The sequence below is a fragment of the Electrophorus electricus genome, chromosome 21, assembly GCF_041902795.1.
Source record: "Electrophorus electricus isolate QZ-2024a chromosome 21, ASM4190279v1, whole genome shotgun sequence".
NCBI lineage: Eukaryota > Metazoa > Chordata > Actinopteri > Gymnotiformes > Gymnotidae > Electrophorus > Electrophorus electricus.
The window spans coordinates 11,683,468-11,750,000 of NC_137517.1; the positions used below are offsets into that span (position 1 = coordinate 11,683,468).

The following is a 66,533-nucleotide window of genomic DNA, read 5'->3' on the forward strand; positions in this document are numbered from 1 at the left end:
AAGGGAGACAGATTAGAGGGGGAAAACTGGAGATGGGAATGGATGTGTAAAAACACAGACACCGTTGCAGCACAGAAGTGACGTGTAGCACAAGGGCTCACAGACCTCAATACCTGAAGGTAGCAGCTAAGAGCTTTGCTCAGAACTTTGGCAAAGACCCAGCACTGAGTGACTGGGTCACTGGGCTTATATAGGCCTAGCCCAGCTGTTGGGCGTTAAGTCTGATTAGTGGTACGACTGAGTCGAGGCCTCCCTCTGGTGGCCGGAGGGGCATCGGCCTGCACCGAGCCTTACAGATATTTATTGTTTGGTTTATGTACAGGTACAGGTTCCATGACCATACTTGATATGCAGTTGCTTGGGTATGTTGTTTTATGTATGTTCTAAGAAAATGACACAAAGAAGTAAATTACAACACTATAAGCAGGACACATAGAATATTAACAAATATATTCAACCACAAAGGCTAATTATTTACATTTATGGCATTTAGCTGATGCCTTTTGATTCTCTGTTATTTGCATGTATTATTTATTGTCACTTTGTCCATTACAGCCTTGTCCATTAGGGATGTGCTTCAGAGATGACACTGCAATTTAGTTCCGCATTAGTCTAGGACTAGATTATTATCTAGGAAAACAACACTTGGTCAACCCGCAGAGAAGCCGTTCATGAATCGCAGCAAAAGACTATAGAAAGAGTCTGAGTCCCATGTTATTTAAATAACATTGAAGTATTTAGTAAGTAAATTTTAGTGTATGTCCTATTCATTAATGTAACATTCAGATGGAACTTCATGCCTATATTCCTTGAAAGCATATATGAATAAATGAGAACATTAGATCCTTTTAACTGACCCATTGACTGACTGATTAATTGACACGCAGAGATGTCAAGGCGCAGTGTACATTTACTAACAAGTGGGTACTAGCGCCACGATAACGATGCTGCAGGAACCTGTTCTAATGGATCTACTCGACCCATCTCTTACAAAGAGACGCCCTTCAGGTGTGTGTGCATACATGTGTGTACATATGTGTAAGAGTGCATGTGTATTTGGTGTACATCAGCCTCTCTTTCACTGTCTCTTCCTCTTTCTCTGTTTCTGTCTCTGTTTCTCTCCAGAGGAAGGCAGGCAACCGCGGGCTGGTCAGGTCCTCCAACACCTGAAGCCATGCTGGCAGCCTCACCCAATCACATGGCCCATACACCAGTGAGCTCATCACGGAGGATGAATTTACAGGTCAGTGCTGATGTCATATTCAACTGTTTATAACCAGTTCATGACAAGCTATAATCATTGTTTTTTCTTACACACACACACACACACACACACACACACACACACACACACACACACACACACACACACACACATTTATGGAAGTCTATATGTATTATAGGCATGTATGTACTAAATTAGAATTGCTGTAATAAACTTTTTAAGCATATTGTCAATACATCAATTCATTTACTTAATACTCATCATAGACCTCATATGCACTAAATACTTAAATTCCACCTCCAACTCCCCCGGTCCAATTGAATTTGCTTCATTGTACTTCACTGAACTGTTACTAAAGCAGTGTTAAAGTGGCATTAATGCTATACTAAAGCTATTCTAAAACTATACTATAGTTATACTAAAAAATACTAAAGCAGTAGTAAATTAGTACTGCAGTAGCATCAACATGTCCCATGTTTTCATAAAATGTTTACTTTCTGCTGCATTCTGTGTTTACTACGGACAAAGCATCATTATCACTTGTTTTAATGATATTTGTTTGTTTGTTTAGCTCATGCCTTTGCATTGCTCTACTGGTGGCTGGGAACAGCATGGCACAGCCTGACCTCTGGAATCTCTGTGCTTGATGTTTTTCTGCTCAGCAGGTAAGTTTGTGTTTGTGCATATGAATGTGTATATGTGTGTACATGGGTGTGTATGCGCATGTTTGTGTTTGTGAATACAACTCTGTACTCTGCATTGCTATGTTCTCCCTCTGTCTCTCCACAGACACACTGCATATGTGAGGAAGGCTATCTTCCTCTTCCTCCTCTTGCTGCTTTTCGGTGAGTCTGCATTTCTGAGTCACTACATATCAAATCATCTCATGTCCGAGCTCCTGTGTGGGGAAAAAAAACATTTGTACTCAACACACAAAAGACACAATGACAGAAACGCACATGTAACGATGCAGTGTAAGCTGACAGGTCTGCTGGTAGCAGTTAGGAAATGACAGCAGATATATTGGTAAGAAATGTTTTGATAACTGGCATGTTAGTGACATGTGTAGCTCACAGGGACTTTAGTGATGGGTGTGTTATTTTTTTTTTACAGGAGCACGGGACTGGTTCTCCTTAGTCACTGATTGATTCCACACACGTTCACACACCTGTCCGAGCCCCTCTGGATGTGAGTACTCTCACTGGCTGAAGAGTCAATGCAGGACTGAAACCACACACGTTTATTGGATGCCTCCTGTGTGCTAGAACATATACTGTTAATAGTGTTAATAAACCCACTGTTTCAAAATTCTTCTCTCTCTCTCTCTCTCTCTCTCTCTCTCTCTCTCTATCTCTCTCTCTCTCTCTCTCTCTCTCTCTCTCTCTCTCTCTTTCTCTCCAGCCTGGGGCCTACCCTGTTAAGTGTTGGGCATTCCGTGGTCCCCAAACATTACTCACATTACCTTGGAACACATCCCTCATAACTTGTCATCCACTGGACACATCAACATTGCTCCCAAGGACTTCACCGTTCATGTGAGTCGTGAAAAACACACACACACACACACACACACACACAACACCAAATTATTTAATTAATAAGTTGCCCTGTCATCTCGTGATAGAGCTGCTCCTTTTTAAGGGGATCCAGGGTGTAATGTTTTCACATTTCAAGTTCAAGTTCAAGTTCAAGTTCGGTTTATTCGTCACATACATAGTCATACACAGTATAACACGCAGTGAAATGGTGGAGAGTGCTCTGTCTAAACTGAGGAAGAGAAACAGGGGTGCATAGAGAAAAAATATATATATGCAGATAAATATATATATTCTATGTATGTACAAAAATATATTAACAATGTATGTACAATATATGTATATTATGATTATATACACAATGTACAATGTATATGGTTGGGTATATATGTACACAATCTACAGAATGTACAGATCCATTTTGTATAATACCATATCTACAGTTGTTGTGTAACAGGGTAATTGAGTATAAATCTAAATCTATATATACAGATGTATACAGTCATGTTACATGGTGGTGGTGGTGGTCCCCACAGTTTATCAGTTTCCCTGATTCAGGGCCCAAATGGCCTGTGGGAAGAAGCTCCTCTTCAGCCTCTCTGTCTTGCTCTTCAGGGAGCGGAAGCGCCTCCCTGACCTCAACAGAGAGAAGAGTGTATTGTTGGGATGGGTGGGGTCCTTCACAATTTTCCTAGCCTTGGTCTGGCACCGCTTGTAGTAGATGGTCTGCAGGTCAGGAAGTTCCGAGTGAGTGATGCGCTCTGCTGAACGCACTACCCTTTGGAGTGCTTGTCTGTCCTGCTTGGTGCTATTCCCAAACCAGACTGTGATGTTCCCCGTGAGGATGCTCTCGATAGTGCAGGTGTAGAAGTTCCGCAGTACCTTGGAGGGCAGTCTGAAGTCCCTTAGGCGTCTGAGGTGGTAAAGACGCTGACGAGCCTTCTTTGCCAGGGAGCTGGTATGGCGGGACCAGGACAGGTCCTGCGAGATGTGAACACCAAGGTACCTGAAACTATCTACTCTCTCCACCGTGGTCCCACCGATCCTCACAGGTTGGTAGTGCCGCTCCTGCTTCTTGCTGCAATCCACGATCAGCTCCTTTGTCTAACTGACGTTTAGGAGGAGATTATTTTCCTGGCACCAGTTTTCCAGGTGTTTAATCTCCTCCAGGTAGGCCCTCTCGTCGTTGTCCGAGATCTGACCCACGACAACGGTGTCGTCAGCAAACTTGACAATGATGTTAGAGCTGGAAGTGGCTGTGCAGTCGTAGGTGTACAGTGAGTAGAGCAGGGGGCTTAGGACACAACCCTGAGGAGCTCCAGTGCTGAGGGTGAGGGTGGTTGAGGAGCAGTTGCCCACCCGTACTGATTGTGGTCTGTCTGTTAGGAAGTTGGAGATCCAGTCGCACAGGGATGTATGCAGTCCTAGATCTCCCAACTTAGTAGTGAGTAGGGAGGGGATGATAGTGTTGAATGCTGAACTGTAGTCGACAAATAGCGTTTTAACATAATTTCCCCTCCCTTCGTCCAGGTGAGTCAGTGTAGTGTGGAGCAGATGTGCAATCGCATCGTCAGTGGAGCGCTTGTGGCGATATGCAAACTGCAGTGGGTCCATGGAGGCTGGCAATGAAGATGTGATGAAGTCTCTGACTAGCTTTTCAAAGCACTTCATCACGACTGATGTGAGGGCGACAGGGCGGTAGTCATTGAGGTCGGAGGAGGGTCAAGGTTTCTTCGGGACGGGGACGATGGTGGACCGCTTGAAGCTGGACGGGACAATACCGAGCGTCAGGGAGAGATTGAAGATGTCGGTGAATACCGGGGCTAGCTGATCTGCGCAGGCTTTGAGGACCCTCCCGCAGATACCGTCTGGTCCCATCGCCTTCCTGGTGTTCACCCTTTTAAACACTCTCCTCACGTCACTCTCCGTGATGATGAGAGGGCGCTGTTCTATGGTGGGCCCCGCGCATGTGCCATTGGCTGTGCCGATAGTGCCATTATCACTAGCGCCGTTGGCATTAGCGCTGTTAGCATTGGCGCTGTTAGCACTAGCGCTGTTAGCATTAGCGCTGTTAGCATTTGCGCTGTTAGCACTAGCGCCGTTAGCATTAGCGCTGTTAGCATTGGCGCTGTTAGCACTAGCGCCGTTAGCATTTGTGCTGCTAGCATTAACGCTGCTAGATGTAGCCTCGAAGCGAGCAAAGAATGTATTCAGCTCGTTCGCCAGAGACTCATCCGCACTCATCATTTTTATACACTCCTGCTCTTCCAGGCACTGACACATGAAAACGAGGAAGGAAAACCTCTTGGAACATTTACTTATGACCAAGATGGAGAACCCATCCAGACCTACCAACTTCCTGTAAGAAAGTTGTACAGTAACTCACCAAAATATAGAAAGATGGAAATATTTACACATCACTTTTTATTCCGATAATGTTAGCAGTGTTAATATTATTAATAATGTATTATTGGTGTTAGTGTATTGAATGTATTTATATATACTTTACTTTATATATACACTATAATCTTTTGTACTCAAGTTGATAACATTTATTGACACTTTGGCCCTTTAAAACATCTACAGTAATACATCTCCCTCTGGTGGACAAATTAATGTACCACATCTCAAATGCATCTCTAAAGAAAAAGTTCAACATTGTTTCACTGATCTTAGGCCAGTTTTGCTGTTGCTCCACTTAAGAATAATAATAAAAAAAAAAAAAATAGTGGCAAAAATTTGTACAACACTCGAAAAATAGAACATAAATGGTGCCACACTAAGCTTGTAGTCTTCCAGCTTGCATGGAAGGAGAGCCTTCCATAGAATAGCACTTATTAACACTCCAACATCTTATCTCTCAAACCTCATAGAAAATAACTAAAATAATGCTATATTTCTTTTTAGTACAATTGCACATCTACTAAGAAATATTCTGCTCTCACACGTTTCATAAGGAAATCCTACCCGAAGTAACTGAACCTTTACTAAAAATGTAGGCTTTCAGTCAGTGTTTAGGCCTAATCATAGTACAGAGACAGCACAAATTAAAGTAGTTAATAACCTGTTGTTGGCTTCTGACCAGGATTATGTCTCTTTGCTTGTATTACTTGATCTGAGTGCAGCATTTGACAATATAGATCACATCATTTTAGTACATAGACTCAAAAATGTTGGAAATCCTGGCAGTGGATCTAGAACACATACACATACACACACACACACACACACACACACACACACCTTTCCGTAACACCCTTCCCCATACACAAACAACAAAACATGCCCAAAACTTCAACATCTGGAAAGAGCATCTGCCACTACATTTTCTGAACCCTTTTTATGTTTGATGTCAATATTAAACACTTGTTTAATCAGAGACCAACGCATTAAGCGTTGATTGGCATTAGCCATATTCTGCAAGAACACGAGCGGATTGTGATCAGTGTATATGGTAATGGGGCCCGGAAGACCACCAAGGTACACCTCAAAATGTTGTAACACTAGGAGGAGCGCAAGGGCCTCCTTCTCAATAGTGCTATAGGCCAGTTCAGAGAGAGAGAACTGGTGTTTGCTGAATCAGAAGAGACCAAGAGTCAAATGTGTAACTTTGTGCTTTAAGTCAAAGTAAATGTAATGTGTGTTGTATTTGTCCAGTAGAAAGAAGAACACAAGTATATGTATGTTGGAGAGGAAGCAGTTGTGAAGAAAGATAACAAACTTACACCCATTTTTACACACACTCAAGATAACTGAAACAGAAATATCACAGAAAAACATCTCTGCATACATTTAAAATTGCATTTATTTAAAGATTTTTTTATTTATTTTTTTCTCTCTCAGGAAGTAATAAGTGTCAGGAATGCTGGATGTCAGACAATCTCAGGTTGGAGAGCAAATGTGCAAACATGGCCCTGAAGGTTTCTGTTGCTTACAAAGGCTGTAAGGCAACTGACCGTGGTCATCTACAGAGCAGGTGAAGTCCATTCATTTCACATGCACTGGTGCAGGTGCTGAGACACAATAGACAAATAAAACAAATCTGACTCAATACTCAATACTCTAGTATTCGATGGTGAAATAAATGTCAAAAGAAATCATTTTTTTTAACCCATTGATGCCCCTATGCTCACCTGTCTGTTGTCCCAACTGGTCAAGCCCACAGTTCCTTCTCCCTGTTAACAACAGAGAGAAATAAATCTTCACGACAGCTGTTTCTTTGGCTCCAGGGGAAGTAGAGGCAGCCTGGCACTTGTCCTGCCTCTTGTTTTTATCCTCAGTCTTGCATGGCCGGGGCACACGGTTGCGACGTGGCACCAGGGAGGGGGCAGGCGGAGCTGGGCGCGCAGCTCTGCTCTCTACCTTATGTAAGGTCGCCCTCCTGATGAGCAGCGGTTTGTGGCAGCTCAGGTCATACTGGTGCTGGGAAGCTTCGACCTTGGAGGCACACTGACGGGCTGACGTTAGCCTCTCCAGGTCCTGGTAGAGGACCTCACCCACTTCTGGCCTGGTGTAAAATGTGGAGTTCACCTCACTGTGCTTGTCCTGCACCTTTCCTGGGACTTCCCTGACATGTTTGTGGGGGACATGCAGGGTCACAGCAGGCTTTGGGCTTTTTTGTTTGAGAGCAGCCAGCTTTGGGTGGAGGGCGGGTAGCCTTGAGATGGATGGAGCTGGTGGAGTGTGATCAGCCTTCACACTCACAGCACTGCTCTTGGTGTGTGGCTCTACAACCAGAGAAGGGAACCGAGATTTGCTGCATCGCTGACCTTCATCCAGGAGTCTGCCTGTTGACTTTCCACCATTTTTTACATCCGTGGCCTTCAGCAGTGCCGCTAATGTTATGCCCGTGCCAGATTTTCTCAGGTTTTGAGAGACTTGAGGTTTATATTGCTTCCTCTGGGGCACTCCAGAAATTTCTGGGAAATAGATGCTGCTTCCTCCTCTGTGCGAATTAACGAAATGAAAAGGAGAAATATTTGGGTTGGCCATTGCCTCTGTAGGGCTTTTTTGTGGAGCTGGGATGGTCTTCACATCAGGGAAGAAGTTCTTCTTTGTACTTCCTGTTCCCCTCATGATGATCTCACTGTGGAAAACCAGAAAATATATAAAATCTTTAAATACTTTACAAATAAATATTAAATTATACCTCTAAACTGTGTGTGTTTCGTTCGATGTCGGTCATCGTACATGTGTACACGTTCGTGTTAGTATTATTGTTCATTGTTTACTGGTTGTACTCGTTATGTGTGTTTCTGCCTGTCCCTATGTTCACGCTGCAATGGTTTGTTACATATGAGTGCAGTTACCGTTGATTACTAATCTTTTGTGTCTAATAAATGTCACTACAGTTGAAAATCAGATTGTAACATTCTTAAATGGCTATTTTTATCCCCAACACTTTTTGAAAGTAAAAATGTTAATGTTTCATCTACAAGCAATCTTTCCTTCATTTATTAATTAATTTAAGTAACACACATGTTTTAGTCATCGTGTTTCTAAGGACAGAATCTGAAAACGTTCATGATTATAATCTGAAAACTCCTAAAATTTCACACGTCAAAACGCAGCGCAACTGATATTTCGTGAAACGAGAATGAATTTTAATCAAAATACAAAAGTTGTATTACAAATATATCTTAAACTACATTGCTGATACTTTTCGACGCCGACAAGTATACAAATACCATAAATGTGGACGTTCTTCCTTTTAGACCAAGCGCTGATTTAAGTGAACGCACGTGCCATCGATGATAAAAGGGATGCGAATTTAAGGGACATCAGAAACGAATCCAAAACCCAGCACTTTTCAAGAGAAATAATACGCTTTGTATATAAACACACGACGTCTCAATCTAAATAACACATGGAAATTATTTCCTTTATGCATTCTTTTCATATAGACGTTTCCCAGTTTGCCTTAAAGAGGATAGTTAGGCCTACCTTTGATATCGGAGAAATCTATAACTGACAATAATCCAATTTATCCACAGGAAAATGTGAAATAACAATTGTTGAATATCCTTGTAGTTCGTAGTTTGGTTTGTCCAGTTTGCACACTCTGTCAAAATGGTAACCATGACGCCAGTTAAGCCTTTTTATATATCTGCTTCTGTGACGTCACAAACAGCAGGTGTGACGACATAAACACGGCTGTCTCGTTTTAGCATTACTAAAATGTACTACTGGGCTGTGTATTACTGGACCTTTTGATTGATAGTTAGTGTAAGTTAAAATATCTTATTTCCTCTCAAGCGCAGACGTTGCTTCGGCAAAAAGCTCCGGTGTTCTGTCCATTAATATATTAGGCCTATCCAGCTATGCAACTGTTCATCTTATTTGTTTTTGATGCATTTTTTCAATGTATAAACCATTCACATATACACGGTAAATGTGTATAAAATTTCTTGTATTTCTAATATTAATTGAATGTTTTGCCCCCTCAGTCCCTTAACAATATCACATCATTCGAGCTCTGTTCACTTTTTTATGTGGCGCATTATAAGAACCCACATGTAAATCTCCCCATGCTGACAAACCTGTGAGTAACATATTTTCTTCCTCATCTCCCTGATGCTTTTTGTTTAATCTTGCTAGCTATTATTATTATTATTATTATTATTAAAATTTATATAGCACCTTTCTCAGACTCAAGGACACTTTACAAGCAGGTATCAGCTGTTATAGTCTCTCACATGCCAATGATTAGTTAACATGCTACCTTAAACTTCAACCTAGATTTTGGCGTTTTTTCTCCTCCTGTAATGGTACATTGGAAATGATTAGATTTCTTTGGCTAAAGCAATGTCTTCATTAAGGCCGATTTCATGTGAACTTGTTTCTTTCTTTTTTTAAATTAAATCTGGCAGACAACCTTAATAATCATAGCTTTTACACTTTGACCAGGTGGCTAAATTCACTAGGTTAGCTAGCTACCCTGAATCATCAAGAATTGATTCAGCAAACAATCAGGATAGATTTTCATTTCGTTTTTGATTCAAACATGTCAGGACAAAATAGCTAAGTAAAGGAAATAGCTAAGTTAGGTAGTTAACCACTCAAAGTAGCTTACTTTAGGTAGATATTGGTCAAAATGCACTCTTAACTAGTTACACCAGCTAGCAGCTGTGATTATGCTGTGATAAACAAATATTGACAATCATAGATTTTAGATTCCTCAAAACAACTATTCTATATTTTGATGACATCTTTGCATGTTCTGGGTCTTCATTTTTACATATGCAGAGCACTAGTGCAGTGAGGAACAAAGTGCATCAAAAATTCTGGTTGTGCACAAGTAACCTGCTAAGGTTTTAGGATTTGACTTTTAAGACAAACAGAAATTTTGATGCAGACAAGAGAGGCATGTCTTGTTTTTAAGAGGCAAATTCTTGCTCTTTTAGAAAGATTCTTATATATTATTGGTATTACAGCTTTTTTGATGTACAGCAATAAAAAAGACCTATTAATTAATAACCAGCTAGAATTTGCTTTAAAATGTAATTTGCTTTGAATAAGAGCACCTGCCAAATGCTGAAAAGCTTAAGATCTGTTCTTGGAATGTATCCTGGACACTGATGTAAACTATCAAAAAATGTATCGGGATATTCTGCTTTGTTCAGTATTGAAGCGTCTGCAAATTGTTTTTAACTTATTAGTTGCCAAAAAAATAAATGAACAAAAATAAAAAATGGAAAGACACACTGCATCATGTAGGAGCATCTTTAATGGGTATGTTAGTATTTATTCCAGCTCTGAACCCACATATTTAACCAAGCTTGGAAAACTGCATAAAGGAAAGCAAGGCAGAACAGACTGAAAACTGTCAAAATATGCCAACGTTCAGGCAAGCTTTCGGAAGAGAAACTGTCACATAAAGTGATATGGTGAGCCAGTGCATAATGCAAGAAAGAGTGAGGTAACTGGGATTAACAAATGTCTACAAAAATGATTGTAAAACTTCACATTTGAAGCTTTGAAAAGCTAATACGATTAAAGACAGCTCCATATAGTATGATTTTAAGAAAATGAAATATAAAGGATAGAAAAACAACAGGAAAACATTGCAATACATTGTTCTCTGGAATCCCAAATTTACAAATAAAAAAGAAGAAATCTATCAACAATAAAACCATTTGGGAAGCTGTTACATGACGTTATCAGGAGACCTATTCTCTTTTGAATAAATAAGATTAAATTAGATAGAAAAAGGATTCATTGTATACACCAAAGCTTGAATAAGTCTACACTTGTATGCAAAGAGAGAAGAAATTGAAGGTGTCCTAATAAATCCTCACTGGTTACACAGATCAGAATTGTCAGAACTGGGGCAAGAATGTTTTGGGTGCACCCCCCACACCTTTAAGTTTCCATACCACGGTCTGCTCCTTTTGTGAAGTAGAGCCTTGGAATAAGTTCACTGCGTGTGCTCCTGATATCTGCATGCACAACAGCCTCACGTGGTCTGGGCAAGGTGGGTCACACGTATGTAAGTGCGTCATACAAGGATGTCAGGACACAGCTAAGTGTGGATCCAAATGCAAGAGTTTATTTTCAGTACAGGCGGGAAGGAGTTGTGAGGTAAAATAGAAGGGTAGTCATAAACGGGAAGGGAATGGTGAAGAGGAGAGTCAAGGGCACAGTCCAAAGTCCAAACCAGAAGACAGAATCCGAGGTTGTCTAAGGTACTAAGAGTGAGGCATTGTCTAGGGGAAAAGCAACAGAATCAAGAAACGCTTGCTATACATGAAAATACAATACTTTGTGAGGATACTATCGGAAAAGGGAGGTTATAAAAGAAACCGAAATGAGAGACAGGTGTAATTAATCAGTATTCAGGTGAGGGTGATCTACGTCTGAGCGGAGAAAGGCTAGTGGGCAGGACTTACGCCGATACAGATATACAAAAAAATTAGCCCTTGTATGCCTCAGTTGTGGTTCTCTTCAAAATTGTTACTGTACTATTATTGAACCAATTATATCTTATATGACATTTTATAGCATTACTAACTTTGTTGTGAAGTGTCCTGCTGAATTCCTGGCTAAATCAGTGCTTACGCCCTACTCGTGATATGACTGTAATCGACTTTGACCTGATCTCCTTTTTTAATTTAGTGTAGTCCTTATATCTGCTTGCTTTTCCTTATACTAACCCTAAGATTAATCCTAACCCTGATGCTTCTAAGGTCCTAACATCTTAATTCACTTACAAACAAATACAAACAAGGGGTCTTAGAAACAAATCTGACTGGATTGTTTTGATCAACCACCCCTGTAACTTCTATGTTTCATAGACTTACTGTTATTTAAACCGTTGTTTTTAAACAGTTGTGAGAAACGTTAGCTAACCTACTAATAAGAAAGAAATAGGCTAGTATTCATCATGACTAGAGTATGCATATTTAACATTTTTTAATCTACATGTCTATCATGCTACATGTTTAACATGTTGCTTTTACTTTAGAGGCCAACAACTGATGTTAGTTGAAGCGCTGATGATGCATGGGGCTGCGCTAATACCTTTTCTCACACAATGGACACTTATTAAGTTTAATCTGAATTCAGAATGCACTCATCATGTAGGACAACTTGTCAACCACAAGATTTTTTTTTAATCTAGTTGTATTTAGCTTACATTTGTATTTTGAGCTCTAAAGAAATTAGCTGGATCCAGACCTCAGTGACCTGACAGCTGGCTAACAGCATGACTACACAGTCTGGTTTGGGTCATAAATGCCTGAAACATGACAATGTTCTTAATAATGAGCATCTAAATAACCATCTGCTTATTCAGCACTTTTTCCTTTTTTTTTTTTTTGTCTGCATAGCACAAAGTTAGTACTTAAAACCCAAACACAACACAAAAGTTAAAAGAGAACAGTGCAGTTCTATTGTGTACTGTGTGATGATTATTTTTTATGGTGTAACTGAAGTGATTAACAAAAAAACAAAATTTTATTATCTGAGAAAAGGTCAAAGTAAAAGACTTGTGGATTTAATATTGATTTTGGATTTCTATAAATTAATGTGAAAGGACTAAACTAACACGCACATACAAATCAACCATTTAACAACACTAAACATTAAATTTAAAGTAAATAAGTCTGATTGGTGGCGCTCAACATCATGGGAGTCACCTTGCTCCCCTCCACTCTCCTAACTGGATCCAACAGCAAAGATCAGAGCAGATGTCACATATATAAATATACACTGTCATGGCACGGACCCCTCCTCCTAGGCTCCTCGCTGTTTGTTTGACGTCACGTGTGTGTGTCTTCATTGCCACACCCCACCCATGTGTCACACCTGTCTCTGGTTATCTCCGTTGTTAATGTGTATATTTAAGGTCCTGGTTAGTTGTTGGTCTTTGTCGGTGTTTGACCCTATATGCACCGTGTCAATGTGCACAAACTGCTTATTGCTTGTTGTGTTTTTTGTCTCATCACTGAGTAGTACTTTGTGCTTTGGTTTCATTTTTGTCATGTTCATTAAACATCTGTGTTTATACAATGACTCGCCTTTTCATCCTGCCTCTGGAAAAAAAAGGTAAGGAAGTGACGTAACCGTCCCAATCCAACCCATGTGAAGGAATTCTTCATAGTAGTGGGCACGCTCCATGCCAGTGCAGAGGGTGAAAGCTCCACTGAGATATTTAGAGAGGGCCTGGAGATCCACGGTCAGACACTGTGGAATCCTGCCTGCCCTTCCTGGCAGTCAGAATGGTGAATCTGGAGTGTTTTACGTAACCGGAATATCGGGACAGTTATGAGGATTATGGCATGGATGAGGACTATGACAACAGTAGTCTCTGGTCAAACGTGGATTCTGACCGCTTTATGTACCCTTCAATGAAGGTGAAGGAGTCCCTCCACGAGGATCCCACTTTTGGGGTTGGAAATGGAATCAGGAAACTCCAATGACGATGAGCCCCTGGAGTCTAAGCCTTCACCCAGAGCACTCTCATCAGCAGTCTCATTCAGAAATACCTCACATTATTTTTAGACGTTTCCACTCGTACGACTGTCCTTCAGCATGACATTGATGTTGATTCTCATTCACCCATTAGACAACACCCATATCACACCAATCCCCAGAAATGTACATTGCTAAATCAAGAAACCAAGTATTTGTTAGAAAATCATCTTGCTATCCCTAGTGTTAGTCCCTGATGTTCCCCATGGTTTCTGGTGCTAAAACCAGATGGCACATACCGCTTCTACACTGACTACAGAAAAATAAATGCAGTTACTGTTTCTGATTCCTTCCCAATGCCTAGAATGGAGGATTGTGTGGATAAGATGGGGTTCAGCTAGATTTGTAAGTAAGCTTGATTTACTTTAGGGATATTAGCAAGCTCCATTAACCTCTCATGCATCTGACATTTTGGCATTTGCTACCCCTGACTGTTTTCTACAATATACGGTAATGCCTTTCGGTCTTAAAATGCTCTTCTACCTTTCAGTGTTTGATGACTATGATTTTAGGTGAGGTGCCTAACTGTGAAGTCTATTTGGATGATGTGGTTGTGTATACTAACACTTGGGAACAACATGTACAGTTGCTTGATCTTGTTTTTAAGAAGCTATTGGATGCCTCCCTTGTGCTTAATCTTGAAAAATGTGATTTTGGTAAGAGTGAGGTTGCCTACTTGGGGAAACTGGTGGGTTGTGGTAGTGTGCGTCCTCTTGATGCCAAAGTACAAGCAATCAAGTCTTTTCCTGCCCCAGAGACCAAAAGACAACTCCGACGCTTTTTGGGCATGGCAGGTTTTTATCGTTGCTTTTGTAGGAACTTCTCTGATGTTGTTTTACCCCTCACAAATTTGCTTTGTGACACCACCCCTTTTGAATGTTCACAACCCTGTCAAGATGCATTTGACTCAGTGAAAGCTGATTCAGCACTCCTGTTCTAGCAACCCCTGATTTTACTCGTCCTTTTACACTTGAGGTAGATGCCAGTGGTAGTGGAGCCGATGCTGTCCTCCTGCAAGAGGACTCACAAGGTCTAGATCACCCTATTTGTTATTTTTCTAGAAAGTTTGTGAAACATCAGCTGGCCTATAGCACTATTGAGAAGGAGGCCCTTGCGCTCCTCCTAGTGTTACAACATTTTGAGGTGTACCTTCGTGGTCATCCGTACCCCATCACCATATACACTGATGACAATCCGCTCGTGTTCTTGCAGAATATGGCTAATGCCAATCTACGCTTAATGCGTTGGTCTCTGATCATCCAAGTGTTTAATATTGACATCAAACATAAAAAGGGTTCAGAAAATGTAGCGGCAGATGCTCTTTCCAGATGTTGTCGGTTTGGGCATGTTTTGTTGTTTGTGTGCTGGAACATCCTCTGGAAGTCCACGCTTATGGGGAGGGGTGTTACGGAGAGATGTGTGTGTGTGTGTGTGTGTGTGTGTGTGTGTGTGTGTGTGTGTGTGTGTGTGTTTGTATGTGTATGTGTTCTAGATCCACTGCCAGGATTTCCAACCTGATTGAGACTCCGCCCCTTTCCTTAGCGGGTTTCTCAGCCAACTGTGTCGACCATTTAAAGTCCACTCCCAGGAGACAGGGAGTGACTGCCAATTTTGTTGGGTGTGCATTTTGTCTATGTTTTTATGTTAGGTAGGTTTCTTGTGTTGCTAGGATTAGTTAGTGTGTATTTTTATTTAATTAGTGTGGGTTTGGTTTGTTAATTTGGCTTGGGTCACTCCTGAAGACATTTGCACCAGCATGATTGATTGTTGGTTTGTTTGTTTGTTTGTTTATGAAGCATAACCTTTGTAAAATACACTGAAAAACACCCTCCATTTGTGCTTCTGTTTGTTTTGTTGCTGCTCACTTTGTCACAACTTCCATTATATTAGCCATTTGTATTTCTTTTTCCTTGTTATGGCCTCACAGCCTAGACAGGGTCGTAACAGCTCCAAGATCTTTAACAATTAGAGAAGATGTGATTTGCAGACCATTGATGTTCACTGAGTAGTTAGAGAGTAAGGACCTAGCTGTCTCTGGGCCTAATAAATGCACCTCTGTTTTGTCAGGATTAAGTAAGAGAAAGTACCTCAACATCCAATGTCTGATGTCCTTTATGCATTTGTCAATAATACTAAGCTGATATAGGTCCCGTAGTTTGGCTAAGAAATATAGCTAAGTATCATCTGCATAGCAATGAAAACTAGAACAGTGTTTATGTATAATGTCACCTAGAGGTAGCATATATATAAAGAAAAAAGCAAAGGCCCTAGATCATTGTGGGACACCATAACTAACATTGTTATATGCTGAGAAGTCTCCATTTATGTTAACAAACTGGTAGCGACCAGCTAGATAAGATTTAAATAAGGAAAGGGCTATTCCCCTAATCCCAACAACATTTTTGAGTCTATGTAGTAAAATGATGTGATCTATAGTGTCAAATGCTGCACTCAGATCAAGTAATACAAGCAAAGAGACATAATCCTGGTCAGAAGCCAACAACAGGTTATTAACTACTTTAATTAGTGCGGTCTCTGTACTATGATTAGGCCTAAACCCTGACTGAAAGCCTACATTTTTCTGATTCTGATTCAGATATGACCTTAGCTGCTGAGCTACAGCTTTTTTCTAGGATCTTGGAAGTAAATGAAAGATTTGAGATTGGCCTGTAGTTTGACAGCTCACATGGGTCAAGGTTAGATTTTTGGATAAGTGGTCTAATTACTGCTAATTTGAATGGTTTAGGAACATAGCCAATGTTCAAGGAGGAGGTTCTTAAATTTAGTAAATGTTCAGTTACTTCGGATAGGATTTCCTTAAGAAACGTGTGAGGGCAGAGTTTTTCTAAGTAGATGTGCAATTGTACTAAAAAGGAATACAGTATTATTTTGGTTATTTTCTATGAGGTTTGAGAGATAGGATGTTGGAGTGTTAATAAGTGCTTTTCTATGGAAGGCTCTCCTTCCATGCAAGCTGGAAGACTACAAGCTTAGTGTGGCACCATTTATGGGCTATTTCTCAAGTGTTGTTCAAATTTTTGCCCCTAATTTTTTTTTATTCTTAAGTGGAGCAGCAGCAAAACCGGCCTAAGATCAGAGAAACAATGTTGAACTTTTTCTTTGGAGATGCATTTGGGATGTGGTACATTAATTTGTCCACCAGAGGGAGCTGTATTACTGTAGATGTTTTAAAGGGCCAAAGTGTCAATAAATGTTATCAACTTGAGTACAAAAGATTATAGTGTATATATAAAGTAAAGTATATATAAATACATGAAATACACTAACACCAATAATACATTATTAATAATATTAACACTGCTAACATTATTGGAATAAAAAGTGATGTGTAAATATTTCCATCTTTCTATATTTTGGTGAGTTACTGTACAACTTTCTTACAGGAAGTTGCTAGGTCTGGATGGGTTCTCCATCTTGGTCATAAGTAAATGTTCCAAGAGGTTTTCCTTCCTCGTTTTCATGCGTCAGTGCCTGGAAGAGCAGGAGTGTATAAAAATGATGAGTGCGGATGACTGATGAGTGCGGATGAGTCTCTGGCGAACGAGCTGAATACATTCTTTGCTCGCTTCGAGGCTACATCTAGCAGCGCTAATGCTAGCAGCACAAATGCTAACGGCGCTAGTGCTAACAGCGCCAATGCTAACAGCGCTAATGCTAACAGCGCTAATGCTAACGGCGCTAGTGCTAACAGCGCCAATGCTAACAGCGCTAATGCTAACGGCGCTAGTGCTAATGGCACTATCGGCGCAGCCAATGGCACATGCGCGGGGCCCACCATAGAACAGCGCCCTCTCATCATCACGGAGAGTGACGTGAGGAGAGTGTTTAAAAGGGTGAATACCAGGAAGGCGATGGGACCAGACGGTATCTGCGGGAGGGTCCTCAAAGCCTGCGCAGATCAGCTAGCCCCGATTTACCGACATCTTCAATCTCTCCCTGACGCTCGGTATTGTCCGTCCAGCTTCAAGCGGTCCACCATCGTCCCCGTCCCGAAGAAACCTCGACCCTCCTCCGACCTCAATGACTACCGCCCTGTCGCCCTCACATCAGTCGTGATGAAGTGCTTTGAAAAGCTAGTCAGAGACTTCATCACATCTTCATTGCCAGCCTCCATGGACCCACTGCAGTTTGCATATCGCCACAACCGCTCCACTGACGATGCGATTGCACATCTGCTCCACACTACACTGACTCACCTGGACGAAGGGAGGGGAAATTATGTTAAAATGCTATTTGTCGACTACAGTTCAGCATTCAACACTATCATCCCCTCCCTACTCACTACTAAGTTGGGAGATCTAGGACTGCATACATCCCTGTGCGACTGGATCTCCAACTTCCTAACAGACAGACCACAATCAGTACGGGTGGGCAACTGCTCCTCAACCACCCTCACCCTCAGCACTGGAGCTCCTCAGGGTTGTGTCCTAAGCCCCCTGCTCTACTCACTGTACACCTACGACTGCACAGCCACTTCCAGCTCTAACATCATTGTCAAGTTTGCTGACGACACCGTTGTCGTGGGTCTGATCTCGGACAACGACGAGAGGGCCTACCTGGAGGAGATTAAACACCTGGAAAACTGGTGCCAGGAAAAGAATCTCCTCCTAAACGTCAGTAAGACAAAGGAGCTGATCGTGGATTGCAGCAAGAAGCAGGAGCGGCACTACCAACCTGTGAGGATCAGTGGGACCACGGTGGAGAGAGTAGATAGTTTCAGGTACCTTGGTGTTCACATCTCGCAGGACCTGTCCTGGTCCCGCCATACCAGCTCCCTGGCAAAGAAGGCTCGTCAGCGTCTTTACCACCTCAGACGCCTAAGGGACTTCAGATTGCCCTCCAAGGTACTGCGGAACTTCTACACCTGCACTATCGAGAGCATCCTCACGGGGAACATCACAGTCTGGTTTGGGAATAGCACCAAGCAGGACAGACAAGCACTCCAAAGGGTAGTGCGTTCAGCAGAGCGCATCACTCACTCGGAACTTCCTGACCTGCAGACCATCTACTACAAGCGGTGCCAGACCAAGGCCAGGAAAATTGTGAAGGACCCCATCCATCCCAACAATACACTCTTCTCTCTGTCGAGGTCAGGGAGGCGCTTCCGCTCCCTGAAGACCAAGACAGAGAGGCTGAAGAGGAGCTTCTTCCCACAGGCCATTCGGGCCCTGAATCAGGGAAACTGATAAACTGTGGGGACCACAGCGCCGTTAGCATTAGCGCTGTTAGCACTAGCGCTGTTAGCACTAGCGCCGTTAGCATTAGCGCTGTTAGCATTGGCGCTGTTAACACTAGCGCCATTAGCATTTGTGCTGCTAGCATTAGCGCTGCTAGATGTAGCCTCGAAGCGAGCAAAGAATGTATAAGGACTCTGATCCTTGTTTGGAGTCATTATTTCTAACTACTGGTTTCTCTATGTTTATGATTGCAAACACACACACACACACAAGGAAGAGGATCCAATTGCAAGAGGTTTTATTAGGGAAATCAAACAGATCAGAGGGGTCAGGCAGGTATTCGTAGTCCTGTTGATTCAAGGTCCATAACATGGGGCAGAGTCCAGGGGTGTCCAGGGCTCAGGCAGAAGTCGAAAACCGGAAAGACAAAACCATAACTGAACCATTTGGTATGCAAAATAAGGTTGGCAATACTTCATGACGTGAGTGTGAGGGAGGGGAGCTTAAGTAAGGGAGCAGTGATGAGAGAAACAATGATCAGGTGTGTGCTAGTATTCCAGTAAACCAGATTGGAGGCGTGTGTGGGAAGAGGTAGGCGTGGCAGTGCAGGGCTGAGCGTGATTCCTGGGGTTTGTAACACTCTGTCTCTCTGTGATGATCTTAGCTCATGTCTGGGCAGCTACAGGAGAGTGTGAGAGAAAGTCAGCTCCTGAAACAATGCCTGAGATACACAGAGGCCTTCACACATCCTACATACCAGATCCAAGGTACACTCTGCACTGTGGGACTGATGGGGCCTTTCATTTTTGTCAAACTACTCTTGCTAAATTATTTTCAATGTGAAAAACCAAATATAGATGTAACATATATCTATAACAACCTTGTAACCTGCTGCTAAAGATTTGTCTTCTTTTAATACCCTGTACATAATTGTTTGCATAATTGGTTGACAAAAATATAAGAAGCTCCTGATGTGGTTTTATCAGCACTGGAGCAGCATATGTTGGAGATTCTTCAACTGAAACCAACACTGCTGGAGACCATCAGGAGGACCCAGGACCTGTACAGACATCTGCAGGGCGCTGAGCGAGGTGCACACACCAGTCCTACAACACGGGGACACAATCCAGAATTAGCCAAGCTATCCTCATTTACTAAAAATGTTCACTTGCGGAACCTGAAAAATCATGTTTTCCATTTCCACTTGAGAGTAGATGAAGATGGTGGTGAGTGTAATGATTTAATTAAGGTGTAACAAATGACTTCAGTAGAAAGATAATGACTTAATAGAATTTGTACAGTTACACCTGCAAGCTGTTTTAAGTGGCACCATTTAATGAAAGGTTGTCAGAAAACAGATGCACATTACAGAAATGACTGGAGGTGTGGAAGGTATACTTTTAATAACCTCTTTACCGTTACACATCGTTGTTTTGTTGTTTTGTGTTGTGTATTCATGTCACATTAATGCACTCTTGTTCATCTTGCTCTCGTAGCTTCAGTAAAGAAGGACCATTCTGGAAGGAACAGTGGCAGTGTGTGCCAGAGCAGCTTCAGACCAGCGATCAAAGCGTCGGTCTGCTGCTCAGATCCTGCCCAGCCCTGCCTCTCCTCCAGGGCCCATGTTCATGGCCTCCACGTCCTGGTTCCACGTGAGATCTATGACACGCTGCTGGAACAGATGTGTGAGGGGAGGGGTCTGATCAGTCACGCAAGCGAACTGATCCAGCAACGCCTGCAGACCCACGGCTGACATCACATGCAGGTCCACGTGAGCCCAAGCACGCTACACACAGATTCAATTGGTTAATCGTCACATTTCATGGATAATTTTCACTGAGCTGATTTTCCTATTTCAAATGGACAATTTGTCACTGACTGTGAGGATTATTGAAGGATAAAGAGGCCCAGCGGAGGGCGAGTGGGGAATATTCATCCTTCATGTCTGTTTCAGCCAGTGGACCAGAACTTGCTCAGAAGCCTCTTAGACATCATCAGTGTCACTCAGACAACTCTAGAAGAAGCCAGCAGACTGTTGACATCTTCATCAGATGTCTCTAAAGAACAGAACCATGACGGAGAAAGAGATGATGTAGGAGTTATTTACCACTTTTTGCATCTTTCATAAATACCACACCAGTAAGAAGTGAAATTCATTTAGCTGTTAGCTAAGTCTATTTACTGGAAGAACTTCATATTGGACTAAATTATGTTTTATTGATTGACACATACGAATAATATGATTATTTTGGATTTTTGCACATTTGTAAATTATTTATTTATTTATTTTTCTTTAGTTCTGCCATCATGAAAACCTCAAAATGAAGAACAAGCTGAAGAAACCAAAAGTAGAGAAATCATATAAGATGAATAAGATGCTTTCAAAGGCTGTCAAAACATTACAGCGATTCAAACATTGAGCAACACTGTTCTATGGTGGGTCCCGCGCATGTGCCATTGTCACAAAGCAAATTTGTGAGGGGTAAAACAACATCAGAGAAGTTCCTACAAAAGCAACGATAAAAACCCGCCATGCCCAAAAAGCGTCGGAGTTGTCTTTTCGTCTCTGGGGCAGGAAAAGACTTGATTGCTTGTACTTTGGCATCAAGAGGACGCACACTACCACAACCCACCAGTTTCCCCAAGTAGGCAACCTCACTCTTACCAAAATCACATTTTTCAAGATTAAGCGCAATGGAGGCATCCAATAGCTTCTTAAAAACAAGATCAAGCAACTGTACATGTTGTTCCCAAGTTTTGGTATACACAACCACATCATCCAAATAGACTTCAGAGTTAGGCATGTCATCAAAATCTTAATCATCAAACGCTGAAAGGTAGAAGGGCATTTTAAGACTGAAAGGCATTATCGTATATTGTAGAAAACAGTCAGGGGTAGCAAATGCCAAAATGTCAGATGCAAGAGAGGTTAATGGAGCTTGCTAATAACCCTAAAGTAAATCAAGCTTACTTACAAATCTAGCTGAACCCCATCTTATCCACACAATCCTCCATTCTAGGCATTGGGAAGGAACCAGAAACAATAACTGCATTTATTTTTCTGTAGTCAGTGCAGAAGCCGTATGTGCCATCTGGTTTTAGCACCAGAAAGCATGGGGAACACCAGGCACTAACACTAGGGATAGCAAGATGATTTTCTAACAAATACTTGGTTTCTTGATTTAGCAATGTACATTTCTGGGGATTGGTATGATATGGGTGTTGTCTAATGGGTGAATGAGAATCAACATCAATGTCATGCTGAAGGACAGTCGTACGAGTGGGAACGTCTGAAAATAATGTGAGGTATTTCTGAATGAGACTGCTGATGAAGAGTGCTCTGGGTGAAGGCTTAGACTCCAGGGGCTCATCGTCATTGGAGTTTCCTGATTCCATTTCCAACCCCAAAAGTGGGATCCTCGTGGAGGGACTCCTTCACCTTCATTGAAGGGTACATAAAGCGATCGGAATCCACGTCTGACCGGAGACTACTGTTGTCATAGTCCTCATCCATGCCATAATCCTCATAACTGTCCCGATATTCCGGTTACGTAAAACCCTGCAGATTTACCATTCTGAATTCCAGGAAGGGCAAGCACGATTCCACAGAGTCTGACCATGGATCTCCAGGCCCTCCCTAAATATCCCAGTGGCGCTCTCACCCTCTGCACTGGCATGGAGCATGCCCACTACCATGAAGAGTTCCTTCACATGGGCTGGACTGGGACGGTTACATCACTTCTTTGCCTTTTTCCAGAGGCAGGATGCAAAGGTGAGTCATTGTATAAACACAGATGTTTAATGAACATGACAAAAATGAAACCAAAACACAAAGTACTACTCAGTGATGAGACAAAAACACAACAAACAATAAGCAATTTGTGCACGTTGACACAGTGCATATAGGGTCAAACACCGACAAAGACCAACAACTAACCAGGACCTTAAATATACACATTAACAAGGGAGATAACCAGAGACAGGTATGACACATGGGTGGGGTGTGGCAATGAAGACACACACACGTGACGTCAAACAAACAGCGAGGAGTCTAGGAGGAGGGGGCCGTGCCATGACAGTGTATATTTATATATGTGACATCTGCTATAATCTTTGACGTGGGATCCAGTCAGGAGAGTGGAGGGGAGCAAGGTGACTCCCATGATGCTGTGTGCCTGTCACGTCTACAGACCAGAGCATTCCCCATTTCCCAGGCAACCTAGTAACTTCCGGGGTTTTGTCATTCTCTATGGTTCCCTGTCTCCTCCCCTTTGTCTCCCAACTGTTTCTAATTTATCCCTGATTATAGTCTTATAAAAAATAAAACCGTTCCTATGTATCTTGTTTGACAGTTATTGTTTCTCCTCGCTTATGGTTAGCTTTTGTTTCTCCTTGTGCCTTCGTTGATATGTGTTTGATAATATGTCTCTCTTGGTTGTTGGTTAGTTCTCGTCGGTCTTTGTTTCGCTTTGTTTTGGTTAGAGTGTGTTTGTCTTTCATTGTGTTTGTGATAAGAACCTGTGTTACACCTAGCTCCTTGCTCCTGTTTTGTTTGTTTACATCTCATTTGTGCTCTCCCTCTGTGTTTGCCGTCTACGCTGCCTTTCCCGTAAATGCTTACCCGGTATTGCTGTCTGTCTTTGATTTTGTTTTGCTTGCCTGAACGTTGGCATATTTTGACAATTTTCAGTCTGTTCTGCCTTGCTTTCCTTTATGCAGTTTTCCATGCTTGGTTAAATATGTTGCTTCAGAGCTGGAATAAATAATAACACACCCATTAAAGATGCTCCTACATGCTGCAGTGTGTCTTTCCATTTTTTATTTTTGTTCATTTATTTTTTTTGGCAACTAATAAGTTAAAAACAATTTGCAGACACTTCAATACTGAACAAAGCAGAATATCCCGATACATGTTTTGATAGTTTACATCAGTGTCCAGGATACATTCCAAGAACAGATCTTAAGCTTTACAGCTTTTACAGGCACTCTTATTCAAAGCAAATTACATTTTAAAGCAAATTCTAGCTGGTTATTCATTAATAGGTCTTTGTTATTGCTGTACATCAAAAAAGCTGTAATACCTATAATATACAAGAATCTTTCTAAAAGAGCAAGAATTTGCCTCTCAAAAACAAGACATGCCTCTCTTGTCTCTTGTGCACAACCAGAATTTTTGATGCACTTTGTTCCTCACTGCACTAGTGCTCTGCCTATGTAAAAATGAAGACCCAGAACATGCAAAGATGTAATCAAAATAAAGAATAGTTGTTTTGAGGAATCTAAAATCTATGATTGTCAATATTTGTTTATCACAGCATAATCACAGCTGCTAGCTAGTGTAACTAGTTAAGAGTGCATTTTGACCAATATCTACCTAAAGTAAGCTACTTTGAGTGGTTAAGTACCTAACCTAGCTGTTTCCTTTACTTAGCTATTTTGTCCTGACATGTTTGAATCAAAACAAAATGAAAATCTATCCTGATTGTTTGCTAAATCAATTCTTGATGATTCAGGGTAGCTAGCTAACCTAGTGAATTTAGCCACCTGGTCAAAGTGTAAAAGCCATGATTATTAAGGTTGTCTGCCAGATTTAATTAAAAAAAAGAAAGAAACAAGTTCACATGAAATGGGCCTTAATGAAGACATTGCTTTAGCCAAAGAAATCTAATCATTTCCAATGTACCATTACAGGAGGAGAAAAAACACCAAAATCTAGGTTGAAGTTTAAGGTAGCATGTTAACTAATCATCGGCATGTGAGTGACTATAACAGCTGATACCTGCTTGTAAAGTGTTCTTGAGTCTGTGAAAGGTGCTATATAAATGTTAATAATAATAATAATTATAATAATAATAATAATAATAATAATAATAATAGCTAGCAAGATGAAACAAAAAGCATCAGGGAGATGAGGAAGAAAATATGTTATTTGCAGGTTTGTCAGCATGGGGAGATTTACATGTGGGTTCTTACAACAATGCGCCACATAAAAAAGTGAACAGAGCTCGAATGATGTGATATTGTTAAGGGACTGAGGGGGCAAAACATTCAATTAATATTACAAATACAAGAAATTTTATACACATTTACCGTGTATATGTGAATGGTTTATACATTGAAAAAATGCATCAAAAACAAATAAGATGAACAGTTGCATAGCTGGATAGGCCTAATATATTAATGGACAGAACACAGGAGCTTTTTGCCGAAGCAACCTCTGCGCTTGAGAGGAAATAAGATATTTTAACTTACACTAACTATCAATCAAAAGGTCCAGTAATACACAGTCCAGAAGTACATTTTAGTAATGGTAAAACGAGACAGCCGTGTTTATGTCGTCACACCTGGTGTTTGTGACGTCACAGAAGCAGATATATAAAAAGGCTTAACTGGCGTCATGGTTACCATTTTGACAGTGCGCACACTGGACAAACCAAACTACGAACTACAAGGATATTCAACAATTGTTATTTCACATTTTCCTGTGGATAAATTGGATTATTGTCAGTTATAGATTTCTCCGATATCAAAGGTAGGCCTAACTATCCTCTTTAAGGCAAACTGGGAAACGTCTATATGAAAAGAATGCATAAAGGAAATAATTTCCATGTGTTATTTAGATTGAGACGTCGTGTGTTTATATACAAAGCGTATTATTTCTCTTGAAAAGTGCTGGGTTTTGGATTCGTTTCTGATATCCCTTAAATTCGCATCCCTTTCATCATCGATGGCACGTGCGTTCACTTAAATCAGCGCTTGGTCTAAAAGGAAGAACATCCACATTTATGGCGTTTGTATACTTGTCGGCGTCAAAAAGTATCAGCAATGTAGTTTAAGATATATTTGTAATACAACTTTTGTATTTTGATTAAAATTCATTTTCGTTTCACAAAATATCAGTTGCGCTGCGTTTTGACATTGTGTGAAATTATAGGCGTTTTCAGATTATAATCATGAACATTTTCAGATTCTGTCATTAGAAACACGATGACTAAAACATGTGTGTTACTTAAATTAATTAATAAATGAAGGAAAGATTGCTTGTAGATGAAACATTAACATTTTTACTTTCAAAAAGTGTTGGGGATAAAAATAGCCATTTAGGAATGTTACAATCTGATTTTCAACCGTAGTGACATGTAGCATCCTCATCATAATTTACGCATATGCCCGTGAACAAATTAAAATTGTTACTTTTGTGCTGATCATCTTAAGAGAATATTGAATAGATTAAGAAAAGTGTCACAGCCCGCGTCCTGCAGGGCAAGGAGCAGGACTCACAGACCTCTCTCGTCCCAGAAAAACATATATTAGACACAAAAGATTAGTAATCAACGGTAACTGCACTCATATGTAACAAACCATTGCAGCGTGAACATAGGGACAGGCAGAAACACACATAACGAGTACAACCAGTAAACAATGAACAATAACACTAACACGAACGTGTACACATGTACGATGACCGACATCGAACGAAACACACACAGCTTAGAGGTATAATTTAATATTTATTTGTAAAGTATTTAAAGATTTTATATATTTTCTGGTTTTCCACAGTGAGATCATCATGAGGGGAACAGGAAGTACAAAGAAGAACTTCTTCCCTGATGTGAAGACCATCCCAGCTCCACAAAAAAGCCCTACAGAGGCAATGGCCAACCCAAAAATTTCTCCTTTTCATTTCGTTAATTCGCACAGAGGAGGAAGCAGCATCTATTTCCCAGAAATTTCTGGAGTGCCCCAGAGGAAGCAATATAAACCTCAAGTCTCTCAAAACCTGAGAAAATCTGGCATGGGCACAACATTATCGGCAGTGCTGAAGGCCACGGATGTAAAAAATGGTGGAAAGTCAACAGGCAGACTCCTGGATGAAGGTCAGCGATTCAGCAAATCTCGGTTCCCTTCTCTGGTTGTAGAGCCACACACCAAGAGCAGTGCTGTGAGTGTGAAGGCTGATCACACTCCACCAGCTCCATCCATCTCAAGGCTACCCGCCCTCCACCCAAAGCTGGCTGCTCTCAAACAAAAAAGCCCAAAGCCTGCTGTGACCCTGCATGTCCCCCACAAACATGTCAGGGAAGTCCCAGGAAAGGTGCAGGACAAGCACAGTGAGGTGAACTCCACATTTTACACCAGGCCAGAAGTGGGTGAGGTCCTCTACCAGGACCTGGAGAGGCTAACGTCAGCCCGTCAGTGTGCCTCCAAGGTCGAAGCTTCCCAGCACCAGTATGACCTGAGCTGCCACAAACCGCTGCTCATCAGGAGGGCGACCTTACATAAGGTAGAGAGCAGAGCTGCGTTCCCAGCTCCACCTGCCCCCTCCCTGGTGCCACGTCGCAACCGTGTGCCCCGGCCATGCAAGACTGAGGATAAAAACAAGAGGCAGGACAAGTGCCAGGATGGCCAGGCTGCCTCTACTTCCCCTGGAGCCAAAGAAACATCTGTCGTGAAGATTTATTTCTCTCTGTTGTTAACAGGGAGAAGGAACTGTGGGCTTGACCAGTTGGGACAACAGACAGGTGAGCATAGGGGACCTCGCATCAATGGGTTAAAAAAAATGACTTCGTTTGACATTTATTTCACCATCGAATACTAGAGTATTGAGTATTGAGTCAGATTTGTTTTATTTGTCTGTTGTGTCTCAGCACCTGCACCAGTGCATGTGAAATGAATGGACTTCACCTGCTCTGTAGATGACCACAGTCAGTTGCCTTACAGCCTTTGTAAGCAACAGAAACCTTCAGGGCCATGTTTGCACATTTGCTCTCCAACCTGAGATTGTCTGACATCCAGCATTCCTGACACTTATTACTTCCTGAGAAAAAAAAAAAAAAAAATTTAAATAAATGCAATTTTAAATGTATGCAGAGATGTTTTTCTGTGATATTTCTGTTTCAGTTATCTTGAGTGTGTGTAAAAATGGGTGTACGTTTGTTATCTTTCTTCACAACTGCTTCCTCTCCAACATACATATACTTGTGTTCTTCTTTATACTGGACAAATACAACACACATTACATTTACTTTGACTTAAAGCACAAAGTTACACATCTGACTCTTGGTCTCTTCTGATTCAGCAAACACCAGTTCTCTTCTGCTGGTTGATAATCAGGGAAAGAAAAACTTTATCAGATATGTAATGAGTTATGTTTTACAAAGTCACAAATGACACCAAACATAATTACCCAAAGCTGATTTTAAAGACTGCATAGACCTATAGAACATTATGTAAATGACCACATTACTTAAAATAAGTAATACAATTAGAAAAGAAGTAAGTTATAGATAACTGTCTCTAAGCCCCATTAACCAAATTAGTATTTTAATACTGGTTTTTGAAAAAGGGAAAAAAAAAATAGTACACTAGAAATTGCCAAATCTTGCAGCTGTGAAAGTCAAAGGCTGTCACTCTTTGGTGGTAGTGGAACTGATTTAGCATTATGGGAAAATTCATAGATATAGTATTCATACGTTCTCTGTATGAGTGAGCATTTAAACCCCATTAAAAGTAGGACTTCAATACAAATATATTTAAAAAAAAAAAACTGGCACAGTAGAGTTTTTTCAAATTTGATCTGATAGCTAAGTGCCTTCAATCTTTTTTTTTTTTTTTTTCAGTCTGATTTTTCAGCACTGGAGATATGTACAATATTGCACTAGTGCTAAGTGCTGTTTTAGCTGGCAGTCAAGCTGTATGATAAACCTCTGAGAAACCAGGCAACCGCGGGCTGGTCAGGTCCTCCAACACCTGAAGCCATGCTGGCAGCCTCACCCAATCACATGGCCCATACACCAGTGAGCTCATCACGGAGGATGAATTTACAGGTCAGTGCTGATGTCATATTCAACTGTTTATAACCTGTTCATGACAAGCTATAATCATTGTTTTTTCTTACACACACACACACACACACACACACACACACACACCCACATTTATGGAAGTATGTATGTATTATAGGCATGTATGTACTAAATTAGTATTGCTGTAATAAACTTTTTAAGCATATTGTCAATACATCAATTCATTTACTTAATACTCATCATAGACCTCATATGCACCAAATACTTAAATTCAATCTCCAACCCCCCCGCTCCAATTGAATTTGCTTCATTGTACTTCATTGAACTGTTACTAAAGCAGTGTTAAAGTGGCATTAATGCTATACTAAAGCTATTCTAAAACTATACTATAGTTATACTAAAAAAATACTAAAGCAGTAGTAAATTAGTACTGCAGTAGCATCAACATGTCCCATGTTTTCATAAAATGTTTACTTTCTGCTGCATTCTGTGTTTACTACGGACAAAGCATCATTATCACTTGTTTTAATGATGTATTGTTTGTTTGTTTAGCTCATGCCTTTGCATTGCTCTACTGGTGGCTGGGAACAGCATGGCACAGCCTGACCTCTGGAATCTCTCTGCTTGATGTTTTTCTGCTCAGCAGGTAAGTTTGTGTTTGTGCATATGAATGTGTGTACATGGGTGTGTATGCGCATGTTTGTGTTTGTGAATACAACTCTGTACTCTGCATTGCTATGTTCTCCCTCTGTCTCTCCACAGACACACTGCATATGTGAGGAAGGCTATCTTCCTCTTCCTCCTCTTGCTGCTTTTCGGTGAGTCTGCATTTCTGAGTCACTACATATCAAATCATCTCATGTCCGAGCTCCTGTGTGGGGAAAAAAAACATTTGTACTCAACACACAAAAGACACAATGACAGAAACGCACATGTAACGATGCAGTGTAAGCTGACAGGTCTGCTGGTAGCAGTTAGGAAATGACAGCAGATATATTGGTAAGAAATGTTTTGATAACTGGCATGTTAGTGACATGTGTAGCTGACAGGGACTCTCTCTCTCTCTCTCTCTCTCTCTCTCTCTCTCTCTCTCTCTCTCTCTCTCTCTCTCTCTCTCTCTCTCTCTCTCTCTCTCTCTCTCTCTCCAGCCTGGGGCCTACCCTGTTAAGTGTTGGGCATTCCGTGGTCCCCAAAGATTACTCACATTACCTTGGAACACATCCCTCATAACTTGTCATCCACTGGACACATCAACATTGCTCCAAAGGACTTCACCGTTCATGTGAGTCGTGAAAAACACACACACACACACCCGCACACACACACACACACACAACACCAAATTATTTAATTAATAAGTTGCCCTGTCATCTCGTGATAGAGCTGCTCCTTTTTAAGGGGTTCCAGGATGTAATGTTTTCACATTTCAAGTTCAAGTTCAAGTTCGGTTTATTCGTCACATACATAGTCATACACAGTATAACACGCAGTGAAATGGTGGAGAGTGCTCTGTCTAAACTGAGGAAGAGAAACAGGGGTGCATAGAGAAAAAAAAATATATATATGCAGATAAATATATATATTCTATGTATGTAGAAAAATATATTAACAATGTATGTACAATATATGTATGTTATGATTATATACACAATGTACAATGTATATGGTTGGGTATATATGTACACAATCTACAGAATGTACAGATCCATTTTGTATAATACCATATCTACAGTTGTTGTGTAACAGGGTAATTGAGTATAAGGGGTGGTGAACAGCGCCCTCTCATCATCACGGAGAGTGACGTGAGGAGAGTGTTTAAAAGGGTGAATACCAGGAAGGCGATGGGACCAGACGGTATCTGCGGGAGGGTCCTCAAAGCCTGCGCAGATCAGCTAGCCCCGATTTACCGACATCTTCAATCTCTCCCTGACGCTCGGTATTGTCCGTCCAGCTTCAAGCGGTCCACCATCGTCCCCGTCCCGAAGAAACCTCGACCCTCCTCCGACCTCAATGACTACCGCCCTGTCGCCCTCACATCAGTCGTGATGAAGTGCTTTGAAAAGCTAGTCAGAGACTTCATCACATCTTCATTGCCAGCCTCCATGGACCCACTGCAGTTTGCATATTGCCACAACCGCTCCACTGACGATGCGATTGCACATCTGCTCCACACTACACTGACTCACCTGGACGAAGGGAGGGGAAATTATGTTAAAATGCTATGTGTCGACTACAGTTCAGCATTTAACACTATCATCCCCTCCCTACTCACTACTAAGTTGGGAGATCTAGGACTGCATACATCCCTGTGTGACTGGATCTCCAACTTCCTAACAGACAGACCACAATCAGTACGGGTGGGCAACTGCTCCTCAACCACCCTCACCCTCAGCACTGGAGCTCCTCAGGGTTGTGTCCTAAGCCCCCTGCTCTACTCACTGTACACCTACGACTGCACAGCCACTTCCAGCTCTAACATCATTGTCAAGTTTGCTGACGACACCGTTGTCGTGGGTCTGATCTCGGACAACGACGAGAGGGCCTACCTGGAGGAAATTAAACACCTGGAAAACTGGTGCCAGGAAAAGAATCTCCTCCTAAACGTCAGTAAGACAAAGGAGCTGATCGTGGATTGCAGCAAGAAGCAGGAGCGGCACTACCAACCTGTGAGGATCAGTGGGACCACGGTGGAGAGAGTAGATAGTTTCAGGTACCTTGGTGTTCACATCTCGCAGGACCTGTCTTGGTCCCGCCATACCAGCTCCCTGGCAAAGAAGGCTCGTCAGCGTCTTTACCACCTCAGACGCCTAAGGGACTTCAGACTGCTCTCCAAGGTACTGCGGAACTTCTACACCTGCACTATCGAGAGCATCCTCACAGGGAACATCACAGTCTGGTTTGGGAATAGCACCAAGCAGGACAGACAAGCACTCCAAAGGGTAGCGCGTTCAGCAGAGCGCATCACTCACTCGGAACTTCCTGACCTGCAGACCATCTACTACAAGCGGTGCCAGACCAAGGCCAGGAAAATTGTGAAGGACCCCACCCATCCCAACAATACACTCTTCTCTCTGTTGAGGTCAGGGAGGAGCTTCCGCTCCCTGAAGACCAAGACAGAGAGGCTGAAGAGGAGCTTCTTCCCACAGGCCATTCGGGCCCTGAATCAGGGAAACTGATAAACTGTGGGGACCACAGCGCCGTTAGCATTAGCGCTGTTAGCACTAGCGCTGTTAGCACTAGCGCCGTTAGCATTAGCGCTGTTAGCATTGGCGCTGTTAACACTAGCGCCATTAGCATTTGTGCTGCTAGCATTAGCGCTGCTAGATGTAGCCTCGAAGCGAGCAAAGAATGTATAAGGACTCTGATCCTTGTTTGGAGTCATTATTTCTAACTACTGGTTTCTCTATGTTTATGATTGCAAACACACACACACACACAAGGAAGAGGATCCAATTGCAAGAGGTTTTATTAGGGAAATCAAACAGATCAGAGGGGTCAGGCAGGTATTCGTAGTCCTGTTGATTCAAGGTCCATAACATGGGGCAGAGTCCAGGGGTGTCCAGGGCTCAGGCAGAAGTCGAAAACCGGAAAGACAAAACCATAACTGAACCATTTGGTATGCAAAATAAGGTTGGCAATACTTCATGACGTGAGTGTGAGGGAGGGGAGCTTAAGTAAGGGAGCAGTGATGAGACAAACAATGATCAGGTGTGTGCTAGTATTCCAGTAAACCAGATTGGAGGCGTGTGTGGGAAGAGGTAGGCGTGGCAGTGCAGGGCTGAGCGTGATTCCTGGGGTTTGTAACACTCTGTCTCTCTGTGATGATCTTAGCTCATGTCTGGGCAGCTACAGGAGAGTGTGAGAGAAAGTCAGCTCCTGAAACAATGCCTGAGATATACAGAGGCCTTCACACATCCTACATACCAGATCCAAGGTACACTCTGCACTGTGGGACTGATGGGGCCTTTCATTTTTGTCAAACTACTCTTGCTAAGTTATTTTCAATGTGAAAAACCAAATATAGATGTAACATATATCTATAACAACCTTGTAACCTGCTGCTAAAGATTTGTCTTCTTTTAATACCCTGTACATAATTGTTTGCATAATTGGTTGACAAAAATATAAGAAGCTCCTGATGTGGTTTTATCAGCACTGGAGCAGCATATGTTGGAGATTCTTCAACTGAAACCAACACTGCTGGAGACCATCAGGAGGACCCAGGACCTGTACAGACATCTGCAGGGCGCTGAGCGAGGTGCACACACCAGTCCTACAACACGGGGACACAATCCAGAATTAGCCAAGCTATCCTCATTTACTAAAAATGTTCACTTGCGGAACCTGAAAAATCATGTTTTCCATTTCCACTTGAGAGTAGATGAAGATGGTGGTGAGTGTAATGATTTAATTAAGGTGTAACAAATGACTTCAGTAGAAAGATAATGACTTAATAGAATTTGTACAGTTACACCTGCAAGCTGTTTTAAGTGGCACCATTTAATGAAAGGTTGTCAGAAAACAGATGCACATTACAGAAATGACTGGAGGTGTGGAAGGTATACTTTTAATAACCTCTTTACCGTTACACATCGTTGTTTTGTTGTTTTGTGTTGTGTATTCATGTCACATTAATGCACTCTTGTTCATCTTGCTCTCGTAGCTTCAGTAAAGAAGGACCATTCTGGAAGGAACAGTGGCAGTGTGTGCCAGAGCAGCTTCAGACCAGCGATCAAAGCGTCGGTCTGCTGCTCAGATCCTGCCCAGCCCTGCCTCTCCTCCAGGGCCCATGTTCATGGCCTCCACGTCCTGGTTCCACGTGAGATCTATGACACGCTGCTGGAACAGATGTGTGAGGGGAGGGGTCTGATCAGTCACGCAAGCGAACTGATCCAGCAACGCCTGCAGACCCACGGCCGACATCACATGCAGGTCCACGTGAGCCCAAGCACGCTACACACAGATTCAATTGGTTAATCATCACATTTCATGGATAATTTTCACTGAGCTGATTTTCCTATTTCAAATGGACAATTTGTCACTGACTGTGAGGATTATTGAAGGATAAAGAGGCCCAGCGGAGGGCGAGTGGGGAATATTCATCCTTCATGTCTGTTTCAGCCAGTGGACCAGAACCTGCTCAGAAGCCTCTTAGACATCATCAGTGTCACTCAGACAACTCTAGAAGAGGCCAGCAGACTGTTGACATCTTCATCAGATGTATCTAAAGAACAGAACCATGACGGAGAAAGAGATGATGTAGGAGTTATTTACCACTTTTTGCATCTTTCATAAGTACCACACCAGTAAGAAGTGAAATTCATTTAGCTGTTAGCTAAGTCTATTTACTGGAAGAACTTCATATTGGACTAAATTATGTTTTATTGATTGACACATACGAATAATATGATTATTTTGGATTTTTGCACATTTGTAAATTATTTATTTATTTATTTTTCTTTAGTTCTGCCATCATGAAAACCTCAAAATGAAGAACAAGCTGAAGAAACCAAAAGTAGAGAAATCATATAAGATGAATAAGATGCTTTCAAAGGCTGTCAAAACATTACGGCGATTCAAACATTGAACAACACTGTTCTATGGTGGGCCCCGCGCATGTGCCATTGTCACAAAGCAAATTTGTGAGGGGTAAAAGAACATCACAGAAGTTCCTACAAAAGCAACGATAAAAACCTGCCATGCCCAAAAAGCGTCTGAGTTGTCTTTTCGTCTCTGGGGCAGGAAAAGACTTGATTGCTTGTACTTTGGCATCAAGAGGAGGCACACAACCACAACCCAACAGTTTCCCCAAGTAGGCAACCTCACTCTTACCAAAATCACATTTTTCAAGATTAAGCACAATGGAGGCTCCAATAGCTTCTTAAAAACAAGATCAAGCAACTGTACATGTTGTTCCCAAGTTTTGGTATACACAACCACATCATCCAAATAGACTTCAGAGTTAGGCATGTCATCAAAATCTTAATCATCAAACGCTGAAAGGTAGAAGGGCATTTTAAGACTGAAAGGCATTACCGTATATTGTAGAAAACAGTCAGGGGTAGCAAATGCCAAAATGTCAGATGCAAGAGAGGTTAATGGAGCTTGCTAATAACCCTAAAGTAAATCAAGCTTACTTACAAATCTAGCTGAACCCCATCTTATCCACACAATCCTCCATTCTAGGCATTGGGAAGGAACCAGAAACAATAACTGCATTTATTTTTCTGTAGTCAGTGCAGAAGCGGTATGTGCCATCTGGTTTTAGCACCAGAAAGCATGGGGAACACCAGGCACTAACACTAGGGATAGCAAGATGATTTTCTAACAAATACTTGGTTTCTTGATTTAGCAATGTACATTTCTGGGGATTGGTATGATATGGGTGTTGTCTAATGGGTGAATGAGAATCAACATCAATGTCATGCTGAAGGACAGTCGTACGAGTGGGAACGTCTGAAAATAATGTGAGGTATTTCTGAATGAGACTGCTGATGAAAAGTGCTCTGGGTGAAGGCTTAGACTCCAGGGGCTCATCGTCAGTGGAGTTTCCTGATTCCATTTCCAACCCCAAAAGTGGGATCCTCGTGGAGGGACTCCTTCACCTTCATTGAAGGGTACATAAAGCGATCGGAATCCACGTCTGACCGGAGACTACTGTTGTCATAGTCCTCATCCATGCCATAATCCTCATAACTGTCCCGATATTCCGGTTACGTAAAACCCTGCAGATTTACCATTCTGAATTCCAGGAAGGGCAAGCACGATTCCACAGAGTCTGACCATGGATCTCCAGGCCCTCCCTAAATATCCCAGTGGCGCTCTCACCCTCTGCACTGGCATGGAGCATGCCCACTACCATGAAGAGTTCCTTCACATGGGCTGGACTGGGACGGTTACATCACTTCTTTGCCTTTTTCCAGAGGCAGGATGCAAAGGTGAGTCATTGTATAAACACAGATGTTTAATGAACATGACAAAAATGAAACCAAAACACAAAGTACTACTCAGTGATGAGACAAAAACACAACAAACAATAAGCAATTTGTGCACGTTGACACAGTGCATATAGGGTCAAACACCGACAAAGACCAACAACTAACCAGGACCTTAAATATACACATTAACAAGGGAGATAACCAGAGACAGGTATGACACATGGGTGGGGTGTGGCAATGAAGACACACACACGTGACGTCAAACAAACAGCGAGGAGTCTAGGAGGAGGGGGCCGTGCCATGACAGTGTATATTTATATATGTGACATCTGCTATAATCTTTGATGTGGGATCCAGTCAGGAGAGTGGAGGGGAGCAAGGTGACTCCCATGATGCTGTGTGCCTGTCACGTCTACAGACCAGAGCATTCCCCATTTCCCAGGCAACCTAGTAACTTCCGGGGTTTTGTCATTCTCTATGGTTCCCTGTCTCCTCCCCTTTGTCTCCCAACTGTTTCTAATTTATCCCTGATTATAGTCTTATAAAAAATAAAACCGTTCCTATGTATCTTGTTTGACAGTTATTGTTTCTCCTCGCTTATGGTTAGCTTTTGTTTCTCCTTGTGCCTTCGTTGATATGTGTTTGATAATATGTCTCTCTTGGTTGTTGGTTAGTTCTCGTCGGTCTTTGTTTCGCTTTGTTTTGGTTAGAGTGTGTTTGTCTTTCATTGTGTTTGTGATAAGAACCTGTGTTACACCTAGCTCCTTGCTCCTGTTTTGTTTGTTTACATCTCATTTGTGCTCTCCCTCTGTGTTGGCCGTCTACGCAGACAGCTTATTCAGCTTAGACTTGTGAATGTACTCATCCAATATTACTGTACTGAAGGGCACTGTTTAGAAGAATCATACCAGGTCATTACAGGCTTTAAGTGTAATGTAGTGCCGCAGGGAAAGGACATTTAATAAACAAACAATGAAGACAAACGGCACTCACATGCAACACGTAACACGAACAAAACAGAGACAATAAGCACAAACATGAACATGGGCAATAACTGACAACTAAGCACACACCTACAACAGTTTAAATACAGACAGACTTAACAAGACTAAAGCAGGTGCAGGTGTGTGCTAAACATGGGTGTGGTTACAAACGAGACAAACAATGAACTCCCACTGTACGTGGCGGACCGTACCACGTGACAGTGAGATGGGAACATTCCGTGACAGTTTTTAAATTGCTTTTAAATGTGAAGGATATTCCATATCAATACATAATACTTTATGGAGCATTAGAATTGGTCTTCACTGGCTTTGAGTGAAGTGAGACATTAACATCTAGGTTGATTCACAAATAGCACATAGAGCTTACTTATGTTTTATGTGTTGACTAATGTTACACTGAACTGATGCTGCCAGTACTTGATCTGCTCGTCATTCTTTTTGTAGACTGAAGATTGCGTTCATGGTTTGACACAGGTAATGCAAAGATGGAGAATAGAGTTAACCGTAATATTATGATACACCCATGATTAGCTGTTTGTTAAAACTGTTGATTTGAATGACAATCAAAAAAAAAAAAAGTATTTATATAGCACTTTTTACAACAGATGTCACAAAGCAGCTTTACAAATGTTCAAGTCCGAGCCCCCAGTGAGCAAGACAAGGGTGACAGTGGTGAGGAAAAACTCCCTAGAGCACGAGGAAGAAACCTTGTAAAGAAGAAAAGGCTCAAAGGGAGGGCCCATCCTCCTCTGGTCAACAATGGTCACCACAATAGTAACAATAAATAAATAAATAAATAAATAAATAAATAAAATTTGTAAATAAGCAATTCATTAGTCCAGTTTTCTAAAAGTCCTAGTCTGGTCCCGATGGTGTGCACGTGTCCAAAACCCATCCCACAAGAGAACGTCCATCAAGGCCAACGGAGAAGTAGTTGGCCTGGGTGGAGGTGTGGTGGGCTACAGCAGGGGGCATCAGGGGTTGGTGGGGGTGAAATACCAAGGGCTAAAGTAAGTGATAGAAAAGATGTGGGGGGGCAAGGCAGCTGTGGTTCCTGTGGTAATCGGAGCACTAGGGGCTGTAACCGCAATACTGGTGAACCCCCAAAACTGGCTCCAGCAAGTACCAGGAACAACAACGGAGCTCTCTGTCCAGAAGAATGAAATCCTGGGAACAGCTAAGATACTAAGATATGCAGGTGTGATGAAGTACTATGACAAAAACGGGGGATGGTTAGAAACAAGGAGGCAGTCACAGTGAACATAGTCAACTAAGATGACTCCACCAGCATGTAGCAGGCCATACCAAGTGTGGGTAGGGGAGTGTACGTTACACAAAATTGAATGATTAATCAATATCAAGAAAGTTTCAAATGTGACATTAGGAGGCGAGGCAGGCTGCAGAGGTGAGCCGTCATTCAAACAAAAACATTTTATTTTGACACGAAGTAAAAAACAAAGGTAAAATACAATGCACACCACAGGGTTAAAAAAACAGAAAACATAATCTAAACACAATAAGACAGCTGAGTATGGCAGCACACACTCGGTTAAAAACCCACAAGGAATGACTAACACAAGGATTTTAATACACATGTTAACAACTCTAATGAGGGACAGGTGTAATATGCATCTGACTATCAAGGGTGGGGGCATGGCAATGTAGAGACACACACACACACACACAATGACGATATTAACATTAACAAAAGTAGTTCTCTCATGGCATCCTTTTTTACGACCAATAACCTCTTAAACGCATAACCACGTCGTAATTACGACCTCCAAACTAGTAATTAGGACTTTCTGAGCAGGGCTGGAAGGCTGCGTTAATTCAGTTCAGTTCAGTAAGCTTTATAGTATTGCCAATTATAGTCTAGTATTATAGTATAGCATTAGCTGCTTGTCAGAACCGCCAATAAAACACAGAGCTAGCTAGCTAACGTTAGCAAACTACCAGCTAAACAAGTTAGCTAGCTAGCAGTTAGCGAGCGCTAGCTAGCTCAATTCGCCAGAATAACCACCAAGTCATCTATACAACAAGCTGTTAGCTAGCGAACTAAGTTAACGTTAGCCAGCAGTTAACTAACTCCTGTTCAAACACTGGGTTTCTCTAGCTTAACCGGTTCATTGGAACCATCTATGAAAAACTGCCTCAAAATACACTAATTGACTAGCTAGCTAGCCAGCCGTCGCAGCAAACAACTTAACAATGTATAGTTTGTTCACCAAAGTTCTCTCAAATGGATTTTGGGGATCTTCTTGAATGTGTGGGCACCTGAAATGCTAATATATTAGATTACTAATATATGACTGATATTTCTTTTCCGTAGGCCTTATACATTCTGCAATCAATAATGACGACATTCAAACATTTATTGCAACATTTTAATAATTAAATATGATTTTCAGCGGATCTGAACAAACACAAGAACTGTAAGACCACACAGCACACGCTTCGCAGTGTTGATGTGCAAGCTTTTTTTTCTTTTTTTGTCTAGCCAACAGATGTCACTCTTCTCTGTTGTCGGATTTCAATGCTCCAATGCATCGAATCTTTTTCGACACAATCAGGAAGAAGCTCTTAAAGCTTCAATGGGGCTTCATCCACCCATCATTACAAAATACGTTAACACAAACGAAGGCTTTGAAACACAGATTCTAATAAACACACCCATTCAAATAAACATGCAATGAACAGCCAAAAACAGAGCATCAGACAGGGTTTAAATACATGAACTTAACCAGGTAAGAAAAAGGGGCAGGTGTGGAAAATCAAACGAGGGGCGGACAAACGAAACTATGCAATGGAACTGAAATATACAAGACAGGGAAAACACAGAACATGGAAGCTGGGAGGGACTGATCATAACACTCAGGATGCAACATGCCTTATTACAATTGTTTATAAAAAGTACACATAGTAATACATATGATGCAGAACACATGCCCCTGTGGATCTTACAACAATTCATTTTAACCTCTTTAATTTTAAGGGATAACATTGTATTAATTCAAGTAACATAGTTATGGTACATAATAACTGTGCACCAATAATCAGAAACATTTAACTACAAGTAGCTGACCTTAGACCTGCAATATGAATCCATTGCCTGGTCCTGGTAATCAGACAGTTGTTGTTTTATATTACACCATTCCCAAGGATTATCTGGGTTGCTTTCAAGAGATGTATACTAAATGTATAGTATAGTAGATGTATAGTAAATACATGAAAAAAAAATACCCTGCAAAATTGAACAATATTTCTTGCCAGTACCAGACTCAAGGTATAATGTAAGAGTACCAGCAATAACTGCAGGTGGTATCAGGTACAAACAGAAAATAAGTCTTCTGATGATGGGCATTTTTACAAGGGCATACAAAATCACTCAATACATTTTTCAGAAGCAACAAGGCTGATAATAATGAAGATAAGTGGATTTTTTAAAAGATGATTTGTAATCCGTGCCAGGTCCATTTCTATCTGAACTGACATTTGAGTGTGAAGACAAGCTTTTCAAGTTTTTCACATTAGCATAAGTGGGTAGGGACAGTTGTACACATAAGAGAGAAGCCCTGTGCATGTAGTATATTTTTTTAAACCTCAGATACACTACAGGTACATACAAGTATGCAAAATATACTTGCCCATACTTGTAAAGAATTTGTGAGACACAAAAAAAATTCTGATCTCTGTAATAGAAGTTGTTTAACCAATGAATGAACAACAGGGGTGAACAATTATTAATTGCTAAAATATTTGTGACTGTATACTTTTTTGTATTACATTATTATGTTTGTATTATATTATTTGTAATATATTGCTGAAAATGAATCATTATTTTATAGGAGCAAAAGTCTTATACAAGGGGAATAAAGCTGATATACATTTTTATTCTGAATGCATTTATTTATTAGTTTATTTTTTAACTAACAAATGTAATAGGAACCATTAACTTTAGAAGCCCCATTGTTAGTGAAGAGAACAATGAATTGCTGAAAATGAATTAGTATTTTATAGGAGCAAAAGACAGAATCTTCTGAAGGCATTTATTTATTAGTTAATTTTTAACAGCACTAAAGAACATTATGTTAAATGTTAATACCATATGAATCAGACTGAATTGGTTCACACAAATGGTGATTCTTATAGTGGATCATAAATTTATTACAAAGTGAAGTTGACATACTAGAATAAAAAAAATCAGGTGAATCCCAAAACAAGGTAGCCATAAGAAAACAAAGCTCAGCAAGAAAAAGCTGCAGGCCCCAATCCTACACATTTCTCAGAAGGTGGAGACACATCTCACAAGATGTGAGTTTTAATTTAACAAACCCAGAATTTAACGGTAAAAATCACAGCCTGCTTTTTGAACCGCACCAAGCAGTTTAGGTGGGCCCTCAAGATGGTGTGTTCAGTTAAGTGCATAATCTGGGTTTCCTGACCTGCTGTTTATTTACCGCAAGAGGAGCTCGACCAAAGCTAGCTCCCAACAACAAATTTGTCCCTCTACTGCCAGGAAAGTGATTCAAAGATAAAGAGGTAGAGCTTCTTCTTGCAAAAAATTGAGGCCCTCATCCAGTACAACACTTTTACACACGTACATACACAGTTAAAAACCATTCTGGACACTGGACATTCTACACTGAAAAAAATTATTGATGTTTATTACTCCTGTTTAAGAGCTCTGAATACCTGCAGCTCAGTGCTGCAGACCATATGACACCATATCAATAGCAGTGAACAGACTGCATACTTTATACTATAACCATACCTCACATACTTTATCTTCTATTCTGTTTACACATTTCTTTCACTCCTAACTCCCAATATCCTTTGTTATACCATACATTCATATAACTTTAGATTCTTGTATTTTCCTTTTTGTAATTTTTTGTGTCCAATTATAAAAGCATTTTGTTGCAAGTGTCTAACATGGGGAGGCAGCCGTTGTATAAATATAGATGTTTTAATGATCACAAGAAAAATGAAACCAAAAAAATAAGAATTACTCTGAGTGATAAGACTAAAACACAATGAGCGATAATGGGTTTGTGCATGCAGCGGCAGCTAAAGACATATTGTACATAGGGTCAAAGACCAGCAAAGATCAATAACTACACAGGACCTTAAATGTACACGTTAACAAGGGAGACAACAAGACACAGGTATAACACATGGGAGCGGTGTGGCAACAAAGACACACACACACACACACACACACACACACACACACACCCACGACATCAAACAAACAAACATAGGGAGGCGTTTAGGAGGAGGGGCCGTGCCATGACAGAACACCATCCCCCCGCCCCCCCCGATCGCGTGTTTCCCGGCGCACCAGCCTATCGGGCCACGGTCCCCAAACCAACACCAAATGGTGAGGTCAGAGGACTGACTGAACCACCATGGGCCAGCATGGAGAGGACAAGGAGAGGAAAACAGGGACCATGACAATGACCCAGAAATAGGCACAGTAACAGGAAGAGGAACAGTCAAAGGGACACCAAGGGAACAACCTGGTACCATTGAAGGGGATAAGGACAGTGACTGGAACAGATACATGTGAAAGGGGACCAAACAAGCAGCAGGACTGGGGAGTCCAGGAGGAGGTGCTTGCAGCCACCGCTTTTTGGGCAGGTGAGCCAGAGTGCATGCCAGATGATGCACCTGCCTCGGGATAGAGTCCTGGTGATGCTTCCACCTTTCCTGTTTTCAGCTGATGCGAACATGTGGACTCTCACAGATTCACAGGGGTGAAGGCTTAGACTCCTGGGGCTCATCGTCATTGGAGTTTCCTGATTCCATTTCCAACCCCAAAAGTGGGACCCTCGTGGAGGGACTCCTTCAACTTCATTGAAGGATACATAAAGCGGTCAGAATCCACGTCGGCCCGAAGACTACTGTTGTCATAGACCTCATCCATGCCATAATCCCCATAAATGTCCCGATATTCCGATATTCCGGTTACGTAAAACCCTGCAGATTCGCCATCCTAAATTCCAGGAAGGGCAGGCAGGATTCCACAGAGTCTGACCGTGAATCTCCAGACCCTACCTAAATATCCCAGTGGAGCTCTCACCCTCTGCACTGGCATGGAGCATGCCCACTACTATGAAGAGTTCCTCCACATGGGCTGGACTGGGACAGTTACGTCACTTCTTTGCCTTTTTTTTCCAGAGGCAGGATGCAAAGGCGAGTGATTGTATAAACACAGATGTTTAATGAACATGACAACAATGAAACCAAAACACAAAGTACTACTCAGTGATGAGACAAAAACACAACAAGCAATAAGCAGTTTTTGCACGTTGACACAGTGCATATAGGGTCAAACACCGACAAAGACCAACAACTAACCAGGCCCTTAAATATACACATTAACAAGGGAGATAACCAGAGACAGGTATGACACATGGGTGGGGTGTGGCAATGAAGACACACACACGTGACGTCAAACACAGCGAGGAGCCTAGGAGGAGGGGGCCATGCCATGACAGTGTATATTTATATATGTGACATCTGCTATAATCTTTGACGTGGCATCCAGTCAGGAGAGTGGAGGGGAGCAAGGTGACTCCCATGATGCTGTGTGCCTGTCACGTCTACAGACCGGAGCATTCCCCGTTTCCCAGGCAACCTAGTAACTTCCGGGGTTTTGTCATTCTCTATGGTTCCCTGTCTCCTCCCCTTTGTCTCCAACTGTTTCTAATTTATCCCTGATTATAGTCTTATAAAAAAAAAAAACGTTCCTACGTATCTTGTTTGACAGTTATTGTTTCTCGTCGCTTATGGTTAGCTTTCGTTTCTCCTTGTGCCTTCGTTGATATATGTTTGATAATATGTCTCTCTTGGTTGTTGGTTAGTTCTCGTCGGTCTTTGTTTCGCTTTGTTTTGGTTAGAGTGTGTTTGTCTTTCATTGTGTTTGTGATAAGAACCTGTGTTACACCTAGCTCCTTGCTCCTGTTTTGTTTGTTTACATCTCATTTGTGCTCTCCCTCTGTGTTTGCCGTCTACGCTGCCTTTCCCGTAAATGCTTACCCGGTATTGCTGTCTGTCTTTGATTTTGTTGAGTATTTGTTTGTTTATTAAAACTAAGTGTTTCTTTATCCTATTTGTCACGATCGTTTTGGTTTTACTTGTTACTTCCATTTCACGTAACACGCAAGGTGTCGGCACTTCACACGTGTGTTCCTGTTGTTTTTCTATCCTTTATATTTCATTTTGTTAAAATCATGCTATATGGAGCTGTCTTTAATCATATTAGCTTTTCAAAGCTTCAAATGTGAAGTTTTACATTCATTTTTGTAGACATTTGTTAATCCCAGTTATCTCACTCTTTCTTGCATTATGCACTGGCTCACCGTAACACTGTATGTGACATTTTCTCTTTCGAAAGCTTGCCTGAACATTGGCATATTTTGACAGTTTTCAGTCTGTTCTGCCTTGCTTTCCTTTATGCAGTTTTCCATGCTTGGTTAAATATGTGGGTTCAGAGCTGGAATAAATACTAACATACCCATTAAAGATGCTCCTACATGCTGCAGTGTGTCTTTCCATTTTTTATTTTTGTTTATTTATTTTTTTTGGCAACTAATAAGTTAAAAACAATTTGCAGACACTTCAATACTGAACAAAGCAGAATATCCCGATACATTTTTTGATAGTTTACATCAGTGTCCAGGATACATTCCAAGAACAGATCTTAAGCTTTACAGCATTTGGCAGGTGCTCTTATTCAAAGCAAATTACATTTTAAAGCAAATTCTAGCTGGTTATTCATTAATAGGTCTTTGTTATTGCTGTACATCAAAAAAGCTGTAATACCAATAATATACAAGAATCTTTCTAAAAGAGCAAGAATTTGCCTCTCAAAAACAAGACATGCCTCTCTTGTCTGCATCAAAATTTCTGTTTGTCTTAAAAGTCAAATCCTAAAACCTTAGCCGGTTACTTGTGCACAACCAGAATTTTTGATGCACTTTGTTCCTCACTGCACTAGTGCTCTGCACATGTAAAAATAAAGACCCAGAACATGCAAAGATGTCATCAAAATATAGAATAGTTGTTTTGAGGAATCTAAAATCTATGATTGTCAATATTTGTTTATCACAGCATAATCACAGCTGCTAGCTAGTGTAACTAGTTAAGAGTGCATTTTGACCAATATCTACCTAAAGTAAGCTACTTTGAGTGGTTAACTACCTAACCTAGCTATTTCCTTTACTTAGCTATTTTGTCCTGACATGTTTGAATCAAAACGAAATGAAAATCTATCCTGATTGTTTGCTGAATCAATTCTTGATGATTCAGGGTAGCTAGCTAACCTAGTGAATTTAGCCACCTGGTCAAAGTGTAAAAGCCATGATTATTAAGGTTGTCTGCCAGATTTAATTAAAAAAAAGACAGAAATAAGTTCACATGAAATGGGACTTAATGAAGACATTGCTTTAGCCAAAGAAATCTAATCATTTCCAGTGTACCATTACAGGAGGAGAAAAACACCAAAATCTAGGTTGAAGTTTACGGTAGCATGTTAACTAATCATCGGCATGTGAGTGACTATAACAGCTGATACCTGCCTGTAAAGTGTCCTTGAGTCTGAGAAAGGTGCTATATAAATGTTAATAATAATAATAATAATAATAATAATAATAATAATAGCTAGCAAGATTAAACAAAAAGCATCAGGGAGATGAGGAAGAAAATATGTTACTTGCAGGTTTGTCAGCATGGGGAGATTTACATGTGGGTTCTTATAATGCGCCACATAAAAAAGTGAACAGAGCTCGAATGATCTGATATTATTAAGGGACTGAGGGGGCAAAACATTCAATTAATATTAGAAATACAAGAAATTTTATACACATTTACCGTGTATATGTGAATGGTTTATACATTGAAAAAATGCATCAAAAACAAATAAGATGAACAGTTGCATAGCTGGATAGGCCTAATATATTAATGGACAGAACACCGGAGCTTTTTGCCGAAGCAACGTCTGCGCTTGAGAGGAAATAAGATATTTTAACTTACACTAACTATCAATCAAAAGGTCCAGTAATACACAGTCCAGAAGTACATTTTAGTAATGCTAAAACGAGACAGCCGTGTTTATGTCGTCACACCTGGTGTTTGTGTCGTCACAGAAAAAGGCTTAACTGGCGTCATGGTTACCATTTTGATAGAGTGTGCACACTGGACAAATCAAACTACGAACTACAAGGATATTCAACAATTGTTATTTCACATTTTCCTGTGGATAAATTGGATTATTGTCAGTTATAGATTTCTCCGATATCAAAGGTAGGCCTAACTATCCTCTTTAAGGCAAACTGGGAAACGTCTATATGAAAAGAATGCACAAAGGAAATAATTTCCATGTGTTATTTAGATTGAGACGTCGTGTGTTTATATACAAAGCGTATTATTTCTCTTGAAAAGTGCTGGGTTTTGGATTCGTTTCTGATTTCCCTTAAATTCGCAACCCTTTTATCATCGATGGCACGTGCGTTCACTTAAATCAGCGCTTGGTCTAAAAGGAAGAACATCCACATTTATGGCGTTTGTATACTTGTCGGCATCAAAAAGTATCAGCAATGTAGTTTAAGATATATTTGTAATACAACTTTTGTATTTTGATTAAAATTAATTTTCGTTTCACGAAATATCAGTTGTGCTGCGTTTTGACATTGTGTGAAATTATAGGCGTTTTAAGATTATAATCATGAAAGTTTTCAGATTCTGTCATTAGAAACACGGTGACTAAAACATGCGTGTTACTTAAATTAACTAATAAATGAAGGAAAGATTGCTTGTAGATGAAACATTAACATTTTTACTTTCAAAAAGTGGTGTGGATAAAAATAGCCATTTAGGAATGTTACAATCTCATTTTCAACCGTAGTGACATGTAGCATCCCCATCATAATTTACGCATATGTCCGTGAACAAATTAAAATTGTTACTTGTGTGCTGATCATTTTAAGAGAATATTGAATAGATTAAGAAAAGTGTCATGGCCCGAGTCCTGCAGGGCAAGGAGCAGAACTCACAGACCTCTCTCGTCCCAGACAAACATTTATTAGACACGAAAGATTAGTAATCAACGGTAACTGCACTCATATGTAACAAACCATTGAATATAGGGACAGGCAGAAACACACACAACGAGTACAACCAGTAAACAATGAACAATAACACTAACACGAACGTGTACACATGTACGATGACCGACATCGAACGAAACACACAGTTTATAGAGGTATAATTTAATATTTATCTGTAAAGTATTAAAAGATTTAATATATTTTCTGGTTTTCCCCAGTGAGATCATCATGAGGGGAACAGGAAGTACAAAGAAGAACTTCTTCCCTGATGTGAAGACCATCCCAGCTCCACAAAAAAGCCCTACAGAGGCAATGGCCAACCCAAATATTTCTCCTTTTCATTTTGTTAATTCGCAAAGAGGAGGAAGCAGCCACTATTTCCCAGAAATTTCTGGAGTCCCCCAGAGGAAGCCATATAAACCTCAAGTCTCTCAAAACCTGAGAAAATCTGGCACGGGCACAACATTAGTGGCACTGCTGAAGGCCACCGATGGAAATAATGGTGGAAAGTCAATAGGCAGACTCCTGGATGAAGGTCAGCGATGCAGCAAATCTCGGTTCCCTTCTCTGGTTGTAGAGCCACACACCAAGAGCAGTGCTGTGAGTGTGAAGGCTGATCACACTCCACCAGCTCCATCCATCTCAAGGCTACCCGCCCTCCACCCAAAGCTGGCTGCTCTCAAACAGAAAAGCCCAAAGCCTGCTGTGACCCTGCATGTCCCCCACAAACATGTCAGGGAAGTCCCAGGAAAGGTGCAGGACAAGCACAGTGAGGTGAACTCCACATTTTACACCAGGCCAGAAGTGGGTGAGGTCCTCTACCAGGACCTGGAGAGGCTAACGTCAGCCCGTCAGTGTGCCTCCAAGGTCGAAGCTTCCCAGCACCAGTATGACCTGAGCTGCCACAAACCGCTGCTCATCAGGAGGGCGACCTTACATAAGGTAGAGAGCAGAGCTGCGCGCCCAGCTCCGCCTGCCCCCTCCCTGGTGCCACGTCGCAACCGTGTGCCCCGGCCATGCAAGACTGAGGATAAAAACAAGAGGCAGGACAAGTGCCAGGATGGCCAGGCTGCCTCTACTTCCCCTGGAGCCAAAGAAACATCTGTCGTGAAGATTTATTTCTCTCTGTTGTTAACAGGGAGAAGGAACTGTGGGCTTGACCAGTTGGGACAACAGACAGGTGAGCATAGGGGACCTCGCATCAATGGTTTAAAAAAAATGACTTCTTTTGACATTTATTTCACCATCGAATACTAGAGTATTGAGTCAGATTTGTTTTATTTGTCTGTTGTGTCTCAGCACCTGCACCAGTGCATGTGAAATGAATGGACTTCACCTGCTCTGTAGATGACCACGGTCAGTTGCCTACAGCCTTTGTAAGCAACAGAAACATTCAGGGCCATGTTTGCACATTTGCTCTCCAACCTGAGATTGTCTTACATCCAGCATTCCTGACACTTATTACTTCCTGAGAAAAAAAAAAAATCTTTAAATAAATGCAATTTTAAATGTATGCAGAGATGTTTTTCTGTGATATTTCTGTTTCAGTTATCTTGAGTGTGTGTAAAAATGGGTGTACGTTTGTTATCTTTCTTCAAAACTGTTTCCTCTCCAACATACATATACTTGTGTTCTTCTTTCTACTGGACAAATACAACACACATTACATTTACTTTGACTTAAAGCACAAAGTTACACATCTGACTCTTGGTCTCTTCTGATTCAGCAAACACCAGTTCTCTTCTGCTGGTTGATAATCAGGGAAAGAAAAACTTTATCAGATATGTAATGAGTTATGTTTTACAAAGTCACAAATGACACCAAACATAATTACCCAAAGCTGATTTTAAAGACTGCATAGACCTATAGAACATTATGTAAATGACCACATTACTTAAAATAAGTAATACAATTAGAAAAGAAGTAAGTTATAGATAACTGTCTCTAAGCCCCATTAACCACATTAATATTTTAATACTGGTTTTTGAAAAAGGGAAAAAAAAATAGTACACTAGAAATTGCCAAATCTTGCAGCTGTGAAAGTCAAAGGCTGTCACTCTTTGGTGGTAGTGGAACTGATTTGGCATTATGGGAAAATTCATAGATATAGTAAACATATGTTCTCTGTATGAGTGAGCATTTAAACCCCATTAAAAGTAGGACTTCAATATAAATATATTTTTTAAAAAAACTGGCACAGTAGAGTTTTTTCAAATTTGATCTGATAAGCAAGTGCCTTCAATCTTTTTTTTTTTTTTCAGTCTGATTTTTCAGCACTGGAGATATGTACAATATTGCACTAGTGCTAAGTGCTGTTTTAGCTGGCAGTCAAGCTGTATGATAAACCTCTGAGAAGCACTCTATAGGAAAATCATTTTGAGTAGTGCTTATTAAGCTACTTTAACATATTTTTAATAGTGTTGATGCAATATCCATTCAAAGTATACATACCAGCAATGTGTACTTTCATGCAGCAGCACATCTTCATACACTATACACATTTTATATATATAACATCAGTATTCTGAGCTCATGGTTCAAACTTTGTGAATGTTTTGCTTTTAATCAAATACACTTCATTTTGTATTTTTGTAGTAAAAGTACATGTCTAATCCAAAGCTCTTCAAAAAACAGTTAGTCTGCATTTCTCTATGCTTAGAGAGCGTTAGTTTGAAGTGAGCAACCAAATGCCGCAATATCGTGCATATAGGCGCATTCAATTTGAATCTCGGCGACTTGACCATGAAGCGCTAACGCGCGGATAGCTTCACCGACGTCAACAGAGACCACTAGTTAGTTTGTGCAGTACTCATTCAGACTCTTCCTTCGTACCCTAAATACTTGAATAAGGAAGTACACAGTGTAACTGTACATACTCTGTTCTGTTTTTGGTGGGCTTTCTTGTGACGTTCAGCTTTATGCTGAAACAAAAGACAATGCCAAAAAATATTACACAACAATCTTTCATCCATTCAATAACTTACCGACAAAGGAGTAAACCAAACATGTAAAATGGTTCAATACTTGTACTGACTCTGCCTCACAGTTATTATTCAACTGAACGTTGGTACAATACTAGTCTGACACTGTTAGTTGAACTAACACACGATCGTATAAAATCACTGTCTTAGCCAGTTCAAAACACGTAGCCGAGTTGGACGTGTAAACACGTTCTGTCAGATCTACTAGTTCACAGTCCGAATTGCAGCCAAGATCTCCGTTTAACGAGTCACGACCAAGACATTCACGCGCTTTAATCAATCACGACCAAAACATTCAGGCGCTTTAATCAATCACGATCAAGACATTCACGCGCTTTAATCAATCACGACCAAGACATTCACGCGCTTTAACGAAGCACGACCAAGACATTCACGCGCTTTAACGAAGCACGACCAAGACATTCACGCGCTTTAACGAAGCACGACCAAGACATTCACGCTTTAGCTCGGAATGCGCCTATAAGCGAAACATTACAGTATTTTCTCGCTTAATGTTCTCAAAAGAGAAACAGTCATTCATGTTTTTAAGAGCTTTGGTGTAGACAGGCACCTTTACTAACTTTATAAGTACAAAATATGGTTTATTAAAATGAGCAAATAATGCATAAAGTTTAAACCGTAATGTTACAGCACTAAAACAAACTCAAAAACGTGGGTGTAGTGAACAGTATCAGCCCAAAGTGGAAAAGAAGACAGAGGCAGGAAAAATGTGTTCTGTAAGTGCATAGTGGGTCACAGACTAACTCAATCACTGTCATACAAAGAAACAGTGTCGAAATATCACTTAATAATATTACTAATAAATATTATAAATATTACTTCTTTAGTTACACTGACATGCACACTATTGGTACAATACTAACCTCACACTGTCAGTCTAATTACGACATGATCGTGTAAACAGCACGGTCTTAGCCTGATAAAACAAATAGTCTACATCTAGTTGGACACCTAAACACTTACTGTTAGATCTACTGGCTCACAGTCCGAGACATTTGTGACACTTCCTGCAGTACGACGCCTGTTCTATTTGCGCAGTTTGTTTCTGCGTAGAGGACAAAATATAAATATATTAAGTGTATAGTGCGTTTATTAGTACTTTTTATACAGTTCATGTAAACATATTGATTCGGACCAATTTCTCAGATGAGCCTAGAACGACTTTAGTTTGGTTATTCTGAATCAGACGACCTCAGTTCTATTGCTCTATTTCGCGTAAACGAAGACACCTACTGCAACAGAATAGCGGCTAAAAGCTTTACGTTTTCAGACATTAACCTTGTTAATATTCAATTCTGTTAATATTAAATTTAAGAACTTGTTCTTTGAGTAGTACAAGTTCATATAATTCATGATTGACAGCTCAGATTCAGATACTCACCGGCTTTCTTTTCTAAAGATATTTGCATTGCGCTTCTTAAAATGGAGCACAAAAATTTCACTTTCGCGTTAAACCGGACTGAACCGGTTTTGTCAAGGATAATTGTTTTTTAGGGGCCGGACTGCTGTGACCAGTCACAACACTTTATCCAACCTTCTGCGGGAGAGAGAAATCAGAGCTACAGTATAGAACTGTATTTAAATAACACAGAATAGCGTAGAACAGTGACAGTAAATTACCAGTAGATTTTGACTGTGGGAGAATTTTGTTTGTCATGGAGCTTATACAGCACAGCTGTTCTGAGCAGACGTTTACTTAGGTTTTCACACACACACACACACACACACACACACACACACACACACACACACACACACACACACACAGAGAGAGAGAGAGAGAGAGAGAGAGAGAGAGAGAGACAGGTTATTAGTTTGTGTGTAATACCTATTCTGTGCTCACAAACTCTATATAAAATGACTATTTATTGTCATTAAGTTTCGTTTCTAGCATACACTCCCCTGATATGACAGTTCAAACCATTTTCAAATGGTATCTTGGGTCTCTCCTCTGCTGATCGCCATGTCCAGTTCACATGCCCAGTGATGTAGTGGTTTAAGACAGTATGTGAACGTTTAGTTTGTGCCCAGACATGTATCTGAGAAGAAGACGAGCTAAAAGACGTTAATCAGGCAGATCTGTTTACTAGTAGGTAACATCTAAGGTCAAGGTTATGATGGAGCTGTAGACATAAGTGAATGTTTTAAGGGACTTCAGACAAAAATTCTGAATAAAAGGTCAAAACACCACAAGGGACATAATCTGCATTAATCTGGTGTTGGCAAAAGTGCAAAATCAAACATCTGTTTTGTTAAAAAAACATTTCACACAGTATTGACGTGTAACTCGCAGCATTCACGGATCTCCTTTGCTCGCATGCAAAATGTACATGTGCTCACTCATATTTGCTCTGCTCTCGCTTACATTTACTTTGCTCTGCTACAAAACTGCTTGCACGTGTTTAGATATATCCTGCTCTTACACAAACTTGCTCTTCTGCACACACAAACACATACTGTACTCTCGCGAATGTTTTTGTGTTCTTGCGCACAAGAACACAATTCTTTAATTTCATTATTATTAACTGTGAATGAAAAGGAAAGTCATTCATGATCATGATACAAATGTTATTATAAAACAGTTAGAACTTTAAAATAATTGCGGCACTTTCATATACATAATATTATGTGCCATTTCACAAAACAAATATGAATGTATTTAACACATATTGTTCTTATACTGTATAATATGTATGACTCGGGAATTTGCTCAAATAGATAAAGAAATAATATTATTTGAACTTACAGTAATATGCTCTGCTATATAAAGGAAAATTACCAATCTGCTACCATTTAGTGTTAGTAACCAACTTTGGTAGAGCACAAATTCACTCATTAGCCACATTATTTACCACTAATATCTGTAGTTCTGAAATTGACCACCTTGTGGTTTCCGTTACGTCTCCTTCCTGATCAGGTTTATCAGAGGCATGACAATGGTTTTACTGCTTGATAAAAGTCAGACACTTAAAGTCAAATTGCCACTGCTGGCGTTACTGCGTCAGTGAACTGTTCCACTAAGACGCATTAATGTAATTATGACATCACAACCTAAGGAAAGTGTAAGTTATTTAAAAGCGTTCCAACACACTAAATACCTACATGATTTTCTGAAGGAGGACAAGGTGATTTTCAAGGTATAGTCCGACCAGAATTATTGGATATTCTAATAGTTTTCAGCAATAGTATCAATATTACTTGCATGATTTATTATATCATTAAATTAAGTGCGCCGTTAATTATAGAAATATCTAAAATATTTTATATTATCCGTGTATCCCCTGGATTCAGGAACGATCGTGAAAGGCCAAATTAAATCAATAGAGAAACATGATGAGTTTTTCTCAACATGGGAAATTGTTGACCAGGAACAAAACGTGGACACTAAAAGAAATGACGCAGGTATGCAATTTTACTGCCAAGCTGAAAATATAATATTTGTCTGTCTGAACATCAATCCGATCTGTTTGCTCTTTTTTTTAATCCAGACGATATCCGAGCTGCAGAAGGACAACTTTAACCTGCGCATGCGTATATGCTTCCTCAAGCATGAGGGCGGCTCGCAGAAGTGCAGCAGTTGTACAGAACAGATTTACAACGCGGCAGAGGAGCGTTTCCCAGTGGCGACGCAGCAAAACTTAGACGTGAGGAGACCCGAGTCTAGTTTTTGTAATCAGAGCCGGTTAATTGAGAGGACGAGACTGGGGACACTTGTTAATCACACTCCGCACCTAGATAAAGGGAGGGCGCTAAAAAATCTAAATACAACTTGAAAAGGCAATAAATTGACCTTCTCAAATGCATAAATTATTCTGCCCAAGCCTCTTTATTCTCTTCCTTTTTAGAATAGTTTTAACTGCTACTGCAGTAGCAGGACCAGACACGTGTCTTGAATTGAATTATTTCTTCATTTCACGTAATGCTCTTCATCCACCTGTCAGGAGTTGAGCAGGTGCAGAGAGGAACTGGAGAAGATGGAAGCGCTTTTCCATCAAGAGAAGACGCTCCGCCTACAGCTAGAGATCCAGCTACAAGCCTACACATTACAAGACCCGCCCTCTGAGGATCAGAGCCAATCAGAGGAAACCATTGAAGAGCTGCACAGGTCGGTACAGGCCTATATTTAATTCTGATAAGAAACATTGTTCATGGAAGATTTCCCAGTTAGAAACTCGGGCTGTTTCTCCAGGACAACCACATCAAAACAACAAAATTATTTGACATATTTCCATTTTAAATGCTAATTTCTGACCACTTAAGTTAAACCTTAGGGCCTTCATTAAACAATAATAATCCTTAGCTAGTAAATTGCTGTACTTTAATTATAGAAGAAATTATCCTTAGAAATGCTTTGTTTTTTATTCTTAGCAAAAGACAATTATATTATAGTACCTAGTCCTGAGCTGGCACACACCATTCTAATGTCACAGTGATTTCAGTGGAGTTTCTCCATGTAGTTCCATGTAATTGGAATGTAATTCCAAGATGAATCTGTGTGCAGAGAGTCCATCTCATAGTTCTAAATGAACATGTGAAATAAAATGTAGCCTAATCGAGTGTGTGTGTGATGGCTGTCAGGTACATAGAACAGCTGCAGGGGGAGCTCAAGGCTCAGAACACCATAATCAATCAGCTGAGGAACAGGAGCACCAATCAGAGCAGTGGACACCAGCCTGGCCACGCCCACAACTCCACACTCACCACCCTGAAAGAGGATGACATACGTGTGAGTGTGTATGTGTGTGCAGGTGCATGTTCCTGCATACATGTATGCTTATTAAACTGTTACTTTAAGACACTAAAACTTTAATGTTTTAATTCGGCTATGAGAATACATTAAAAATTATAAATTGTATACTATATAGGGAAATCCATTTGAACTAAATGTTTAGTATATTTGTACTCTATGTATTCTCTCTCTCTCTCTATTTAGGATCTGAAGAACTTGTTGGAGTTGAAAGACTCTGAGCTGCATGAGACCAAAATCAAACATGAGGCCAGTAAAAACGACCTCCAACAGGCCCTGAAGGACAAAGAGAAACAGATTCAGGTGGGTGTCTCCAAACACATGGCAACCTACAGGTAAAAACAGGCGTCCAAAAATATGCTCTTAATACAAAAGACCTATAGAGCTCACTAAGCATATTATCTGCACATTTATTATAAACATTTTCTTGTGGTTTAAAACAAAAGTGTGAAAAGAGAAAGGACTAAAACACAGGTCTGAAAGGGAACGACACCTTTACCAGACACACTCCTCAGCTTTATACAAAATGTCTGTGAAGCTTGGAGCCTCATTTAACCCCTGCCTGAACTCTGACCCCTGCAAGAGAAGGACTCTGCACCAATATTCCTCATCACACCAGATGGGGGCAGCAGGGAGTAACACTGCAGCAGGGGGTGTGTGCATTTATGAGGGTGATTGTTGTTGTGTGTGAGCAGGGGCTGCATGACATTCTGGAAGGTCACATCCAGGATCTAGCTGAGAAAGATGCTGCGCTAGCAGAGACCACATCAGAGCTGAATAATCTGGAATCTGATGTGGGCAAACTCATTCTACAGCTTGAGAACAGAAAGCAGCAGCTCCAGGTAGCAACCCGACGTTTCATTCAGTCAGACCAGGTGCAGGGCGGAGTTTAGTGTTTTTAACATACTAAAAATACACCTGATTCACAACTCATCTGATATAATGGACCAGTACTCTAAAGATTAAGACTAGGTTTAGTCTGGATGCAAAGAATGGTTCCTTAAGTTGAATTGACTCTATTGAATCTCACACTCTGAATTTGATGTTTATTTACTTTGTTCATGTTTATATTCAGACTAAGGAGCTAAACTAAGGTTTAGAAAGGGAAGTGATGCAACTAGTGCTGTCCTAGACAATAAAATGTATAATATAATTTACCCAACATAAGACATTTCTGATTATTTCAGTATAAGGGCTCTGATCCTTGTTTGGAGTCATTATTTCTAACTACTGGTTTCTCTGTGTTTATGATTGCACACACACATACAAGGAAGAGGATCCAATTGCAAGAGGTTTTATAGTGAAATCAAACAGATCAGAGGGGTCAGGCAGGTATTCGTAGTCCTGTTGATTCAAGGTCCATAACATGGGGCAGAGTCCAGGGGTGTCCAGGGGTCAGGCAGAAGTCGAAAACCAGAAAGACAAAACCATAACTGAACCACTTGGTATGCAAAATAAGGTTGGCAATACTTCATGACGTGAGTGTGAGGGAGGGGAGCTTAAGTAAGGGAGCAGTGATGAGAGAAACAATGATCAGGTGTGTGCTAGTATTCCAGTAAACCAGATTGGAGGCATGTGTGGGAAGAGGTAGGCGTGGCAGTGCAGGGCTGAGCGTGATTCCTGGGGTTTGTAACACTCTGTCTCTCTGTGATGATCTTAGCTCATGTCTGGGCAGCTACAGGAGAGTGTGAGAGAAAGTCAGCTCCTGAAACAACGCCTGAGATACACAGAGGCCTTCACACATCCTACATACCAGATCCAAGGTACACTCTGCACTGTGGGACTGATGGGGTCTTTCATTTTTGTCAAACTACTCTTGCTAAGTTATTTTCAAAGTGAAAAACCAAATATAGATGTAACATATATCTATAACAACCTTGTAACCTGCTGCTAAAGATTTTTCTTATTTTAATACCCTGTACATAATTGTTTGCATTATAACTATCAAAAATGCTGTTGACAAATATATAAGAAGCTCCTGATGTGGTTTTATCAGCAGTGGAGCAGCATATGTTGGAGATTCATGAACTGAAACCAACACTGCTGGAGACTATCAGGAGGACCCAGGACCTGTACAGACATCTGCAGGCCGCTGAGCGAGGTGCAAACACCAGTTCTACAACACGGGGACACAATCCAGAATTAGCCAAGCTATCCTCATTTACTAAAAATGTTCACTTGCGGAACCTGAAAAATCACGTCTTCCATTTCCACTTGAGAGTAGATGAAGATGGTGGTGAGTGTAATGATTTAATGAAGGTGTAACAAATGACTTCAGCAGAAAGATAATGACTTAATAGAATTTGTACAGTTACACCTGCAAGGTGTTTTAAGTGGCACCATTTAATGAAAGGTTGTCAGAAAACAGATGCACATTACAGAAATGACTGGAGGTGTGGAAGGTATACTTTTAATAACCTCTTTACCGTTACACATCGTTGTTTTGTTGTTTTGTGTTGTGTATTCATGTCACATTAATGCACTCTTGTTCATCTTGCTCTCGTAGCTTCAGTAAAGAAGGACCATTCTGGGAGGAACAGTGGCAGTGTGTGCAAGAGCAGCTTCAGATCAGTGATCAAAGCGTTGATCTGCTGCTCAGATCCTGCCCAGCCCTGCCTCTCCTCCAGGGCCCATGTTCATGGCCTCCACGTCCTGGTTCCACGTGAGAACTATGACACGCTGCTGGAACAGATGTGTGAGGGGAGGGGTCTGATCAGTCGCGCGAGTGAACTGATCCAGCAACGCCTGCAGACCCACGGCCGACATCACATGCAGGTCCACGTGAGCCCAAGCACGCGACACACAGATTCAATTGGTTAATCGTCACATTTCATGGATAATTTTCACTGAGCTGATTTTCCTATTTCAAATGGACCATTTGTCACTGACTGTGAGGATTATTGAAGGATAAAGAGGCCCAGCGGAGGGCGAGTGGGAAATATTAATCCTTCATGTCTGTTTCAGCCAGTGGACCAGAACCTGCTCAGAAGCCTCTTATACATCATCAATGTCACTCAGACAACTCTAGAAGAGGCCCGTAAACTGTTGACATCTTTATCAGATGTCTCTAAAGAACAGAACCACGACAGAGTAGGAGTTATTTACCACTTTTTGCATCTTTCATAAGTACCACACCAGTAAGAAGTGAAATTCATTTAGCTGTTAGCTAAGTCTATTTACTGGAAGAACTTCATATTGGACTACATTATGTTTTTTTGATTGACACATACGAATAATATGATTATTTTGGATTTTTGCACATTTGTAAATTATTTATTTATTTATTTTTCTTTAGTTCTGCCATCATGAAAACCTCAAAATGCAGAACAAGCTGAAGAAACCAAAACTAGAGAAATCATATAAGATGAATAAGATGCTTTCAAAGGCTGTCAAAACACTACGGCGATTCAAACGTTGAGCAACACTGACATTAAAATGATCTCCTGTGATTATTTTCTCTGTGATGGTCATATTCCACCCCTCTATCATCCATCAGTCTGTGCACCATCATACATTCACTCTTTCATTGTTGTTGTTTTTAGTAATTAAAATAAAATAAGTGTTGAAATAAAACTACATTCTGAGTATAGATTTTTTTCAAACTTATTGATGATTCTTCATTATGATTAAATTTTTTTACACCCTTACATACTAATAATTAAAAATTGGACAATTCCATGCAACATTTATTTATTAGAATGAATTTTGAATGTCCAAAAATAATAGCATTCTGCAGCAGTCAAGACAAACTTGCAAAAAGTCAGCAAGTTTATTTCTTTTAAAGATCCTTAAGAGACTCAAAATTATGCAAGTACAACAAAACTGTGCAAGTATAAAAGCAATGTAGGAAAAATAAATAAATTTAGCTAAATCAAAATAAATTCAACAATACCTCTTGATAGTTTTTCCTCATGTGAAACGCTTCTACATCACTAAATCAGAGTTTTGCAGTCTCAAAGTTATAGCTACTATAATAGTTTGCTAAATGAGTAGAAATTAAATAATTTTCACACATCAGGGACGTTTATTGCTACGCTAAATTCAGTATCATAAGTATCAAAGTGATCACAAGTCATAGTTATAAACCACAATGAGGAAATAGTCTTTTTTATCCCTCTTACAACTGGGTTTAGGCTACAATTTATTATGTAGTGATTTAGATACAGTAAAATAAACAAGTGATAATATCAGGAGGGAAGCTTAAGCCTGACCAAGTATGTCTGGTTTAGTAAATGTGACTGTGTAGACCCGTAATATATTATTATTATTATTATTGTTATTATTAATTTAATTACCATCAAAGCAATTGCTTGGCATGTTTAAAAAGTATCTAGAATGCTAGTAAAGCTCTTCATTTGCTTGCTCACGTCTTTGCACAAAACACGTGTTCTTTTCATTCATAAAATAACAAAATATGCAAGCAAATGGATGTTACTCCTGTAGCAGGGGTGAATAAGGGACAAGACCCTCCTTTCTTAGAGTCCACAGATTCTGTTTGAAGAATGAAGAGTTAATGTCTTTGAGTGACAGCAATCCTCACCAAGGTGTGAAGGGGGAAGGGGAGGCGAAGCTATCAAATGACTTCACAACCAATGTCCAAGCACGAGCGGCGTGATTGGCAGCTGTTTCAACAAATAGAGGACGCTTAGATGAATACGCAGACACCTCACCTGCCTTATTTGTTTACCCACTACGTGAGTTTGAAATATGCGCACTGCTTTGTGTTCTAAGCCAGATGAAGTGTAGCACATGCGAGTGAAGCTGTTTGGCAAAACTGATACAGTAATCCATATTGTTTTTACTTAATTTGATTACCAATACTAAGGGACATCATGGAAAGGAACAGGCTTATTTTAGCTGAAGTTTATGTGGAGTTCTTTGGGTGCAGTTATAAGATGGAAGCTGAGAGACGGTTCAGTGGCTTCTAGCATGGATTAGCTTCAATGTTTGCATTGCAAAGGACTGGATATTTCCATTCACTGCTGAAAATATTCACAATCCTCCTACAAAATGTAAGTATACATGAGAAAGCATACTATTTCTTTACAGTATTACAGCACTATCCCAGCATAATCATTTAACATAATAACAATGAAGAATTTAATATTGTCTTTTAATAAGTGCATTGTACATTGAGCATTGTTGTGATGTTTTAGCAAAAAGAATATTGCACACTCAATGTATACTGACTGATGACTTTGTGTGCATTTAGATGTCTAGGACATCTAGTAGAAAATACTGTGCAGCTACTTGGTAATTTCATGTATATACTCAAATGTTCAATTTATTAGACAAGACCCTAGTGAATCAGGATATGTAGAGCATGACTGAAAATGAATCTCCAGCATCAAAATACACATTCTAAACCCGCAAAATAAAAGTCATTTTGGTTTTTTTGACATGTTCTTCTGTATTAGAGGAGCTCAAATAGAACCTAAATGAGGGATAAATAAGTCTGGATGTGAATGACTGTCATGTCCCAAGTGTTTACATCAATGTGACTCCTGAATCATTGTACTATGTGTACAATTTCTGATAACTAGTATTAAAGTGATCAAGTACAAATCATTTGAAAACTTAAATCACTTAAAACTGGAGGTGCATGTACAGGCTAAGTATCCACTTCCAGACTTATTCAAACATTGACCAACTCTGACATTAAAATGATCTCCTGTCATTATTTTCTCTACGATGTTCATATTCCACCCCTCTATCACCCATCAGTCTGTGCACCATCATACATTCACTCTTTCATTGTTGTTGTTCGTAGTAATTAAAATAAATAACTGTTGAAATAAAACTACATCTGGAATGTTAGTCTCTTCAGCCTTTATTGTCTATTATAAGTAGAGCTGGGTGATTAAAACTAGATGTCTTCAGACTCATGGATGATTCTCGATTATGATTATATATATATATATATATATATATATATATATATATATATATATATATATATATATATATATATATATATATCCTTATGTAATAATTCTAAGAAAATGTATTATTAATTTTTAGTTATATCCATTCAAAAATACCTTTATTGATGTTTTTTCCTCATGTGAAATGTCACTACACTGTGCATCATTACATCAGGATTATAGCTACTATAACAGTTTATTAATTAGAAGAAATTAAATCATTTTCACAAATCACATGTTTATATACACAAACCACAACAAAGAAACAGTCTACTATTTCACCCTAAACACCCTCCTACTACTGGGTGCAGGCTACAATCTCTTATGTAGTGATTTAGATACAGTAAACTAAAATATGTAATAATAACACTAGGGAAGCTTAAAAGTGAAGGAACTGAACCAGTTAGGAAGACAAGCAAGACTGGTGTTAATAAGAAATGTTTTACCAGCCAAAGCATGTGCTTTTGTGAATAGGATGTGTATTTCACAGTGCAGGGTGAGGTAATAAAATGATATTGTACGCAGAAGAATATGGATGGTTGGCTTCAGCATAAAGCCTCAGAAGGCCTCTTTGACAGGCCTCTAGGGGCCTCAGTTGAGGGATCCTTGGTTCAAGGATGGGACATCCCAGCCCAGCACCGGAAGAAAGAATATGGGCATTTGGTGCTATGAAAAAGGATCACCAGAAGAAGCAATATGGGCACCTGGCGGTAGGAAATAAGATCGCCTTTTTAAAAAAAATAGAAGTAGTTTAGGTTGAACATAATGATACCAAGAACCAGTTGGTGTAAGTATTGAATATCAATTTGCATATATTGAATAATGTATGATTTGAACATAATAGTGCAAACCTGGAAAAGTATTATAAATGTCACGGGACGCCCCCCCCCCCCCCCACACACACACAAGTCACATGGTACGGCCTGCCGTGTGCAGGGGGTTTAATGTTTGTAACCACGCCCTTTGTAATTGTATGCACCTGTATGGGGCTTAATGTCTTGTCTCTTTTGTCTATTTAAATTTCTGATAGTGTGTGTACTGTGTTGGTCATTGTTAGTCTGCTGTTAAATGTAAAATGCGTATGTAATCTTCGTTCAATGTTACTAGAGTCTGTGTTTTGTTACGTGTATGAGTCATGTCTTTCCTTCATGTTGTATATGAGTGCCACTATTGTTGTTTGTGTCTTTTGTTAATAAATGCGTCACTTCATCGAGGGAATCTGTGCATCCTGCTCCACGCCCATCAGCACTCAGGCCAGCAGATTCGTTACAATAAAAAAATTTAAATGGTTATGTAAGTGTCCTTGAAGAAAATATATAAAGGTCATGCCCACCTGACACTGTTAGACATTCTTAAATCCCTGTTAAAACATTCTGCATAGGTGGTATTCAGACCTGGTCCACAGAGCTTTGTAGTCAGGTTTTGGGGGTCTTAAGGGTGCAGACTGGGAATTGAAGGAGTGAGAATTGTTTGCTAAAAATATAAAATAACAAAAAATGGAGTAACAGTTAGAAAATCAACCGGTAAAAGTGAAAATAGTTTCACAAAAACTTACTGTAAAGGGAAATAGTGAAAACAAAAAAACAGTTGAATAAAGAAAGATAAAGTAAAGAAAAATGTGCAGTGAATAAAGAGAATAAAGAGAAATAAATAGAGCTCCAGAGAAAAAAAGCGCTGAAGAGATGAATGTTAACAGGTATGTTTGTTCCAGTTGTTTCTGTATAAATGTGACCACAACAAGTGAAGTAAAGAAAATGTGCAGAATAAAGAGAATAAAAGAATAAAAGAGAATAATGAGAATAAAATAATAAAAGAAAAAAAGAGAATAAAGAGATTAAAAGAATAAAGAGAAGAATAGTAGATCTCGTGAGTAAAGCAGCACTAAGAGAAAAGTGTTAAATGTTTTGTCTGTAAAAACTGTGTTTGTGTTGATGTGGCCATCGCGAGTTAACAGATTATCAACAATGACGTATTGTACGACGCATACCAGCATAACAGTTTTTTCTGGGTTATAATTAAGATTATTTTGGTTTGGTCATTTAACAAAGGAAGTGAATGGATATGCAGACAGATCTGTCTAAACGTCATTAATAATATCTCATTATAAAATGCGTGCATGCAAAACATATAGACATTGTTTTAGTAATAAATATAAAGTAAATGATAGAGGTATCGTATATAAAACTGGTAACAGTTAAAGCAGTAGCGAGCATACATATGATGGACATTTTAAAATAGCAGCAATAGGAGAAGAGTAAAGTTAAAATATACAGGATAAGAAATTTAACCAGAGCGAGTGGCGGTTAATAGTATTTTTAGAACAGTGAATATCTAATTTACCCAAGTAAGTTCTGGCTAAATCAATATTCAATAATCAATAAGCAGTTAAATCTAACAAAATAGATCTAACAAATCTAACAAACTTAGAATCAAGTGAATAGATTTGCGACTAAAATAATCACATGGATAGCAATTTGTTAAATGAGATGCAGGGAGTGCAAATGCATTTTTGGCTTGAGAAAATATATAGAAACTCTGCAGGTGTGGCGTGTCGGAAATCGCTAGACTTAATAAATGTTAAATTGTATCGGCTGACTAAGTGACATAAATTGGATGAATAAGGAATAAGGAGGATTTGGAAAAGGGCTCTGTTGGCTGCAGTTGTTGTTTAGCCAAGTGCCTGTAAGAGCAACAGTTGGAGTGGAGCGGTTGCCATGGGGACCGTTTGAACCACCGCCAGCGCTGGATGATGGGAGGCGGTGTGTAGGGTTAAAGATTTGAATAATGACAGACAAGAGACAGGTTTACTGGGATAGAGGGCTGGCTACGTCCATATTGGTGAACAGAATTAACTCATTGAGCTCAGAGAATTGGAGGCAGACACCTGTGCAGAAAGCTACAACTGTAAGAAAAAAAGTATTACTGTGATGAATTCCACAGTGTGTCCTGATTGTTTTTATTGTACAGGAGGAAAAATGTGGGAAATTTCACAAGGAAATGTTGTAGAATTTGGATTATGGATTACACTGAACCTGTTATATTTCAACTTTTAACAATACCCATTATTTTGACAACTCCAATGGAACTTTTGTAGAACAAGACCTGGTTAATCATGCACGTCTCATGCAGAAATATGATGGTGTCGTAATTCCGGATGCTCATTGGGTATGTGGGGGTAAGAGTCATGTTGATTGTGTCATTTCCTATGGTTCCTGTACCTGAAGCTGTACTTCCCACACAACGATGCTTATCATTGTGTTCAGCAACGTGAGGCACCGAAGGGTAGTTTGGATGATAAAGTATCATTGATGCTATTGGAGTTCATAGGGGGGCTTCGGATTAATTTAAGGCTAGAAATCAAATTGCTGCGGGATCTGAATCAATTCTCTGGTGGTTTACTATAAACAAAACTATTGATTGGATAAATTACATATACTATAATCAGCATCATTTTATTAATTATACTGATGCACTAACAGCAGTGGCGGTGCAATTGGAAGCTATGTCATTAATGACCTGGCAAAATCGTATAGCTCTGGATAAGTTTTTGGCCGAGAGGGGAGGTGTATGTGTTCTGTTCGGAGAATCCTGCTGTAATTTTATTCCAAATAACAGTATTAACATAATTTATAAACTGAAGTAACTGTATAACCTAAGATATTTGTGTGATAATATAAGAAACCTTCGTCATGCCCAATGGATGTTGGCCACATAAGTAAGAAAAGAATGTTACAGGGCACGCAGTTAAATTCAATAGTTCATATTAGAAATAATAAACTAAAGTCACAACATTGTTAACATTTATATAAAACAATGACACATTAAATAGAGACAGCGAGACAATAGTTCATGACAAAATCATGAAAGGGGGGAATGAGGTGATCAAATGTTTTGAGGCAAAGGAAAGGCCAAACGTTAATCTGTATTTTCATGAGACGATCTGTGATCTAATTAAAATAGGCTTTGAAGCTCCCTGTCACACGTGCAGAGTGGTGCAAGACTGTCTGAAAGCATAAAGATGAATAATGTTTCTGGGGTATCTTAAGGTCAGAGACCTTTTTGAGTCTATATGTGCAAAACAGAGGCTCTGATGCAGGTGGTTTCAAGGCCTCTGTATAAGTCTAAGGCAGATCACACTGGATTGTTCCCATGAGAAATAAATTCATTAGTGTTGGAAAAGATCTCTGTTTTTAAAAGACTAGAAAGCTTCCATAAACTGTAAAATATGGTCTTTAGCACTTTTCTTATAGATGATTTCAGTCTTACATCAAATAGTGAATTCCACTACATGCACAATGCTATATTTTCAGGGTGGGCGTGGCCTGGGGTGATGGGAAGGTGGAGCCCAGTGTCATATCTTTTCATGGGGCCCAAAATCCCTGACGGCGCCCCTGAGTCAGCTTCAAAAGCTTCCACAACCAGCATTGCTCTAAGGGATTATTAAGAGTACACCACCCACTTTAATTAAGAGAACACCACCCATTTTAATTAAGAGTACACCACCCACTTTAATTAAGAGAACACCACCCATTTTAATTAAGAGTACACAACCCACTTTAATTAAGGGAACACCACCCACTTTAATGAAGAGTACACATAATTCAGCCTCTTTATAACTGAGTGAATCTTAGCTCAACCAGCTGGAGTTTTGGACACACTATTTTGTCATCGATAAGATTTTATTGGGGTCCATTTTCCTGTTGAAGAGACTCTTGGTCAGAGTCAGATGGCTCAAACATGGAGCTAAACCACACTGATCCTGCCAGCTGTTTCTCTCACGCAGCAAGCAGGATCAGTGTGGTTTAGCCCAATGTCTGAGCCATCTCTCACTAACACTGGGATGTTTACATTGCCAGGGAGACACCACTATTAAACATTATGTGAACAATATGAATGTAAACATGTCACTAACATCTACACATGTGCACACAAACATATACCTGTAGGGCACTATGCTTGTTCTCATCCTAATACCTTTTCACTTATGAGGTCATACTGACCTCAGCATGCAGAAACAACAGGCGATGACCCATGTGTTCATTAATGCAAACCACAGGCTTTATAAAGCTAGGAGCCCCTCCCCTCTTTCTGTCCACAAATATCACACACCACAAGGCAGACGAGCACTGCTGGGCATATACAGTGCCTGGCCAAAAAAAAGGTCACACACTCTAAAATTTCGTTGGACCGCCTTTAGCTTTGATTATGGCATGCATTCACTGTGGCATTGTTTCCACAAGCTTCTGCAATGTCACAACATTTATTTCTGGCCAGGGTTGCATTAATTTTTCCCCAAGATCTTGTATAGATGATGGGAGATTTGGACTACTGCACAAAGTCTTCTCCAGCACATCCCAAAGATTCTCAGTGGGGTTCAGGTCTGGAGTCTGTGGTGGCCAATCCATGTGTGAAAATGATGTCTCATGCTCCCTGAACCACTCTCTCACAATTTGAGCCCGACGAATCCTGGAATTGTCCGTGCCGTCAGGTAAGAAAAAATCCATTGATGGAATACCCTGGTCGTTCAGTATATTCAGGTAGTCAGCTGACCTTATTCTTTGGGCACATAACATTGCTGAACCTAGACCTGACCAACGGTAGCAACCCCAGATCATAGCATTGCCCCCACAGGTTTGTACAGTAAGCACTAGGCATGATGGGTGCATCACTTCAGCCGCCTCTCTTCTTACCCTGATGCGCCCATCACTCTGGAAGAGGGTAAATGTGGACTCATCAGACCACATTACCTTCTTCCATTGCTCCAGAGTCCGATCTTTATGCTCCCTATCAAATTGAAGCTATTTTTGCCAGTTAGCCTCACTGATAAGTGGTTTTCTTAAGGCTACACAGCTGTTTAGTCCCAATCCCTTGAGTTCCCTTCACACTTATATTCAGCTTTTCTATTGTAACACGCCTAGCTCTACATGATTAGGTAACATTGACATCATCTAACACATTCAGAATTAAGACTTTATGAATGAAAGACCCAGCAGGAATAAGCAAAATGCTTTTTGCTTATTGCTTGTCACACTGAATAATGTTGCATTGCTCTTCATTTAACACAATAAATC

At 40.3% G+C, this 66,533-nt stretch overlaps 4 long non-coding RNA genes across 4 annotated transcripts; 1 reads left to right on the top strand and 3 right to left on the bottom strand.

Annotated features, from left to right (window-relative positions):
• Positions 1-19,210: 19,210 nt before the first annotated feature.
• Positions 19,211-20,898, bottom strand: LOC145652821 (uncharacterized). The gene is made up of 3 exons (XR_014119092.1): positions 20,809-20,898; positions 20,346-20,715; positions 19,211-20,035 (listed from the first exon to the last, which is right to left on the bottom strand). It is a non-coding gene; the product is annotated as an uncharacterized LOC145652821 (long non-coding RNA).
• An 8,393-nt stretch (positions 20,899-29,291) lies between these two features.
• On the top strand, positions 29,292-30,266 carry LOC145652765 (uncharacterized). The gene is made up of 3 exons (XR_014118977.1): positions 29,292-29,381; positions 29,498-29,553; positions 29,884-30,266. It is a non-coding gene; the product is annotated as an uncharacterized LOC145652765 (long non-coding RNA).
• Positions 30,267-32,183: 1,917 nt separating this feature from the next.
• On the bottom strand, positions 32,184-33,949 carry LOC145652857 (uncharacterized). Its single transcript, XR_014119127.1, has 2 exons — positions 33,319-33,949; positions 32,184-33,008 (listed from the first exon to the last, which is right to left on the bottom strand). It is a non-coding gene; the product is annotated as an uncharacterized LOC145652857 (long non-coding RNA).
• Positions 33,950-46,502: 12,553 nt separating this feature from the next.
• On the bottom strand, positions 46,503-51,277 carry LOC145652844 (uncharacterized). Its single transcript, XR_014119106.1, has 3 exons — positions 51,173-51,277; positions 50,755-50,836; positions 46,503-48,532 (listed from the first exon to the last, which is right to left on the bottom strand). It is a non-coding gene; the product is annotated as an uncharacterized LOC145652844 (long non-coding RNA).
• Between the last annotated feature and the right edge of the window lie 15,256 nt (positions 51,278-66,533).